This window comes from Apteryx mantelli, chromosome 2, assembly GCF_036417845.1.
Source record: "Apteryx mantelli isolate bAptMan1 chromosome 2, bAptMan1.hap1, whole genome shotgun sequence".
In the NCBI taxonomy this organism is placed as follows: Eukaryota; Metazoa; Chordata; class Aves; order Apterygiformes; family Apterygidae; genus Apteryx; species Apteryx mantelli.
In genome coordinates, this window is record NC_089979.1 from 134,894,512 (window position 1) to 134,966,600 (window position 72,089).

Genomic DNA, 72,089 nt, shown 5'->3' on the forward strand with positions numbered 1-72,089 from the left:
AGCTAACTAGGTAAGGAAAACTCTTTCAGGAAAAGCTAGCCCAGTGAATTCCACATTGCATTATGTTCAGGTCGTTCAAATCCAAACTCTGTTCCTGGTGAGTGAAAAGGGGATAAATACAAAACATAAGAATACTCTACAATGGTTGCTTGAATAAATTCTTTTTGAGCCAAGAGGGAACATCAGCTAAAATAATAAATAAAGCTTCTTATTTTTTGGCTTGCCAAATATGTCCTGTAAGATAAATATCAGTTTTTCAGTGGAGGGATACAAAATGTGTTACAAACACCAGCTTTCTGAACCTGTTATGCCTGTTCTCAAAGGGGAGTTTAAGAACTTGATACTCAAAGGTGCTCATCGTGTTTGCTTATAATGGTCTTCAGCTGAACTGCAAGGGCCCAGCAACTCTAAAGACTCAAACCTCAGACAAAAGTGTTGAAACTACAGGTTTCTATTTCTTGCCTGGAAATTGTTCTAACTGACTTTCATTCTAGGTAGCAAAAAACTCTGTCATACGACAATGAATCTCCCTTCTGAGAATGTCACTTTTTGTTGATTTGCAAAATGACCTGACACATGAGCCATTATCTTTTCTTTCTTTTGATTGGTTCCTTTTTAAAAAAAGGCACGAGCAATAAATTGGCTAAAGACATATTCGTTTATTCTCTGTAACATCATGATTAGAACCTGGTCATGAACCAAGAATACACTGCGAAGATGCTGCGTCTGTCTTCTGTGATTTAGGTTTAATATGCAGGACAGCAGACAAAAACGATAAACAGGAAAGTGCAACTCATCTCTCAAGGAGATGGATTTTGGACAACACTTCAAGTAGTGGTTTTGCTGTGATAGCAGCCTACACAGCAAGAGAAACTTGAAAATGTATAGGAATTTTTAAAGGAAGATCCAGCTATGCATGAGAAAGTAGGAGAGCAATTATTTTAAATGTAAAAAAAGTAAGTGATATAGCTTGGCCTCTGTCAGGCTACTTAGCAATATGTAATAGACTCTTTGATACTGAAGAAAAGGTAATTTGGATGAAATATTCCCACTCACTGACTCACTCACACACATAAAAATATACATAGAGAAGTATTTACAAATAATAAAAGTTGTCATCAAAATGATGGTACTTGAAGGGAAATGTGCCTTTGTTGTATGTTGCATACACATTGCAGAAGCTGTGAGAGGTCCAGATTTAGAGCTGGAGAATCCCTGTGGGTGTTTAAGGATTGGCTAGTTCACCAAGAAATAACTCTGACTTCTTAATATTGGAAAGGGCCAGAGGAATGTGACTGCTGGCTGCATCTGACAAGGCTGGGAGATTCACTGCTTAGCTTTGCTCTACCAGCTTTTCTTGAACTTGTTCCTGTGCACCGAAAAATAAAAAAAGTTCTTTTCAGAATAAATCAGCTGTTTGCTGAGGTAGTCCTCTGATTCAGTGTCTGCAATTTTCCAAGAAGGCACAGGGGGAGAAATCTCCAATAGCCCAATTTAGATATGGAGAAATGCACAAGGAGCTGAGACAGATGGGAAATGTTTATTTTTAGCTAGCTTTTTTTGCACAGGAGCCTGGGGGCAGCTGCAGAATGATTCAAGGTCAGAAGACAAACCACAAGCTGTTCACCTTCTTAAACACTTCTGAAGACACCAATGATCTAGGTTAAGAGCCCTGTGTTTAAGTTTTAGAAGTCTTTAAAACCCCTGCTTTGTCCGTTAAGTAAAGCAAAGGAATGTCTGAAAATTCTGTGCAAAACCTGTCAACTGACATGTCCCCTGTCTCCTTAACAGTCAAACCACATATTTTGTACCTTCAGTAATGCTTTCAGAAGGAATGAGTTATGGCTATGTTCACAGGCTAAGGAGTGAGAAATGGATCTGTGGGAAGGGCTGCTCCTGCAAGCAGTTCTGAGAGCACTGGAACCCCAATGAGGGACAGGTCCTGGGCTGTCTAGATTTCAGAAGCATAAAACAGAGGCTTAGGATGTAATTTTGGTTAGGAGTCAAAAAGGAGGACTTGTCAAGCTGCAAAGCTGGATGAAACACACCACATACACTGTTTTCAGTAAGCATAATGTGACATAATTTGGCAGCATTATGTTTTTGTGGTTAATCATTTAGTTTTATCAACTTGCATTCACATTGTCTTTATTAAACAGTAACTGTTCTTCATGAATCATGCAGTACAAGGCCAAAAAAACAATTAGAGGCCACATTATGCTCTGGGCTAAGTAGATGACAGAATGGTTTGCAAAAAAGGAAGAAATTTCTGCCACCCGCCATGGTTTCCTTAGGGTGAAAGGCCAGGAGTTGATAGTGTTGACTGCTCTCTAGCCCTAATAAATATGACTTGCAGCCTATGTCTAGATAATGTGAATACTGAACAATCAGAATTTGGATCAACATCAAAACTAGTGAGCAAAACACTGAGCAGTCAGAAGCCCCAGCGCCACACTAATGATACCATTGCTCCAAACACAGCTTCAGATCGTTTAGGTTTCTGTAAAACTGGATTTTTTATTTAATTCATACAGTACACTTAAACAGTTTTGTTTTAAATCCAGGGTAGCAGGAGTGTATTTCCAAGATTCTTGTCATTATTGTAGACCTGGAAGGAAAGGAAACCACCCACTTTTCAGATTAACACTTTACTAGTTAAGATCAGCCTGTTAACAAAGTCTTTATTCCTAATTCTAATAATCACTTTTTGGTTGTCATCATGCATATTCAGATCTTCACACAAACCACTGTGCTGAGCAGATAGTTCATGCACAATGGTTCCCAATGCCAAACCTTTCTCCTCCCATCCTCTCTGTATATCAGATCAAATTCTGCACCCAACACAAGGGGAATCATGCAGGGAGAAAAATTCTATAATAGCGTTCACCTACACGACTGCTGTCAAAAAAGTGGCTGAAATCTGGATTTTTCCTCTTCTGGCTTTAAAGGTTGTAATTTAGGTTTCTTTCCTCTTCTGAGAGCTTGAGCAGCAAGACTTTTTCTTGTTAATGGTATCTGCAATAAAATATTGCCTGCATTACATCAGAGACAAATTAGGGCATTGTTGTGCCCTCACTTGACAACTTCGTGGAAGTGAATGAAAATTGGTTCAATACAAGACATCACTGGATAGTGCCAAAATACCTCATTGCCTAGACATATTAAAGTATATAGGCATGTTTTAATAACCAGATTTTAGGCCATAGGAATCACAGAATCACAGAATCACAGAATCGCTGAGGTTGGAAGGGACCTCTGGAGATCGTCTAGTCCAACCCCCCTGCTCAAGCAGGGTCACCTAGAGCACGTTGCACAGGATTGCATCCAGGTGCGTTTTGAATATCTCCAGAGAAGGAGACTCCACCACCTCTCGGGGCAACCTGTTCCAGTGCTCTGTCACCCTCACAGTGAAAAAGTTTTTCCTCATGTTCAGATGGAAGTGTCTGTGTTTCAGTTTGTGCCCATTGCCTCGCGTCCTGTCGCTCGGCACCACTGAAAAGAGTCTGGCCTCATCCTCTCGACTCCCTCCCTTCAGATACTTGTACACGTTGATAAGATCTCCTCTCAGCCTTCTCTTCTCCAAGCTAAACAGGCCCAGCTCCCTCAGCCTTTCCTCATAAGAGAGATGTTCCAGTCCCCTAATCATCTTTGTAGCCCTTCGCTGGACTTGCTCCAGTAGTGCCACATCCCTCTTGTACTGGGGAGCCCAGAACCGGACGCAGTACTCCAGATGTGGCCTCACCAGGGCTGAGTAGAGGGGGAGAATCACCTCCCTCGACCTGCTGGCAACACTCTTCCTGATGCACCCCAGGATACCATTGGCCTTCTTGGCCACAAGGGCACACTGCTGGCTCATGCTTAACTCGGTGTCCACCAGCACTCCCAGGTCCTTCTCGGCAGAGCTGCTTTCCAGCAGGTCAACCCCCAACCTGTACTGGTGCATGGGGTTATTCCTCCCTAGGTGCAGGACCCTGCACTTGCCTTTGTGAATAAAGGAAGACTTCATACAGCTCACTTACCATCATTCCACAACATATAGGGTATGCAACATAGCTTGGTGCCAGGATCACTGTTTATAGGGACTTACGGTTAATGTTAACACTGACTTCTTCAAGATTACATATCAACTGGCCGAAAAGAAGCTCTATGTCTGTAGCTCAAGTTACATGCTTAAACTATATGTCTGAAATTCAAATCTGGGTTTATGTTTACCTTGAGGTGGTGAAAACATTAACGTTCCCTCTACAAAGAGCTTTCATGAAAAAATGTGCATTTCTTAGTTAGTGGCACTGGATGTATGTGCTTGTTCTGTGTGACGGTGAGTATTTATGGATCTCTTGTCTCTGTGAAAGGACATTTCTCAGCTGTAATCTCTTCAGCCATATACTGAGATTATGTTCCTTGTTTTGACAGAAAAAGCAATAAAGATGCATAGGCTGTTGCCACAGTATGTGTTTATTTTTCCTTTCTAGTTTTGATGTACCTCTTTTCCTAGGTTTTTCTATTTTACTGGCAAGTCCTGGAGACTAAGTGACCTAATGACTGCACACACGTCAGTTGTCACTTGCTTCTAACTCTCATCCCCAGAGCAAAAACTAGATCATGTTAAAAACATGAACTTTCCTCTGCACCACAGAGTTCAATAGCTAGCATTACCAGTGATGTCATTTGGGAGTTCAGAAGTGGGGCATGTTCCTAGTGCCACAGCCGTCTCTTAGTGATGCATCGTGTTCTTAAAGCACAAACTGTGAATGTCCTGACACTTAGCACTTGTGAAGTCCTCTTCATGAGAAATTTCATGGCATTTTTTTGTAAAGCAACTGCTATGACTGATTCTACACAAGAAGAGAATGCAAGCACCTTCCCAATTTACCGATGCATTTCCACCAGTACTCATAAAGCAACATAGGGTTGCAGTAGGTGGCACAGATAAGGCATCTGCTCAGAAATTCACCCATTCCCAGAGCACTAGCTCCTCTACCGCCCAGTCAGAGCAAAGCAGAAGAAAGGATACTGTAACTACATATTAATTCACAGAATATTTCTATAAAAAGGATCTTCTTGTCCCCTACAAGGTGCATTAATGTGTCAATTGGGTAGCACAAAGCAAAGCAGCTGTGCTTCCAAAGTGCTCACTGCTAGCCTATTTCTTCCCACATTTTCAAAGTTTGTCCTGAACATGCATTCATCTGCTTACCTACATCTGATAAACATGGTACTTTTTCATGTTTTGATTCATCTCTCCTGATAGTCTTACTTCACTTTAAAACCACTGTAATCATATACTTTCTCTTGTGGACATATTTACACACTTTAATGAAACAGCTTGATATTATTAAAAAGAGGCCAACATCTCTTTCTTAAGTTATCACAGATATACTAAGCATTAAAAATATGAAAACTCCACATGGATTAAATATTGATTTTATTTTTTAGAGAGCAAGTACAATGATGTTGCATTAAAATAATGCCATGTCATAGTTGTTACAGCTCTGATAGAAAAATAAACATCTCAATATGCTACAGTGTCAAGTCATTAATAAATATCAAAATAGAAGTTAGTAGTCAACCAAAATTAATAAACAGCTATAAACGTATACTATTTTAAATAATAAAATATTCAGTATATTTCCAGACAAACAAAAGTAGTGATTTAAAAGTATCATTTAAAAAGGGAAGAGAATAGTAAGAAGTTATACATTTATTTAAAACCTCTTCCCTTACTAACATTCTCTATGCATAAAATCTAGAGAAACATTATTTATCTGCATATATTTTTTTACAAAAGGTACTATATGTTAAATAGAAAGTTAAAAACAATATATGTAGTATTATTAATAGTTGTCACACCGTTGCTAAATAAGACACGTTAAAGTAGCTTTGTTTTTTGAAGCAGTATTAGGTAAAAATGAAAAAGATGTTAGCACAGTGGATTCATCCAACACTAATGCCTTCCCAAATGAATCTTCTTTTATCCTCTCCCTTCAAAATATAACTGAAACAGCCCCAAAACAAGACAGATATCAGGATGAAACTTTAAGATCCGTGTTGAATACATTTTTTTAACAAGTGCCAGACATTTTAGTTTTTTTTTTAATAAGTAGGTACCTTTTTCAAGAGTGTGTACAGAAAAGAAAACAAAGAGAACATGCAATCCACCACAGCATTTCTAAAGCTTAAGAATGTCTTAATTTATTTTTTTTTCCAGAAAGACCAATCATTCAAAGCGGGCTTGCACTCATTGAAACCCCACTGATTTGGCTCACTATGGAAATTTATTTATGTTAACTAATTTTAACCTTTTTTCCTCTTCATGAATTTCAGTTCTCTATAATATCCATAAGAGGTCTGTCTATTGAGCAGTGTCAAGATCATGATTAAAAAGTAGTGTTCTTCTTACCTAACTGCTCTGTTCCTGCTTACCACATAAATCTCCATTTCCAATGCACTGCAAGAACACTGTAACTACATTTCATTTATAATTAGACCAGAGTAAGTTTCATTCAGCATTGATTTACCATATTCTAAGTAATTAGGAAACAGTTCCCTAAGCTTCCATCCCTTGGTATGTTCCAGTAAAATTCCAAGCAGGTTCATCTATGAGAAGTGCCTTTTCTCAGCTACAGCTCACATTGCTTATGGCCGGTGCAGAGCCTGGGGAAGGGGGGGAGTCAATGAGCAGAAAAGATGCAAAAAGCCTGCGTATCTGAGAAATACGGACTGCACAAAATGCCTTTCCAATGGTTGGCTAAGCACCTGGGATAGACAAGGCATCACCTCTGCCAAACCAGCCTGCTTTCAACAGGCCTCCTGCCCTGACAAATAGAGAATAAGGCCTCGGAGCGTAAGCTCTTTAAGGATGCTACCTAGGATACACTCTAGGATGTATTATGCCTGCTTAAGATGCCATCACTCTCCAGGTTCCTGCAAAGGCAGCAGTAGGTCCTTGTACCTCTCTCAGTCTTGGGCATCACCAGTCCTGGTGGCTGCTTCCAGGACTAAGGGTTGCCTGAAGCTGCTTCACTCCCACAGTTTGCAACACGTGCACTTATGTATGTACACGAAGCAAAAAGCAAATATTATATTTGATCAGACTGGGAAAACTATTTCTTCCAATGCAGTCTGAAGAATACTTCACATAGCAGATTTTCATGACACCATAGAGAGGAAAAAATGAATCTATTTGAAAATAATGGGTAAAATGTAAACTATGCCTATACAAATGTCCTTCCTTTTTAAGGTCCACTTTCAACATTGCTTGTGAATGTAAGGGAATTTCAGCTGGGCACAATGAAAATTCCTTGCATACCATGTGCACGTTTTCTAGATGAACCAGCTATTTTCCCACACTCATCAGTAGTGGCTTTTCATGTGTCCATGGTGCTTAGATATAATCAGTTCATAGTATTTCTTCAGTTCTGCGTCTTTTTAAAAATCTGAACCACAAAGCACATTTTTTTAATTGTATGAACATGTGCCATTTCTGAAATGTTATACAAACAGACAGTTAAATGTAAAAAAAATTGGAATTAGAATTAGAAAATTATACCTGCAATTTTTACCATTAACAAATCTGCTATGAAGAGTCATGTAAATGTTCTGCTTATGGGATGAAAAATCTAACCCCCCCCCCCAAAAAAAAAACAAAACCCACCAAACCAATGATGAAGTATCACACTGTATGGTGGTATATTTTTGGGTATAGGCATGCGGTCAAATTATTCTTTTATTTTTTTTCATTTTTTGTAGGAGCCTAGTATAAAAAGTTTTATTTAAGAAATTTAGAGCATTCTGTTCTGAGGCTAGATTCCCCCACCCTCTGTTTTTATGAGCATCTTTGACGCACAATACATTGAAAACTAATATGAACTAATTTGTCTGTAATATCTCCCATATTAAGCACTATAGGAAGCACAGTCATTCTGCAATTGCTGAGCAAATTCCTTGTGAATTACAGGCTGCTTTCTCATTTAAGGTCATGTGCTGAGGGAACACAGCTCCCTAAATAGTGAGGTTTTTGTTGGGCTATTCATCTCCTGCAGCAGCTCTTCTGAAAAACATGGTCAAAGGCAGAGAGAAACAAGTACCAAGCAAAGCCACAGTTTCTCATGGAGAGATTCCATCCATAGAAACAAAGCTTCTCCCAAGGATTCTGCTCTGTATAAGCTCCCCATGGGCCTTCTAAAAGCCTTGACCTGTCACATTAGCAGCAGCTTATTCTTTCTCACTAGCCCACTCATCACCCCCTCCACAATACAGCAGAGCAATGAGGGAGATGCAAGAATCTCCCCCACCCCCTGCCTTTTTCTTTTCTTTCCTTTCCTTTTCCTTTTTTTTGAAAAAAAAAAAGAAAAAAAGCCCCAACAACTCAGGACAGCAAGCAGCTTACAGCGCAGTTTGTCCTGTAAGCCTGCTCCATTTACCAGCACGTATTAAATGTACAGGCAGGTGTTCTGATAACAAACTACTGGCCGTGCCGCTTCGCAGGCAGCACTGGAACACCAACACAGTGCTACAGAAGAAAAGTAGTAGCAACGTGATGTGTCTGAAAGATAAAGTGTTACGACTCAAATCTTCCTCCCACAACAAACACAGCTCCATCCCCCCCCCACCCCCACAATTTAACTCTAACAGTGAAAAATAATTTTAAAGAAAAACAATAGCTATCACTTCACTAAATGGTCTAAGGGCTATGAGATACATGATTCTGAGGACTCCTTTTTGTTAAAAAATGGTATCCCATTGTTTTAAGAACATAACTACATCTTTTGTTAAACATTCACATATTTTCAGTTGAGCTTTTAATATTTTTGTTGTTGTTGTTATGCTAAACAGATAACCAGGCACCCTGTTTTCTGCTCACTTAAAAATACTAATTGTGACAAGGACAATATTAAGTAATCTCTTACAGATAGTTTATCTTAATCCCACTGGAACCAATGGTCTGGAGTCTGTTAATTTCCATAGGAAGAAAATTGTTCTATGCTGTTCCGTTTTAAAAATAAAATAAAGTTTAAAATAGAGCTGATACATTAAAGAATAATTCTTCATATAGAATTAATCTATAAATAACATGATAGCGAGGCTATCACTGAAATCAGAGTTTGTGTAAGGAATTCCCCTTTTCCTTAAATGAGACACCTTTAACCATGTGGTAAGAAGCTCAGGTTTTACTGTGAAGACTACTTCAGAAACATTTAATGGTGCAGTTTATAAAATTTTTAAAAACAAACTCTAAAATCTAAAGCTTTTAGGACAATTCAGTGGAAAGCCCACTGTCTCTGTATTATTTTTCTTAATCCCTCATTTGATCCTTGGCCCAAGTAATTCACTGTGAACCCTTGTATAACACTCATCATCTGTTCTACATCCTGTCACCTTTTTGCATGTATACTCCTCAGATTTCAGTGGAAATTTACAGTACGGAAAAAGTACAGAATAGGAAATAGTAATATTCTTATACATTTGTAGAAACTGCATATAAAGATGTTTCTGTGACTCTTACCTGTAACAAGTACAGAACAATATTTAGCATCAGTAATTAGTACTGCTAAAATAATATACTGCATACTGTCTTCTGAGATGATTTTTTTGCCAGCTAGATGTTAGTGCATATTTCAGAAAGGTTGATAATAATTCCTATGGTTTTGGCAGCATAAAATAAGTAAATCACACTGTTAGTTGACCCTTCCAAACAGCATATGGCAATAACATGTCTTGCAGCACTACAGCCTGCTTCAGGGTAAGAAAAGGTTTCTGGCTGACCTTGTAGCTTAAATTCTGCTCTCAGATAAGCTTATATTGGTCCCACCGTGTTTAGAAGAGTTTTTGCTCATTTCTGAAGGCAGAATTTGATCCTACATTTATGAAGTCAACTAACATGTTCTCTTGAGAAAAGAGACTCCTATGTTCTGCACCTTCTTTTGAATTGCAGATACTTTTTCATACCACACTGGACACATTTCTCAATGCACAGTCACAAAAATTGAAGTGGTTAAGTAAGTATTCAAGAAAACTAATCCTGTCAACTAATTTTACATAGAAAAAAGAGCACATGTGGAAAATCAGACTTATGTCTGACATTCAAAAAGAACAAAGCCCTTATTTCGTAAAACACTGACATGTAGCTAGCAAGCCAAACACAGCTCTGGTGTAATTTATTTGGTTGTAATAGAATTGATGCTGCTAACTCTAGAGGTGAAGTTAGCCAGCAGTGATTACTCTGTAGATTATGCTGCCGGTAAGAGGAACTCTCTCATCTTCTGTATGCACTCAGTTTTCACATATCTTAAAATTTCTATAGAAGTTTTTATTTTGAAACAAGTAAAAAGCTAAAAATTATTCTATCAGATAGAAACTATAAGTGACACTATCATGTATAGATTAAAAATTGTATTATATACATATTTATCTGTATGTGTGCATGCGTATGTAGGTATATGTATATATCTACACATACACACAACTATACACACATCAGTGTAACTAAGCACTCATTTAATCCAGTCATTTTTATTTAGTAATGAGGAAAAGCTAAGAGGCTAAAACAAACAAATCAATGGAATTTAGTCAACTGAGAGAACTATAAAAGTACCATTTACTCTATTTAAGAGTATTTGAAGTTTCATCTACTGTCACAATATACAGCAATATTAATAGTTCAGTCACAGTTTTTGTCCATTCCCACAGAGCATATCAGTACTAGCTACATGTAGAGTGAGATCAGTGCTTTGTCAGACCTGTTCATATCTACATTCTATGCCATAACTAAATAAATTAGAATACATTAAAGTGCTACATCAACACTAATGTTCCGGAACAGTAGTAATGCACATTTCTCTTTCAAAAAAAATACAGCAGCTATAGTTTCAAACATAGTCACATTATGTGACTATGCTTACATGTCACTTTGTTATGGTATTCAACAAAATGCATGACACAAAACGAAACAGCAACAGTCAAGACTCTTACAGAGTACAAAAGGTAACTTTTAAAAGTAGAAAATGATGGAAATAGACATTTGCAGAAAACACACTGTCTTCAGAATTCACACTTGAAAGTTTCGTTTAATCGTAACTTGCTGATGTCGATATTTATTTCTTCTGGTTTGTCACGTCTGTATGTTACTGTTCTTGTACAAACAGTAGGCAAAAACATCTTATCCTTGAAGGAGAAGATACAATTTTTATCAACAATTAGCTAACTTTTATGTGCAAGAAAAAATTACTGAATATGATGGCTCTGAAATCAATTACCTTCTTTGTTGTAGATACTCTGTAATCAGCTGAAGACTTAATTTTATTGCTATTCCACTGCAGAATTATCTGCCTGATAATAAGTACAGTAAGCAACCCAATCAGAAATGTAACTATAAAGATTATGGAAAAGATTCTAAAGTAGCTTCGTCCAGAGAAACATTCTGCAACAAAAGGAAAACACAAGTGTAAAGCCTAAAATATGGAATAGGCACAGCCCTAAAACACTTTTGTATTTCTCACTGCACATTAATTTAGCAAATTAACTAAAATTTAAACTGCATTTAATTTAAATTAACTAAAATCTAAATTATGTTTCATGTCAACTTAAATGTAACAAGGTCCTGATAAAAGTTAAGGGAATATAACTCATGTTGCCATACACAGGCTTTCAAGGTAGTACATTTCAAGAAATGCAATTCCAATTAAGATGAGCTGTAGAAAGAATATCAAACACTATTAATCCTTTAATCTATAGAACTAAGATTAAGGCTTCATTATGGCAGCCACCATAAATTATCTCTAAAACTATGAGTTTACAGCTGAAAAAGAGAAAACAAATTGTTATAGAAGTAAGGGGCCAAGATAGTTCAATTTTCACAAAGTTATAGAGCAAATCACAAGCATAGTATGGAAGAGAACATGTTTTCTTGATTCCTTGTCTAGTGCTCTCTTCACTGACCACCTCTCTCACACAATAGGCTTTCCTCTAATTAATACTAAGGTCATGAGATTTGTATTCTCAATAAGTATTATCATTTATGAGCTTCTGTAAAAAAAAAAACATCATACAAAAACGTTAACTGACAAAAAGTAACCATATACCTACATTTTTGTTGCGGTCTGGACCTGATTAAGATTTACAAATGATTTTATTCTTTCACAGCTCTCATAAATGCACAGTTGTGTGTACTTGAAAAGCATATTTAAACATTACTGAAAGTGAGGTAAGCATTCTACTTTATTATTCTTTGTTTCTGGTAATGTCAAATAATGTAAACATATCCAAAGTAATAAAACATACAGATGCCTTAATAGATTTTTATAAATATTTCTTTAAGCATTACTCCGGCAGGATTCATTATTATTAGATGTGACTTCTCAAGGAGCTGGGAAATCTGATGAAGCAATGCTTGCCAATCATATTTCCTGTTTTTATTTACTCTTCACTTTCCCTGAAGCTAAGAATGGTTTTATTCTTTTTCCTGCTTTCTTTGTTATTGTAATAATACTGACATACTTTTGAAAAACAGTGGTGAATTCTAATATTAATCCTGACAGATTTTCCTCTCTTACTAAAATTAGCTTGAAAATATCACATACCTGAAGTTTGGTCAATATAATGCAACATGTAAGTGCACGAGGTTTTACACTGGTCAAGTAGAACTTGAGATGCATTGTTAGGACGATGGCACTGAACACAATTCCTGTAAAAGAAAAATATATTTAAAAACCCTTGTCTTTATCTGCACTTCCCTTGAAAAGATTATATCAATAGGCTGAAGTATCATTTGCACATAGTGTTTTCCTTTTGTTAGTAAAACATTGCGACATTTACTTTTTTTTCCTGAAATGTGATGTCTCTCTCAGCATTTCTCCCTGTGATGCTTCTCAAAACCAATTGGTGAAAAGTAGTAAAATAACACAGATATCTTTGGCTTCAAGCCACCTTCATCTAGCCCCTGCTCTGCATTTTATGATGTGTGTTTTTCAGCGGGTGTAGCTAAGAACGCACCCTTTCTTTAACTGTCAGCCTCCAGTTCAGTCCTAGGGCTCTCTCTCATCTATAAGGCTCAGTCTTACCAGTTTCACCTTATAGCTCTGCAGAAGATGGACATTACAAATGATATTGAGAAAGCCTTGACTGAATTTTTAATGAAACTATGCCATCTTCTGAATTTACTTAGGGCACATATTTCACAGTGACTTTGAACAAGTCTGAGCCAGCAAGCCTAATTGCATTTTATCTAGTGAAGTCTTAGCAGTCACCTTTTTAGACCTGGTCGAGCTTTTCTTCCCAAGTATATTTACCAGATGAACTTTAATTCAACTGAGTATTAACAAATAATTCAATTTTGATCATGCTTCCCTTTCCAACTAAAAGATGATCTGTCACCTCCTTGATCACAGTGGGGTTCAGAAGATTATGTGCTGTCACAGGAGGGCCTAGAAGAAATGTGCCCAGGAAGAGTGTTTCATGTGCTCTTTAAATCAGCACCCATCAGTGGGCCACCGACAGAGCAGCCTGAACTTCTCTGGCTGCTGACTTCTGTCTCCACATTGCCCCTTCCTGGGCAGGGATAAAGAAAAATTATGTATTTTAAAACTAGCACAGCAAAGACCAAATGGTTTGAAACTGAGTAACAGACAATGTTGTTCTCTGAGTGAGACCAGGTCTGCTCTGCTGACCCATGAGAGTGGCAATGAGCAGGCACCACTCTTGTTCCAAAGCTCCTTGCTTTATTTAGGGAGCACAAGGAGTGGAATCATGGATGACCTGTATGCAAAAACAAACACGGAAAATACTTTTGGACTTTGTAGCATACAAGAGTAGGATCTAGTGTCCACCTTTAAAACTCCAAAGTTATGAGCTTTATTTCTGACCCAGAGGATTTTGCACAAAGAACCATCTTTTAATACATATGATAAGACTATAATATTAAAAAGCCATCTTCCTAAGACACACCTCCTTTTAACTGTAGAAAGCTTAAAGTTGAACACAGATTGGTGAATACATGTGGACATGCAACTCTCTTAATTGCTAGTGCAAACCCCTCAAATATAAAGAAAAAACTCTCAAGTAGGAATTCTGTTTCAATTTCACACAGGCTAAACATCTAAGAAATACAGCATGCATTTAGCCCAGCAGGAATATTTCTTCTCTTTGAACAGTATATAGTCAAAAAGTCAAGTCTAGTGCAAGAAACATACCAGTTTTCTTCACAGGCACTGTTACAAGTAGAGCAATATTCACACAAACGGCCAAAGCTTCTTGGATCAGTGCATTCACACTTTCCACATACACAAATTCCTCTTCCACTGCAAACCTGGCCCTTTGAATTCAGGCAGTGTTTTGCTGATTGTGATGAACACTGACAACGGTCACCTTCCCAGCCAGCAAAGCATTTACATTTACCAGCTTCGCATTCACCATTACCTGCAACATGAGATAATCTTAAATCATATGCTTTTATGGAAATACAGAAAGTCAATTTTTAAATGCATACATTTGTATCATTATTGCTAGAGTCTTAAGGTAACTTAGCTAACAGAGCTAACTTAGACTTTGGCTTGCTAATAAGTTTTTAAGTGTTACCATTTGAAATTTCCAGAATGACACATATTTATGCTTGCTGTTTGTTGCTAATTTGAGCAAAAGCTGTTATCTTATCTCATCATAAAATGTTTTACTAGAATTTTCCCAGTTGCCCTTGCCTTAAAGCAGCAGGGATTAAAAATTACACAACTATCAGGAAAACAGTCTTCAAGCAAACTAAACAAAGTTCTCCTCTTCAGCAAGAAAGCATTCAATTCAAATAAACTACAGGATTTGAGGAGGAAGGAGTTTCAGGTTCATGTGTGCATGCCGGTTTGGATTTTTTTTTTTCTTCTCAGGAACATGCATTATAACAATACCTTTCTACCATTCTAAAGGAAAAAAGACTGAACTGCTTAAGTGGATGTGTTGTATTTATGAAATGTAGCTTGTTTAATATGAATTTAAAGTGCACAGCCTCAAGGGTTCAAAGGCTATGAAAAATCCCTGGAGGCCTCTATATTTTTCCAGGCAAAGCAGTGGGAGCTTTAGGGCAAAGTCCGTATGTTTTCCATGTTGTACTACATTTAAGCAGGTGTACGAGTGACAAACTGATAATGTTTATACACATTTTTCACAGGGTGGGAAAGCACCTTCAGGAAATACAGAAACAGCACATAAAGCACATGTGGATCTAGCAAACCTCATGAGACCTCCACTATGCCTTGGCAGTATCCAAATTTCACACACAGTGTGATGGTCTTTTTTGTGCTCCAGGGATTCACAGGCCAGCTGCAGATAGACAGTTGCATCTAACACATAGGATCCCCTAAACAGGAGTGAAGCCAAAGTGTAGGCCACCTCCTTTTTTGGCTGGAGAGGAAGAGGAAGAGGCTCATAGGACATCGCACAGATAGTCTCTGCGCTGACAACCATCCCACTGAGAGGCACATTGCTTAGCTGTGACGCTGTGGCGCACGTTCCCCTTGTGTTTCCACTAGGCAGGACTACATCATGCATGAGAATTTCCAGTACATCTTATGCACAGACTCCCCCTTCCTCTTCTTCTGACCCAAGCACCACATATCAAGCTTTGGCAGTTTATAAATTTGAAAGGTCTGCTTATGTTAAGAAATATTAAATTTGCAAACCTAGTTGGGGGCGGGGGAGAAGAGTGAGAACACAAACTCTTTGTGCTGTAATGAAGTATTTAAAGGATTACGTAACATTATTTCTCTTCCTTCTAGGCAAAGTTTGTAGTCACAAGCAGAGCAAAACCAAAACAACTCTACTAAGGTCAATAGCATTACTCTAAATTTATCCTACTGTAGCTAAAAAATCTGTTCCCCAATTTACTCCCTGGTAAATACAGTGATGCAGGATAGCAGTACAGATTTTAAAATACTTTAAAAAATTACTTCCAAAAGAAAATATATATATATTATGGTAGAAATATAGTAATGATGCTGATTCAGTCCCAATTTTCCTTAGTAATATTAATTGAAAAGTACATGTTTTGTGCTTGTTTCACACACAGTTTTCATTTGCATGCTTTTGTTTATGAATAGGAAGTGGGCCACAAAAGGAATATGGATTTCTAATAACTCTCCTTGTTTATGTGCCACTTATACTGTCTATTACTTGGAGCAGGTATTCTGGACAGTGTTAACATATATTTTAGTATTTAAAATCAAGTGTTAATCTATCTCTGATAAGGCTGATTTAGGATGTTAAAAAATCAGAACCTCATTTGGAAGTTAGGGTTCCTCATAATCTCCTAGTATCTTATGTTCCCAATTAGACTGAAATGCATCAACTTATTTTCTGGAATAATATAACTGTCTTACCCAAGATATCAGTATTGTTACCTTTGAAGAAGTTTGAGACTTAAGTGTTGAAATGGCTAAAGTTAGAAACAATCTCAGTAAAACTCCTAAAATGTAGTGCCAAAGTTTAGAAGAAAGCCCAGAAGCGTGATTTTGTAAAAGAAATCTTGCGCTTGGCAGCCTTATATCGCTGTTTTCAGCTGTATAATGTATATAATACAAGTTTGAGAAACAAAACAAAACAAAACAAAAACAAAACACAGACTTAAATTCTGCAGCTTACCAGAACACAGGTTTCCATGGTGATATGGGCAGGAAAAATCATCCATTTCACAGTACTTGCCATACACCTTGCCCAGCTTGTTTTTGTAACAGAAACATTTTCCATCTATGCAGTCTCCTCGACCACTGCAGATGGGCTGTTCCTGCTGTCGTCTGCACCTCTCAGAAGAAAATGTATCTCTGTTGGAATTACAGTTAGTGTCACTGCAATGGGATTGTTCACCATCAGGAGAAGTTTCATCAGCACAAACCCTTTCGTGCCTTGCACTGTCTCCACACTGACAGGCACAGTTTTTATGTACATTAATGATGGTGGTTTCATTGAAACCAATAGGCTTAAGTATCACATATTTTCTTCCTCCAGTTGTATGACATCCTGTCATTGTAACTGAGACATTGAAAAGCACCTAAGAAGAAATACAGATTTTACATCATTATTATCTCCTATAAATTGCTTAACATTTTTAACACATAAGTAAATCAGAATTTTACATTATGTATGTATGTGTACTAGGTAGTAAGGACAAAATACACGGCGGCATATTAGTAATTGCAAGCATCACAAATACAGTTAAAACCCTAAGAGTAAAAGAATGATAGCAGTCCACATTTCATGTTAAGGAGGCATGGCTGCAGAAGACAAGTTAAGCACAACTTAAATACTCACAGAATTATCATTATCATTATCCTGGTTTTATTTAACATGTCTATTATGTCTATAGTATAGAAACACTCTGATCAGAATTGGGACTAGATCGTACAAGACAATACACACACTGAAGCAGAGATACCCTTAATAAAGGGAATCTGTAATGAATGTTCCTGTTGCAGAAACAAACTGTGCCAATGCAAAAGACACCAGATTTTTAGGACAGTTCTTTGGACTTCTACTAAAACAGAGAAATGGCTCGGGCCTTAGCAGCAGCTTATTTTTGCCACTGAGCTTTTGTCACTTAGAGAGTAAGAAGAAGAGGTCATGGGGTGAAAGGTCCAAATGGGAATCAAGAGTACTGGAATTAGCTGTCCTTGCTGCTCTCGCTGCAGCTTGGGCATAGCAAGTGCTGCTCTGGGTGAATCCAGTGCCTATTCCCTAGTCACATCCCCCTTCCACAGCTACTGCCACCAACCCCCTTAGCTTTCTGCTGTTCTGGCATGGGATGCCAGATGATTTTGGTGCTCTAGGCAACTCCCATCAAGCTAGCATCGATCACTACCAAAACTCTTTGACATCTTTGACGTCTGTAATACATTCACTGCAGAGCAGTCTTTGTATTTGGCACTTCGGGTTTTTTTGTTTGTTTTGAGGGATTCTTTTGGACTGGTAGGCTTTTGAAAGGATCTTCTCACTACAGCTTTTTAGCCTGTTGACTGAAAACTAATTTTCTTAGACTCCTCACAGAGCAAACATAACCAAGGAAAAAAAAAGAAAAAAAAGAAAAAAAAGGTGATAAGGGAGCCAAAGGGAAGTGAGTATTTTCACTCTACTCTTTATCAACTAAGAACAAAGATTTCCAAATCAAACAGCAGATATGGAAATGTAGGAACTGATTACAGAAGAGGTTGAAACTATCCGCAAAGACTAAGACCATTCATTTCTCACAGTCTTCTCCCCCTCCCGCTGCACCCCCACACTAGATTAGCCAACCTCTTGTTTGACAGTGGCATCTTTGTGATGAGCCGGGCTGTGGCAGCATACATGAACAACACTAGAAGACTGTTGCGCAGAAAGGCGTGCACTTCGTTAACTGTAGTATCAAGTGTACATAAAGGTTTTGTCACTTCCTTTTCTTCTTTTTGCAAAGACACGTCCCTATACACACACCTCTCAGCTGCCCTAGAATCTCTGTGCATCAGACTTCCTCCATTAGGTTACAGGGCAAAAGTGTGGCTATGCACTAATTCATATGGCAGGTGCACATCATGTGGGGAGGAAAGCCTGCAGCTAGAGAATGTCCTTTTTATTCAACACAGAACCCTGCTAGAAAACACAATCTTCATGTGCAACACAGTACTGGAGGAATGGCCAGAAAATGGGAGGGAAGGGCAAATAATATCTTGCACACAAACCATGAAATTTTGCTGGTCTGAACACAGTAGCAGAAAGATTAAACATATTACAACTATACAGTTATGACAATGTGAATACTGACACTCACTAATAGCCAAACTTAGTTTTGCAACCCCTAAAGAGGCCGTAGGACTCTTTCAGAATATAATATACTTTTGTGTTTTGGTAAGAGAAGGAAGGAAGAAGGATTAGACAAAGAAAAGAATGAGAGAATTAAGGAAAAGCATTTTGCCTGTAAACAAATACTGAAAGGAGGATTTACGGTTAAAAATAAATTTCTCTCTTGAGAATGGCTCATTTTCAACTGCTGTTAGCTTTAGGACCACATGTAATCTTTTACAGTCAGCTGGCTTGGCTTTTTATTAAAAAGAAACAGATATAAATATTTTTCTTTTCATTAAACAGAACAAATTCCAGTCCTATTTCTTATGACTTGCACAGGACACAACACTGTAGAAAAGATGAATTAAGAAAAAAAACCATAGCAAATCTCCTTAAACTATATGAGCCAAACAGCAGCAAATCATGCAGACAAATTTAGAAAAGTATAAAATACATTTAAATTAACATATTCAAAATTCACACATTTAATCTACTGATTTGTGAGGTTGTTTCTACAGATAGGCACAAATAACATCACATCAGCTGAGCCACGTGTACACAGAAAGAAGGAAAAAGCTCCTTGACCCTGCACTCCAGAAACATAGACCTCTTCCTGGCAGGCAAAACCAGTTACTCTGCTAGTCCAAGCAATCAAATAAATATATCGAGGCACAGAGAAGTTGTTCTGGGAAGAAAACCACGTTCTTTATATTAACCAGACATTATCTTCCCCTGCATTTTCTTGGTGTGATGCTCCAGTTTTAAAACCAGCTTCACTCAGTAGGTGACATTGGCCCAGATAGGGATAAAGCATTTTATGAATTTTATTTAGAAAATACACTAATTGTCTACATAGAAGACTACTTCATAAGACAGTCAAAGATGGAGTCTCATACAATGCAAGGAGCAAGAGTTTCAAAGATTCTTTTCCACTGGGTGATTATCTTTCAACCTCTTAAAATACAAATCTCATCACAATGAACATGACCATTGTGTCTGGTGATGGACTACGGAGGATAGTTTTAATGGACATTAGCTTTTGGGCAAAGCTTTGAGTCTTAGTTCTGTGAGATTAGTGAGAATTAAAATAAGATTCATGAAAAATAGAACCAGAGAATAATAGTCTGTAACCATAAATCACAAAAATCCATTTTCAGATGAAATAAATCCTTATAAGATTTCACACCACTGAAAACCAACCAAAGAGAAAAAAAAAAGTATTTGAGTTCCTTAAAGAATGAGAAATCTCAACATACTTCTTCATTATATCCCACATTTTTACATCCTTCCATGCCTGTTTTTTTACTTCCATCAGGACAGATTGCAGTGATATTGAAATTAAGATCTTGGATCTGGTTATCCACTTGAATTTTCACTTCAGAGATTAGTTTCTGCAACAGAAAAACAACTTTTAGTCGCATTGCTTCTCAACATATAATGTGCATTAGCGACTAACACCAAGTACTGCTACTATGCCTGATTAAAAATGAAGAAAGCTTGTCTGTCTGAATAAAGGAATGAATTCAGCTATTGTTTCCCATATAAAGACCCAGTAATATTCCAAATATACACAAGTGAACTGGTAATTCTGAAATTATGTTTTCCACATATAAACATTTTCAGCTGTTTTAAGTGATTTGGGGACCGTATTTTTGTTAATTTGAAAACCTATTCTAAAAACCATGTGTACCAAAAACTGGTTATTGTTTGGGAGGCAATACTGTCCTTTAGCCATACATTTAAAATGAAACAGTAAATACTGTAGTATTACAACAATATAATGTACAATTCTATGTACAATGTACAATTATATGTATAATAGTACAGCTATTCTTAACCAGCAGAAAAGATTCCTGATTGACTTGATACTTTAAACTTCTGATATTTTGCATCTACCTTGCAAAAGTTTCCTCTGAACAAACCTCAAGGAGATCTAAAGGCTACAGGGATTATTCTTAGTGATTTATTCAGGTAAAAACTAAGACTGTATAAATCAACAAGTGGTTGATTCCCACTAGGGCTTTTTACAACATAAAATAATGAAAACTCTGTGAATAATATTTGCTGTGTCCTCTAAAATCCAGCTTACTAATTATGAGCGAAATGTTATTCCTTGACCTCTTACAAATTTATTCAAGCTGGTTGTACAAGCTGATGAGCTGAAAATCATGCAAAGAGATTACTAAAATTCCTTACATTTTAGAATAAAAAAAAAAATCAGTTTAGTGGGATATTTTTACTTTTACAAATGGAAATTTAATTACATGAGTCTGAACACATGTTTATCTTAATGACTTTTTGAAAAGTAGTGACTCATCTTTGGCTTTTTAGCCAGGGATTTTCAGCCAGGGTTTTCCGCAACTAAGCCAATAGGTTTCCCTGCTTAGAACAAAAGTGCAAGAGGCCCACTATCTTCTAACATCAACATTAAATTTATTTTCTTATATAAGTACTTTTGCTTTCAAAAGAGCAAAACATTCAAGCCCAGTTAATCTTGTATTTGCAAATTACAGGGCACTAAAACCATGAAAAAAAAAATCAAAGTATCAAATTCAACAAAATTTGGGATGAGAAGGAAGATGATGTCTAAAAAATGAAAATAAGGCAAGAGCAAAGAGTGGGTGGCCAAAGCAGGAAAGTCCCAAAGAATCTTCTATATAATTAAGTAATTATTTTGTAAATTTTCATTTCCTTTCCTTGAATGTTTGCCCTGAATTGTCCTCTAGAAACTGGGATACAATTTAGGATGGACAGTGTAAAAGTGGTGGTTTAACAAGAAATAATGCATTTATCCTATAACATGCAAAAGGACCATGATCTTCAAAAAACTGAGCCAGTAGCATTTCATAATTTCCTGAAAACTTCTATACTCAGAATGAGATTTTTTGATTTTATAAGAGAAAATACAACACCAGAGAACTTCACTGCAATTTCATTCTACCTAACCTTCCTGTGCTTTTGACTGTCTTTGGCAACTGCACAATGTTTCCAACATGACAGTGAGAAAAATCTGCACGAACACACACTACTGAGTACTAAGAGACATGGGGCTGGGCTCTTCATTATATCAGATGTGCTGAAAGCAATCAACAGCCTAATTTAGATGGATAGCCTAGTACAACGGATATCAGCTAATATCATTCTCCCAAGTCCTAGTAATTAAAAATGATGTGATACACATTGATATCTTGCATATAACTTTGTAATGAATTTCTCAACTTTTATGTAACTTGCATACCTTGACAGCATTCAACCTCCTAATCAAAGGAATAGATGACTTTATATTCTCTTCCATCCTATTACTTTCACTTGTGAAGAATTCCATGTAAAAATTCACAAAGCTATTTCCATTGCTCTCTCTCAGATCCCAATCAAAACTCTCATTCACTGCAGTGCCTCAAAAACTTGAGTCATAAATGCTGCTTTTCACGGTATTCACTGTTGTCTAACTACCTCCTTGCAAATTCCCACCTGCTGTCTGTTTTCTAAGAATTGCACTGTAAAACTCTCTAGGCACTGGAGCGCCTTTTTTTCTCCAAATTTATTTGGTGTCTAGACAGTGGTGTATGGTCCTTAACTACAGATCTGAGATGCCAAAATACAAATAAGTAAGTCAGACATTTCTGTGAAGTAACATGACAAAAGTGCAGAGAATCAAACAGCATATTTTGGAGCATCCTTACTAAAGAAAGGAGTGCTAACTCTTGGCTTTGAGAACCCAACAGTCTGGAAATTTGACAGCCATCATGAGATAGTGTCACCTATCAACCTGGACATTCAGAAAAGTCCATGAGGATAGGCTCCTTACTTTTCTGAATAGGAGTCAAGACCCTTCCAGGTATCCATGAAAATTCCAGTTTCAGGCTCTACATTACTAAAGGTGAAAAATCCTTATACAAATACATTATATAACATTGTCATTCTGACCATACCTGATAGGCTTCTACCACCAAATCATTGAGATTTGCTGCTTGTGATTCTATCTGTCTTGCAACAGTACCAGGCAACAGTGGTAATAGATCCTATGAAAAATACAATCATTTATGCAAAGTTTTTATTTTTAATATAAATATTCTTTTAAAATCAGGGGAAAAAAAATCAGGTTTCTAACCTACTTTATACCAATGAAACTGGCTTCCTTGAACTGCGAAAATAACATTGATGTTATTGTCAATCAGCTTTTCAGAAAGCTGCCCAAGTGATGGATGCTCCTGCAAAATACAACAGACCAGAGAAGACAGCAGTTTAGTAGGAAAAAAACCTTACATTTGATATATTATGCTATACAGGATTACAAAACCACCCCAATCCTTTCTTTTTAAATTTACAGAGGAATGCTAGGCCTACATCCAAGAGAAGGTGGGTCCAACCCAACAGACAGATCATGACAAAAAATCATCAGGCCATCAGCTAGACTGTGACTGGCGTATCTGTTGACAGCTACGTAGTGGTGCTGCACACTTGGAGGACTCACTGAACTCTCTTAATGTGGTACCATTTTGTTGGTGTTGAGTCTGGTGCTTATGAAACATCAATTGGATATGACATTGCCTGTGATCTGTCTAGAATTATGACAGGACTCCTGAGAAAAGTAGGAGGGCTCTTGTGCTAACATCAGAGAGAAAGAATGACATAGGGGCACTGAGGTGAGGTATATTTTGGGGAATGGCAAGGCTACTGAATGGCAGAGTAATTAGAGTTTGTTTCCCAGATATATGTTTTGGTCCCAGGGATGAGACACATCAATTCAGTGTAAGCAGTGGCCCAGGTTCTAGCAATCTCAGTATTCTAATCTTATTTGTGACTGACACTTTTCTCCTATCCTTTTATGTCTAAGACCTGCCTTAGCAGTGATGCCTCCAAGTCCTCACAGCACGGGTCTGCTACATTTTTTGAACAACACTTGTGCTTGGTGCTTGAAAAAGGTAGCATGAGTTTCATGTCTCTCCCCAGTATTTTCTCTTATTTGGTGAAGTGTCTGTGATGGTATGTCCTATGCCAGTAACAGTGGTGTGACCTGCTGGTCATTTGTTGCTGGAATGAGAGATCTGACACTTGGATTCGGAACAAGAGGTATGTTACTATCGCCTCATCCAAGAGTATGGGGAAGCACAAAGGTGTCTGTGTGGTCCCAGTGGGCTTTGTACATGTGGGCCATGTGAGATATTCCCAATTCCAGTATTCTAAAATAAACTGTACCTGCAAGTTATCATTGCTTTACTACATATCTGTGAATGCTTCTCAAGAAAGAAATTCAACACTCAATCGTGACTGAATGCAGAGAAGGGGTTGGGACTTTGGCCAATATTTCCCCTTATAGAGATGTCATCTGGACACCTATCCACTTGTGTCAGGTCCTTCAACTCTTTCCACCCCATATACTTCTGCTGTCCTTCTGTCTTTGATTTTTTTCATCACCCATCCCCTATTCTCTCTCTCTTTCTCTCTTTTACACGCACACAAACGCACACACACACTCGCCCCATTTTCCTGAACAATTCATTAGTCCTCAGAGAGCCACTTGTTATTCAAGGCACTCTGCAAGTCAACTGCTATCCCAACAGTGATTCAAGTGCCAGGGCAGCAGAGACAAAGTTATGCAAGGAGGTAAAATCCATTTTCCAGCATATTCCACCATTAAAAATAGCCTAGTATAGAAAGAATGAAAGAATCTGTTACTGCAGTCTGATCTTAGCCAGGGTCCACACATGTTTTTACCCATTGGTAGGAGACTGTATTGCTTAATATAAGTGATTAAAGTTAGGTAACACAGCAATAAATGGGCCTTCTTAAGGTTGCAATTGGGAATGTGCTGTCCACCAAGGTCAATTGAGAATACAGTCCTATTACACAGCACAATTATGGGTGAAGTGTATGGTCCTGTTGCCATTCTCAGTAGCCTACAACACAGTACTGAGGTTTCCTTCTCCATGACCGCAGACCATAGAGCTGGGGCCTCATTGTGCACTATAACCCTCCATACAACATGCATCTGTTTTGCACTTCACAGATGAAGCAAGTGCCTCCCAGGGCATGGACTAGTGAAGCCAGATGTTCTGCAACTACCTCCAGCGTTGTAAATGTGTGAAAGACAGGGACAGCACTGAGGAATCATTAGATGGTAGTCAAATAAATAAGTCTCCTGCTTAACGTATGACAGTAGACATGTCTGAATTCCAGAAAAGTGACTCTTCAACATCTCTTCAATTAATGGCAAAAGTCTTGAGATGAGTGTATCAGAACTGGGTTTCCAAACCCTGATAAAAAAAAAAACGTATTCTGATGGAGCTTACTGAAGTCAAGAGATGATATGCAAAGAACAGCAAGGGTCATAGGGACTGGATCTGCAAACTACCTAGTTTTTTTTAAAGTACAGCTGAAGAAACTTTCATCTACTTGTCGAATTGAACTCACTGCAGTATCCAGTTTGGCTAACAGTACATTACAACCTCATTTCAGATGAGAAAGAAAATTTAACTGTTTATTAGAAAGGAGTTGAAAAATATCATCAACAGAACCGTCCACACTTTCATTTTAAGCATGTACAGAGATGCCCTAAGGGATTGCTGGTCACTGAAGGGCCTCATTTTGCTTGTTGTAAAAATCTTGCTGTGCTTTATGTATTTTTATCTTATCTTTTCCCACTACTAGTCAGAAGAATGTATTCTCATTATTGATCTTCTTTCTTGTTCCAGATACTATTTTAACCAACTTGTTCTTAAGCTGAGAAGATAACTAATACAGATGTTAAGTATTTCAGAAAGGTAAGTGAACCAAGCACATATATAACTAAAACGGACTAGATTTCTTTCCTGTCTTATGTTTTTTTGCTGACCTTTGGATGACCACTTAACAAAAGTTAGAAAGAAGATAGCCAGAAAAGTGACTAACTAGAAACTTTTCTGTTTTAAAGGTTAAGTTTATGCAAAGATAAAGCAAAGTCCTCTTAACTGGCAGAACAAAGAGGATGAAAAAAATATGCCAAAATGCCATCTGATCTATAGTAGCAGAAACTAAGAATGAAAGTAGGAATATAATGTGATTACAGACAGCTCTTTAATTCAGTATATCACATCAAAATTACACTGATAAAGAAAAAAAAGCAAAAATGTATTTTTCTTCTTTATGTCTCGCCTGTATTTTTAAAAAGGATGACAGCCTTTCATAACATTTCATTTAAATAGATTTTGTTTGCTTGTTTTCCTGTTTTTTCTTGTTCATTTGAAACTCAAGCTTCTTTCTGTTTCCTTATGGATCTCTGGCTAATGAGAAAATGACTAAAATAATTGCAGGATATATGACACTGAGGAGAAAAAAAAAGTCATTAGGAAACCAGTACACCTACCCTTGTAGACTCTGTTGTATTATCATGTCACATCTACTCTAGAAGATATCTGATAGTGAGAAAGAGTGCCATTCTGCTCCTTCTCTATTACCAAACTTTACATGTGGGCACACAAGAATTACCCTGTGGCAGAAGAGAAATAGGGGCTAGCAGCCAACAAGGATGCTGGCCAAAATGTGCCACCATAGATCTTTGCATCTTTCAAGGTCATTTCATTCCGATAGCTAAAAAGACTACCTAATTTCACAGAAAGCATCATAGCAATAATCATGGAGGTTCCTTATTCTATATGGGACAGTAAAATCATGATCCCTCAGCCCTGAATCCAGAAAATCATTTAAAACCTCCTTCAGTCAACCATCAATCTGTCATAGTTGCTTAGATAGAGATTAATTAATTTTGTTTTTTCCAGTTGAGATAGAAGTTTATTTCTCAAGCTGAACAGAAAATAAAAATAATTTGTTTTGAAACAGTCAGTATCTTTATTATCAAAGGAATCCTGAACACCAGAGAAAGATTTGTATCTACAGCAAGTGTTTAATAACCAAGCCAAGTTCCTCTCAGTTATAGTATTGCAACTCCTCTGAAGTGTGTGTGTGTGTGGGGGGGGGGGGGGGGAAGAAAAAGATTGCATCGGTAGCTCTTTAAAAGAAGGAAGAAAAAAGATAGGGAGATGTATAAGTATGCTCCACTTTGGGAAAGGAAAGTTTCTGGATTACTTGCTTTAAGTAGAATAAAGGAAGGGGTGTTTTCATCACAGGAACACTGTAACACTACTGAAACTGAACAGACTAGCTAGAGGGAAATAAATAATCCTGACATCTAAGACAGAATATCCAAAAGGTGTCAGAGGGAGTATATTAATGTAGAACATCAGATAATCGGAAATCCAAACAAGCTTCCTGTCAGCTTATGCTGAACTCCCTCCTCCTTTCCGAAAGGTTCTTAACACCCACCTATTCCAGGAAACCTTCCATATTTCATGATCACACACTGTACAGCAGCTGCTTACTGCTGCCTCACCATCCTTGTAAATACCAGTTGTTTGGACTAAATTCAGGCCTAACCTAACCTGCACATAACCCTCACTGACTGCACTAGCACATTCCTGGCTTGTATCAGAACTGAACACAGGCTGTGGCCTTTAACAAAGTGAAGTTAGCACTGGTAAGAAAACTGTAACGTCCTCTCATTGATATCATAATTTATATATCCGTTTTCTGATTATTTGGTGATTGCATAGCAATTAAGTAATGATTCACATTTCTTGAGACTTAAAAAAAATAGTCAATGCAATTAAATATTACAAATCTTAGAAAAAATTCCTTTCTTAAATCACTCACATCTATTTTACCCTTCTTGAAGAAATCCTTCTGAAAGCTAAAAATATCTGCTATATCATTTTGCAAGAACAGATTTGATGAAATTTTTTGTACAGATATATATTATCAGTCATTGGTTTTACATTACCATATATTGGTTTTATACTGTGAGATTCAAATGAGTTTGATATTACATTAACACAGCAAAGCTCTGTGGCACAAGAATATTTTCTAGTCCATCAAGGTTGAATTAGCTCATTGCTATTCTACATCTTTTTACTCCTGCAAAGTCTTTTCCATTAATGAAACTATGCATCTTCTGACCATAAAGCATAACCACTACTTTTGTCTTACTTGCAGAACCATGCAATTCTTACATATTACTAGCTTTATATCATGGAAAATATCACAACAGAGAGTTCCTACTCATATTTTATAAGAAACGTATGTGATTTTTATGATATGGTAATATTGAAAAACACCCAAAACCAATAATATATTCTTCTCTGCTGCATACTGCTGACTCGGACTTCAAAATACTTTATCGCAGATAAAAAGAATGTCAGTATTTCCAGGCAATTGATTCTTCATTTCACATCTTGCCTACCAGGGCTAATATTATTCTAATAACTGAAGTAGAAGTAATGCATTAACACCAATCTACATTTTTTCTACATTCTAACACTGCTTCCCTGAAGGCAGGACATGACGTATACCTTACCATACTCGTAGCTTTGACGTACACATTATCTTTCAGATGGCAGTTTCCATCATGGGGAATTACTATCCCTGCTAATTTACTATCAAGGGCCAGATGGGAAGTTTGATCTGTCATCACAAGAAGTAGTCGCTTTGCTTCTTTGCGCCATCCAATATGACTCTAAAAACAAAACAAAAATAAGCATAAGAAAGCAGTAACTACCTATTTTCTAAAATAAAAAAAAATATGAAAGATTAATGTAAAAGTCTTCTTTAAGATATTGTACTACTGAGTTTAAACAGGGATATTTAAAGCATTCTCTTTTTTTTTTTTTTTTTGCTAGATATGTATATCATGCCCTAAGTCTGCAAACTACTTCTGCGAGTCAGAGGTCCATTTACTACTTTCTTTCCTTTTTGAAGAAAGATCCCTTAAAATATATACAAGTTATGCGTTATACAGTGGGCTTGGGCAACAGCTGCCACTTTGTGAGTGTCTCTATTATATACAAATGCAACTGCATAGTACTTGTATAATTCTCTAGGATCTATAAAGCACTGCAATCTTTACTGAGATCACTCCTTGGTGTCCTCTTTTATTTTTCCTTGCTATTTGTTTTCTTGATATTCTTGTCATCCTATGATTTCCTTTTTCTACATGGGTTCCCAGAAAGGACACTCACATATGAACAACCAATGAATAAACTATAGCCCAAGTGTCTTCATCCACCTACAAATTCAGAAATCTCTTATTATGCACCAAAAGACTATGCATATCCACCATCTAAGAGATTAATGACACAGCGTCAAAAAGTAAGGGCGAATTTAATGTGCTTTAGGAATTTAGTAACGTGGAGGAACTAGCAGGGCAAACTTATATCTAAATTGAGTTGGGTGCCAACTTGTATTTCCACAACATTTATTTCCCTGCAAGGAATAAATGGCTGTTTTAAAATCAAACTTTAGGGAGGCTCACATGAACCCTTTCATATGCTTTTTCATTCTTCTTCTCAGTTACTCCATTTTCTTCTTCAGTGATTCTATTCCCTCCTCCTTTTTCCTTCTTCCTTGCTTCTTCCTACGACTCTGTTGCATCTCTGCCACTTCCCTTAACATTGTCAGGTATCATTCATCTCATGTGAAATGTGTCTGCAATCCAGCCCATGTATTCAGCCAGGCTGAATAAATTATTTTGCTACCCTTCCTTTCTTTGCTTTGCAGAAAGGATTTTATCTCCTTTTTAGACTCATTACTTGCTAGCTCTGAATGGGGAATAACAGTAGGGATACTTAGTGCAGAGGGGTGTGGTGTCTTCCAGCTTACATATTAGTCACCAGCCCGATTCAGCCAATCCTAGACAGTATTACCCTAAAGAGGGAGTATTTTAAGTTTTATTTATAAATAGATTATCTTAAATATTACCAAATAAAGGATATAAATATTCCCAATAAAGATTATCTTAAATAATCCCAAATTCTGCACCAAATTCTCCTCTAGAAATGTAGAACTTGCTTGCGCCTAAGCCTCCACCATTTCACTTTGTCAGCTCAACACTCCTACCTACATACACCATAGCAACCAAAATTTTAAGCAGCTTCATGTCCTAACCTGCTATTGCTTGCAACAGGGATGTATTGGTTACAGCAAGTTGGAGCAAGTTATAAAGTTCTATTGTAGGTAAAATGAGTGCACATTAATATAAATTATCATTCATGATGGTAGTTATGAATTGCACATTGTTCTTATCCATTTTGGTTCACAATTCAATTAGCAGGAAAGCCTCCCCACTCATCAATGTTTCCATTTTATTGTTTTTGGAAGCATATGTTATTCTCTAACTTGAATGTCATAAGTGTGGAATGTGTCCAATGAGAAACACTAAATTTTAAGGAATATTTCCAGTGCTTCAGAGTAATTTTTATAACAGCTGTGATCAGTGTCTGTGAAGAATGGCTTTTATTCACCTGTTTTACAGCTCATCAAATTTTGAAAATAAAATTGGGGCCAAACCATTCATTTTTAGCAGAGTTTGGATTCCTTTTTGGTCTTGACTCATTCTACCACTCCAAAAGAGAATGTGAAGATGGACAAGATAAAAGAATTATCCTGACATCATCCCAAGAGGCTAGAACCACACCAAAATCCTGTAATTCAGACAGTAGTTGAATCACTTAATGCAAGAAGGTCAAAAAGAGTATTTTATAAAGCACTATTTAACCCACAAATCAGTCAATGTACAAAATTTCTATTGTACTACTAGGCATACAAGGAAAAGGACATTCAAAAGAGCCCTTCTGAGCAGACAAATTCTTACTATTTAATATGCTTACAGCTTGGGAACTACTGATGCAGACATTTTTCATCCCTTTCTGCATGGGAGGGATGGTGATGCAACTTTATCAATATATGAAAGTTAAATTTTAGTTGATTTTTTGTAGGTATGAACTCTTTAAAAGCAGAGATAACACTGAAGTGCATTCATTTTCAGCATCTATACAAGAAGATAAATAACTGACCCTTAAGTTTTCAAATACATTGTTAAGTAGAAGATATCAGAAACATCAAATGATATGTCTTTACTTAGGAACACAAGGAGGGCTTTAATGATTTTTTGAATTTTGTAATTGATGGAAAGTAATATATGTGTCTGTTTAAGCATGAAACAGTTACTTTCATGATCCTAGTGCTCTGCTCATCAGGTTGAACCAAAAAGGATAAAAATAAACTTTGACTCTGGGAATAAAAGCATCATTTTTAGACAAACATGCTTCAGAAAAGCCACACTATAAAGGACATCATTAACTAGTATTGAAAAAGACTTCCTGGTGCTATCCTTTTTGAGTTTCTACTGGAAACAGAAATATGGAGCTAAAGGGGGAAATAATGGAAAAGGAAAAAGAAATCTTACTAGTATCAGACACTGAACTGACATTCTGAATTCAAGAACATCGAACACAGATGTACTGACATATATATCCATGCCTGAGTTACCATTTGGTCTTTTGTTCATAAACTCCTTACCTGGCACACAGCTGCTTGGAGCATTGCATCAAAACCCCCTTCGGGTGTATCAATATTCCCAGAAATTTTTTGTTTATTCACTGCATTTCTGAATTCTGCTATGTTGTCAGTCAGGGATAGTACATGAATATAACCGTGAGGAGGCATACAATCTAAATTATAATCACTGTATGAAACAAAAAACAAAACAAAACAAAATAAAAACATATCCATTAAATTCCATATTTTCCATTTGAAAGAGATGTGAATATTTCCTATCAACCCATTAAACCAAGTTACTAATGAAGATGTATATACACACAGTAAGATAAATATTTAAAGAAAAAAAAATAACTCCACATGAGATTAATTTCAGTGGGAACCAGTTCTATTTTTTTTTTTTCTTTTTGAACAACAGATTTTTCTGGTATTTTGTATAAATTTATACAATATAAATGTCATAGTATTTCTATGCAGAACAAGAAGGAATACAACATGAGAGACAGTATGATCTCATAGAATATATTATGCCTTTTGGATTGTCTATAGAATGATGCAGATTCACTTTTTGTTATATTGAGAAAGGGCTACTACACAATAACATTAAGATCCTGTAATAGCTTGATGCATAGGCTACAGAATTCAAAACTAAAACAATCAAATTCAAGTTCCTACATCCACTATTAGGATGTAAAAAGTATATAAAACTCATGCTGAGATTAATGACAGTTACCTCATTACATGGACGGGCAACTAGATTTTCAGTATCTGGAGTTGTTAATACTTTTTGAAAAGATGTGAATGGGAAGAAAGCATTAAGTTTGACATAAGCAAGCTAGTTCAGTAGCACTTATATAGGTTGTTGCTTTATGACCCATTTACAGCAGTGGATTTTACGGCACAAGCTGAAGTGCTCAGCTGATTTAGAGATGCTAAAAAGGCTTCATTTCACTTAACTTCTGTTGCACAGAGTGTAGTACTCCAGAGTATTCTATTCTCCATAGTAACTCTCTCTGGAGTAATCTATTCTCCTCTGACTCAATTTACAAGCATTGAAGGGAAATTGGCAGTATAAGAAGTAATACACCTGTAGACATCAACTTTAGGGCAAAATGAATCATGCCCAGAAGTGCAAATTTACCTCTACTGACTATATAGATAGTCTAGATGATTGCTTTGGAAATAGACATTTGTATTTATCTGATGAATTCCACTAATGCCCAATTCAAAACTCATTGAAATTAAAAAAGATGCTTATGGACTTGACAGAATTTTGGATCAAGTCTTTTCTGGAAAGGTAATAACTAGCAAGAAGATGTGAACAGTTCAATATCCATTTTTTAAAAATATTACAGCTTACATATATTTGAATTTTTTGTGAATAATCTTGTCCTCTAACAGGTTTGGAAAGTGACCCCTCACTTCGCAAAACATTGAATGCAATGTATAAAAGACATAACATGAAAAAAAAGAAATGCAATCCAGAACACCTTACTCATTTAAAATGGGAGTTTGTTCATGTAACAACTGCAGAATTAGATCAAAGGATTGCTTTTGTTCATTAAATAAGCTAAAAGAAAGAAAATGCATCACATTTACAAAAGTAGAAATTCTAACAAAAGTCTTAATGAATACAAGACCATACATCAGAAGAGAAGTCCTAGGTCATAAAGTACAAAAATTTGTAACAAATTTACACAATGTATATCCAAAATAACTTAGATATATTATAGAAAATAACAGTTGACTATACAACTAATTTCAAAACATACTCAAATATACCAAAGATGCATTTACATCTAGAGTTTGGAAGGTTATATCCATATTGTTTGGTTTGCTTATATAAATCAATATTGCACATTTTTTCTGATACAGCAACAAACTTTGATCTTCTAAAATCACTCTTTAGATATTTCAAAAGTAATCACTGTATAATAATTTTTAGCATTTTCTTAAGGACCTTGCCGGAGAACCAAAGTCTAATCAAACAGACACAGATTTTGAAAAGCTTTGAAAATAAAAATGCATGATAATTTCTCAGTACTAAAGTAAACAGAAACACTACATACCTGCATTGGTTATGGATTCTACCTGGGTGAATGCTAATATAGGGCGACACAGTTTTATCCACATATGATCCAAATCCAAGTCGAAAATCAAGAGAAATATTCTCCATCTTTTTAGATAAAGCAAATCCAACTGAATTTAATTTTTCTATATTGTTGTGCATAGAGGCTGAGACATCAACTAGATAATAGAGGTCCACAGGGTATTTCTCTAGAGGACGGACTTTTAATATAAAGTTTGCTTCGCTTCCTGATGCAAAGGAAACAAATAAGCTTATTTACAATTTTTGAATGTACACTTAAAAATACCTTACATTTATTTTTGCAGGAACCTGAGCATATAGCTGTTTGTGCCAGCAAACAGAAAGCAAACAAACAATCAAGAAAACCTCCCAAGAGTAAATGCAACCTTGAAGCATAGTTCAAAAACAAGCTGTAAAGGGGCTCTCTGTAAAACATACTCCTTTTTTTCTCCTGAAGGAGCATTGTGTGATTTATTGTAAAAATTTTGTCTTTTCCCCATTTTCTTTTAAATTCCTGGTTATGCAGTCCCTTTGGCCTTATACCCAACAGCACCAATGACTCAAAAAGTACATAGATTCACATACAATTTGTGGTCAGTCACTTCAAGACCGACAATTGTAAGTATATTAGTTTACCCTGCAAACAAAGTATTTGTCACATGTGTCTAAAACTACAAATGTGTACCACAAACAGACTGGAACCTGAAAAACTCAGTTCAATTATGCTTCAAGTTTGTATCAGTCTGCTTCTAAAGATTCAATTAGAATATTCAGTAGGATGAAAGAAAAAAAAAGTAGGTTCTAATATTAAAAAAATCCATCTTTTGGCCCAGACAAAACAGAACTATCCTTTTATCTCAGGATGACAAATATCTGTCTGTCCTGCAGAACCACATCACATTCTTTTACGTAATAAAAAAGTGAATGCTTTGGAAATTTCTAAAAAATAGTCACTATGTTTTTGCTTGCCTAATATTCTGCAATGCCACTAAAAAAGAGTGATGTGACTGGACTATGGGCTCTGTAGCTTCGGTAATGCATGCCTTCAAAATATTCATTATTTCATGACACCCAAAGTGCTAACTATCTTACAGCAGAACCAGATCTTTGCATGAATATCGAATCTAATTTGGTATTACACAAGGAAGACATAGCAAAGGACAGTTGGAAGGGAAACATTATAGAAGGATCATGCAACTTTTCAATAAAAGCTATCTAATCACTTTCTGAAATAGATTCACTAAAAAAATTACTACAATGTGACTTTTCTGTTCATGGCATTTACTAGTGTATATGACATTGTTAGTTAAGACCATTGGATAGCAAAATTCAAGTGAATTTAACAGAACTGTGTCTTTTTTTATCAAAGATCTGACACAGTAAAGTTAAACACGCAATGTACTTTTAAAATAGGTTCACTACACAGTTTTTATTCTAATGTTCTTTGAACATTATCCACCTGAAAATTTCAGGATTTGTCTATATCAGGTCTTCCATGAACGAAACAGAAATTCAGTGTGTGGTAGCCTATGTGCTTCCTCTTTGGCTGTGTGAACTGAATTACTGAACCAGATCTCGAGTTTCCATACAGCCAGATACTAATGCAGCTTTTATTTTCTCCTGTGTAAATCTTGACAGTTAGGATTTATGTAAACAGTGACAAAAAATCCAAATCAAAACAAAAATATCTTCATTCTGCATGAGTATCTGTATCAAATTTATGTTTTGAGGCACAGCTATAGCTGTATATCTGTATATTTCCCCGCGAATAAAATATGGCCAGAATGTAGCCTATATATCAAATACTGTTCTTCTGTAGCCCTAGAAATTTCAGTCTTATGCATCCCTGAAGCAAGAGCTTCAGCAAAGCATATGGAAACCTAAACTCATTTTCACTACCAGTTAAAAGGTTAATGAAACCAAATTTTAGAGGGCTAAGTGTTTTATACAAGTCCAACACATCTCAAAGCCTTTGGAAATAAATGTGATCACAGACATTTCTAGAGCTAGCTCAGCTCCTGAGATCTCCTGAGACAAACTAGAGTATCAGACATTTTGAAAGGAAAGTGGGGAAAGGAGAGGAAGTAGTTTTACTTATTTCAGTTGTATTATTATAAAGAAGATGGAAAACTAGAGTTCCTTTGTGCTTTACACTCCTTCAGTTCTTTTCTTTTCAGGAAATGATCTTTTATACAGGAAGTGATCTTTTATACAGTGAAGATCAGCAAGTCATTAAGGTAACTCAGACCCTTCTTATTCACTTAATGTTTTTCTACCAAAGATTGATGCCTCTTAAATGACATACTTCTTTCTCTGACTATAGTTTGCAAAAGAAAGAAAGAAATCAAATTTTACAATATGACACATACCCTGTATTTCCTTCTGTTACCTTCCCCTTCTTGTGTTGGCTACATCCATTTGAAAGACACAGGACATACACTGATTTGACTTTTGTGTTAAGTAGAGGGGACACAGAGGTACACTAGAAAATTCAGATCCATAAAGGGACTTGTAGATTCCTTTAGAGTGAGGCAGGTAATTACTTTTTGGGCTTCTAAAATCAAAATTCAGATCCTCAGAACAGCTGCCTGCAACCAGAAGTGACCACTTCTGTAGCAGACTGGGATCAGGAGCACTTCAGTTTGATAAACTGGGCCAGCTCAGCTCAGTTGATTTTCATAAATGAAGTGCTCTGCTGCCTGTCTAGACTCTCAGGTCTGACCAAGATGGGCCTGATGGGACAGCCCTTGCCCCATGCAGGAGTGGGAGTGTGCAGCCAACTCCATTTAAACAACACTTCAAAGCATTTACCAAGATCCTGGCAGAACTAAGACTGATTCTCTTCTCTGCATCAATGTTTACCCACTTTTCAAGGAAGTGCCCTCCTACAAAGGTACTTCAGTGTATTTTATCCTTCCTGTCAAATTAGCTCCATGTAGCATGGAACAATTAAATATTCATTGGTAAAGAGAGTGCAAAAAAAGTCAAGAATGACTTTATAGATTATTCTCATAGCATTTCATTGGGAGAAGGGACATATGTCCCCAAAGTCACTCCACTGGATGTATTATCATTTCTTTCACTCTTCCTTTTGAAAGAACAGTGGTTTTAATATCAGGCCTTTTTAAAGAAGGAGGATAGACATTTATATATAGGAGACGATTCAAGAACATTAAGTCTTAGGAACTGCACAGCCCCAAAGCACAGGATCAGGCACTTGAGATTTCTTAATGGCTATGAGACAGCTCCCCAGTTTGAGGATACCACTTGTAGGTGCATACCTATCTCTACTGCATTCCTCCTAGAGGAACCAGGTTTTCACTTAGCCTTTGTAAATGAAATTTTAGGCATTGAATACCTAAGTCTCCTTTATGAATCCAGCCCTTTCTTTCATATTGGCTTTGGTACCATCACAGTTGTCTAGTCAATGCACTTAAAAGCAACCAAAGAATCAAGAAGCTTATCAAATGATGACTTCAAGAATTCTAGCCCAATTTACTTACAGTAAAGATTTGTAAGGAAAGCAATCTATATGTACTTAAGGGAAAATGATTTTTATGAGTGGCTAAGTAAAAAGAATCAAGAAACCACAATAAAAAGGAAAACAGAAGACTATCTAAAATCCTTTTTCCACTTATTGCTTGCATTATTCTGACCTTCAGCTGTGTTTGGCAGAAACACTTCTTGCTGAAAGCTGTACTTGAGTATGGGAGCAACACCATCATAGTCCTACAATATAATGTTATAGCATCATTCTTCAAAATAATTATTCCAGCCATTTGTCACAAACTGTACTTAAATGTTACTCTATTTAGTTTACATTGAATATAATATCAATGTGTTAGAGACAACCCAACCTGGACGCAGTTGGACTGAAACTTTTCCCGGTGTCACTTGTGTGTTTGTTTCATGGTCACTTGGTACTGTTACATGAACTGTGGGATTTTCTACAAAATCTGATTGGCAGCCTCTTTTCATTAAGTTAGAAACAGTGTCACAGCGTCCCATCTGTGTTGCGTCAGCCATAAAATCCTGTTTTATAAGAGACAAAAAGTACAAAACAATCTGAGCTGAAAAAAAAACAACTGTAGTATCTTCAAAGGAATGCGAGAAACAAAATAATAGTCTTTCAAACAATAAAATATGCTACCATAATTGCATAAATTGTAGGACTAGTTCATGGAAGCCATATGTTTTTAATAAGGACAATGACAAAATATTTAAATTAGAAGTTAAACCTAATTGCTACAATGATTTTTTTCTACAAAGGACAAAACTTTTGTGTGAGAAGGAGGATCTTCCACAGCCAGAATAAACTGACTTTGGAGAAAAGGAAACCATGTACTGTAGTTATGTCACTACAAAAAGTTTTATGCTATGTTCACTGAATTAGTTCCACCAAGAAAATGTCGTTCACACTACTTCAAAACATGTTGGTTTTCAGAGGAATCAACCAGTAATTTTACTTAAGCAAGTATTTAAAAGTAGAAGCAGAAGTGAGCTTTAGATTTATCTAACCTGAATTTGTCTACCACAGATATTTAGGTTTTACCCCATACCCTAAATCCAATCCAAAGACTAGCTGGAATATATCATTTCAGTCCCTAGAAAGAGGAAGCTATATACTACAGGACTGGAGAGTTTAAGATGCCACCAACGTAAGAAGCCCCTGTAACAAAAGAAAATTGATTAGCTGAAGGATGATCTCAGAATAAGCAGCATGTCCTTTGTTGCAGTGAAAGGGCAAAGTTGCCAAGATTGTGCCAACATGATCCAATGCGAAATTCCTTCCTGACCACAAATCTGGTGATTAGCATGATCCTGATCGTGCAGCAAAAAAAAAAAAAAAAAAAAAAAAAAAAAGACTTGACAAGATCCTTTGTACTCTTTTAAAGCCTTGGTCCATCCCAGCCACAGCTGGAGATCAAACAATGGACAATCTCTGATACTTCAGAGGCAGATGGGGAAAATAAACAAACAAAAAGTGCATGGAGCCAAACGTGCATTAGGGAATAAATAATCATCCAGACCCTAAAAGGACCAGAGAAAGCCCCTGAAAAATGAGATTGGATAGTCATGTATGCCTTAAAAGCACAGCTGAAAGTGCTGCAAGCACGCTGAATATGATTCTGGCACTCCTGTAGTCCCCAGCACCTACGGAGGTATGGGATAAACACAGGATTCCATTGCACAGATGCCGACAGCTACCACCATCACCCCCCTTGCTCATTCAGACTGCAGATACCTTTCAGAAGAAATGCTTTTGCTTAGCCAGCCTTTGGGCTTTTGAAAGCTATCTAATCTCACACATAAAATTCCAGAAAATGATAAGGATCTGGTAAATTCAAATCCCTAATAAAATATTCCAATAGTTACTCCTTCTAACAGGCAGGAAACTGTGTCCTGTTTAAAGGCTGAATTTGTTTCATCATTTGGTTTTATTTTTCTTTTGCCAGGAAGGCTGACAGATATTCTTATTCTCTCTGCTCTCCTTGCCAACATTTCCTCTATCTTTTCTTCATACAAAAGATTTAAACCATATAAGTGGTAAGCTGAATAACTCTACTTAAGTTCTGGGCATTGAGTCTTATTTTCCATTTTCCAATTCACTTTTCTGGTCTACCTCTGACATAGTATTTCCACAACCTTCTTCAATGTAGACAACAGAGAGTTCTTTTTGAGTTGACTGCTATTTATATACCCTTTTTGATATACAGATTTCAAAAATACAGATTTTTTTAAATGTGCAAAGAAGTTAGCTACCCTTACTGGCATCACTGGCAACTAATACATATGTAGCATTTTATAGTTTATTGTGTGGTGGCATAAAGTCAACACATATCAGGTGTTCCTCAGGGCTGCTTTTCTTATTAAAAACATTGATTAGATGAACCAGCCACACTATGCTGAAAACCTACTTCTTTAACTTTTACTTTGGAAAAGTTCTATCTGAATTAATATGGGTTTTGCCATTCCACAAACATTGATGCTGAGTATGTGAACTGACTTTTAAAGGACAGTTTGACAAATCATTGACTTCCATGAACAACTCGCAGGATTGACATGACAAGTGAGACAAGAGAGACAGAGGAGAAGTCAAAACAGGTCAGCACAGTAATCTCAGTCCCCGGTTAGAAGGAAACCTATTATATCTCTAGCGCTGGAAAGCTAAGAAGTGCTGTTCCATGACAAATACAGATGTAGCTGGATAAAACTGTGTCCTTTGTCACGGGGGCATCAGATCACAGTGGACCACTCTACATTGTAATCCATTGTGCCATATACACATTTCCTAAGATTTCTCTTGTAAAACAGGCTCTCCATGCCTCCAATCATCTCTGAATTACCTGTCCTTAAACTTGTTTCAGACTAAGTTAATCATTCCAAGACTCAGCATCTCAGATAAAATTGCACTAGTGCCTTATAACTCCTTATCTCTTCTGGGCACACCCTAGGAATTTATCTGCCTTCTTTGCTAACCTGAAAGCTACTAGAGATAATTTGCAGGTGACCTTCAAAAGCATATGAGCTCTTAATTGCCAAGAAAAAATCTTAAAAACCTCGCTCCTCTAAAGTGCTTAAAATGGTCCAGCTTTACTCGAAACCATGTAATCAACTGGTTTTCTCCCCAAACAAAATCAGAAACCCCCATATTCTTACAGTTCCCAAAGCATTAACAATTTCAGAATAAATCATCCTACGATGATAAATCTTTTGTGACAAGTCTCAGAACTGAGAGTTTCAAGTGTCAAAATAGAAGAGTATCATTTTTTTTTTCCATTTGTGACAGAGGTCTTAATATACAGTGAAGTCAAAGTTAAATCCACTGTTAGTAAAGCCTTTTGCTGAAATGCAATAGGCATATATGTATAGTCTAACTGATATAAAATGAGGGCTTAATGTAAATTATTGATAAGTAATTTCACTTTGAAGTCAAAAACTGTTGAACTCTCAAAGTTACTATAAGTCTGCCAAACCTGTCTACAAAGCAGATGGAACACATTAAAAAGTTCTCACTTTATTTAAAATTACTGCAATTTTCCAAATAAAATATTGTATTTTCTCTTTTGGAAACTAAATATATTTCACATGATTTCTCAGGTGCTGTCTCCAAAGGTTGTCTAAAAAGATTTTCTTGATATTTCTCATTATAGTTTTCATAATTTAAAATCCTTTTATCTTTATAAAGATCAGAGGCATCTAAAATATAAAGTCAAAAATAAATAAGCAATATGTCATACCTCTTGAGCACACCATCCACACTCTGGACCCAAAGCAAGGCACTTTGTGCATGTTACTGCATTTGAAGTGGCACATCTGTTTTCCGCTGCAACGAAATATAAAATCAAACATTCATGATTCATGATGGTATGTGGGAATTGTAAATACCTAATTTTAAACTAAGATTTCAGAAATGACTTCACCAGATTAACAGTGATGACAACATAGAAAAACAGAAGCAAAACAGAACAAAGGCAGGCTGCTGGCAGAATATTTACAGAAGTTTTTGTAACTACAGCCTAGAACTATATGTACAGATAGAATAAAATCCATTCTCAAGTCCAAATTTCTAAAATCCTGATTCAGCATAATTTTGAAGTAAAAATTTATCTTTTGGCAAGGATTTTGCTGATTAACTGCCTAACAGAAAACATTTACCAGGTAGTTTATCTCTTTGTAGATTCTTTCTTTTAAGTAAATCATTTGTCCCTAACAAGTTATTTATTATTCACTCTGTATGGAACTCAAAATATCTTCTCACTTTCTATAAATATTCCCTCTCTGCATTTTCTGGACAGAATTGTACGCCAGAAGCAGCAGATTTTTTTTTTCAGAAGCAAATACAAATTTATCCAGGATTAAGTGTGTCATAGATTGAAGACACTTATAATTCTGTACTAAACAGCTGCAGAAATTGCCCCACTAACCAGCCTATGAGCAAACTACTTTACACCCTTTTCACTTCTTTGTTTTATAGGTCACTGCTTAAGTTACCACTATTTTTAAATCTTTGCTATAAAACTTTGGCAGTCAGAGCTGAGAAGAGCTATCCTTTTCAAGGGTTTCAGTCAGCTCGATTTGAATTTAGTGTATTAGCATTAGTGCAGTCTTTCAGCACATTCAGTGCAAGTAACTTTTACATCAGTGTGTTTCTCTACAAGGCAGAATCTGCCTCCAAGAGTTATGAGGAAGGTACATAATTTGACTCTTCAGCACACAGCACAGTAGTAGTAGTGTTTAACAACACTGCTTAGTGGCATATTTAGCATGGCATATTCAAGTCTTATGATTATAAAATATGCTGGAAAAAAAATAAAATGAATTACTGTATGCTGGAAAGTCTACATCTCTTAATTGATCTACCATTATAACGTGCATATCCTCATATCACAACAGTTTGAAGAGAGGTTTGCTTTTCATCCAAAGTTCTGACTAGAGATACTGTGTCAGATTATTTCTTTCCAGTCAAACCATTTCTCTTTTTAAACTAACGATAGCAGTTTCTCATACTGAAAAGCAGTATTAGGAAAACATTTACTAAAATATCTTTTTATCTCTGTTTTACTGATTTCAGTTATGGATTCAAAGAGGAAATCCAGCATCACATGAACAGCTAGCCCTCAATAAATCACTCTGAATAACAGGTGATCCACAGAACTAATCACAGCTTGCAAGTTATTAGCATCAACAACATATATATCATTATTGGTATAAATGAGACAGCAAAGTTTAATACAGCACAATTTCAGTGTTATACTAATAACATTTTAGGTTGGTGGAAATTTCCTTAATTTCAAAGGTCAAACCTGTATTTCTATTTTACAGAAATGATGTTTACAATTTTTGCCACACAGTCAATGTGAAAAGAGAAAAGTATATGAAAGGGAGAAAAACTGTTACAGATGTGAAAGAAACAATAAGCTGAAAAGCAGCCCAGAAAGGTGCTGGAAGAGAGGAAAGACTGATTAAAGGGTGGGAGACATGGACAGGGATAAATAAAGGAGGAGTTGCTAAGGAGAGTAAAAGGAACAGGACAAAATCCAAAAGGTTTTTGTTTGTTTATTATAAAAACAAACTCAGCAAGTTTGACTTGGATGTGAAATGAGAGCAAGCTCATTCACCACTATTCTTTGACACAATAAAACTTCTTTGCATTTATAAGAAGATGGTAGCAGCATTTTATGTACTGGAGTCTGAAGGACCAGACTTGGAGCCCATAGAAAAACTCCATGCAAACCCCAAGAGATGAGAATGAGAATAAGGATGCCAGGTTGGTAAAGTCACGCACAGGGTTGTAGAGTTTGCTGTAGACCTATTTCTAGACATTATTTGTAAAGCACAAAGACAGAGGATGAAAGCAAGTTGTTGAAGGAAGGAAAAATAAAAGGAATGTAAGTGTTCTAGGCTCAGAAACATCACTTCATATCTTCAGCTGGATACCAAAGACAGCAGACATTGAAAGACATTATGAGAAAAAAAAAAAGAGAGAGAGTAAAGCAGTGGATTCAGTGAAGGCGTCAAAGGACACGGAACGATATGAATTGCTGATTTCCAGCACAGTGGATGAAGACCACCACAGGGCAAAACAGGGAGGAGAGAAGGCATGAACTTTGAAGTTACCCATCAAGTAACATCCACCTTCAAGGGACAGAGCGATTCCGAGAATAAAGAGTTGACAGGAAGAAATGAGAGACCTCTGTCTCTAGCTAAACAAATAAGGAATGAGTCAAATTAATTCCTGGTCATTACTTCAATCAATAAACCAAAGTAAACCAACAATGGAGTTTGGCCTAATTAATTTCTCATAGTAATTTCTGAGATTCCTTGCTTAAAATGCAGAATCCCAGCTACTTAACACAGGCAACGTACTATCCCAAATTGTCCCTTTTCCTAAATTAAATGCCTTTAAATATGTAACAAAACTGTATTATCTGTTATACTGTACTATCTATTACAAAACTGTATTATGAATATGTAACAAAACTGTATTAGTGTGTTGCACTACACACATGCTAAAAGGAATAACAAATGTCTATGATAGGGATAATTGCATATTTCCAGATGCGTCAGAAAACTGAATTTGCAAAACAACTGTCCTGGATATTTTTCTGTATTGTTAGTTTAGGTACTGAATCTATTTGAAGTCTATTTGAATTTCTTAATACAGTCAGTATTGGAAAATGTAGGTTCTTTCTGTGTCTTTCTAAACCGCTCAGGCAGAAGAAAAGAAGATCTTAAAATCCGGTTTGGATTTTCAATGTGATCATGGCAGATGAAATGCTTTAACAAATAAGATATATTGTATTGCTGGATGCAAATCTCTGCTGATAACTCTCCAGTCTCAAGAGCTCCGTTTTCATAACATGAAGTCACTGATTGGCAGTTGACAAACTTGGTACCACTGGCTCAAAAAATTGATTTTTTTGGAATAAAGAGAAACTTCAGAAAGGTTTATTAATATACTAGACACATTCTGGCTACCTTACTACCATAGTTCCCAAGTACATAGTCCCTTAGAGCAATAACACTTCTGGACGTGCTTTCATTCACCAAATATTTATTATTTAGTTATAAGCCTACTCTAAAACCTGTACTGATTTAGCATAAACTTCTCAGTTTCTTTTAAAAATCATATGCTAAAGCAAGAAACATTTTTTTATGAGTTGGCTCAAGAAAGAACCGAGATTTTTCCTGCCACTTCACCAAAACCAGAGTCCAGACAAGACTAAGTTACTATTCAGACAAAGTTAAGGGCAAGTTTCTACTGGCTTAATTATAACTGATGTATGCCAAAAAGTATTTTCAAAAAGAAGGGCCAAATTTTGTGCTGGGAACTGCACAGGCATATGCATATAATAAAAAGTAAGTCCAGTAGGTTACACTACACTTTTCTAGCTTTCCCCACAAAAAGAGAGCTGTGCTCCAACTACTCCAGCTATTTACAATGAACACAGGTGTTGCAAGCCTAAATTCTCAGCAACAAGAAGGATCAAGGCTGGACAAAAATCATATATGTTATAATCATATCCTGCCTCCCTGCTATGAAAACAGCTTTATCATGATCAGAGTATTTACCTCAGAGGTGGAATAATAATAATGCACATTGCGAACTGAGAGTGGATGTTAAACAGGTTTTCAAACAGACAGCACTTTGCTAAAGCACGGCCAAGAATTTGGATTTACATTAATTTCACTGTTGGTACATGTTTGTGCTGTTTTTGGAGGGTACACTCTTTGCTTTTTTAAACAGAAAGTCAAAATATAACCAGCAGCTCATACTGCCTGATGATGGTCCTCACATTGTTGAACAGAATTTAAAGCAAGAAGGTATAAAATTATCTAGCCCCTACAAAACATTTTTGCCTTAAATTCTACATCTAATTGTCTTCTATGGAAACAGTCTGTCTCGTAGATAATGTGGCTTTCAAGAACTCCAGTGTAGCATCACTTCTGAGGAAAGTTGCAGCTTGTATGCAGTATACTGCAGTTACCTTCATCTTCCTCTCTTTCTTGCGAAGCTAAACTATGTGATTCCTGCAGAGGGAACAGCCAGGAACTGTCCCAGGTAACACACAGCTTCTCAATTCTTTTTGGCTGAGAGTGCAGATACAATGAAAAGCATTGTAAAAATATTACAGAGGGGGAATTTTTTCCATGATTATTGTGTCTAACACTACTTGCTCAGATTACAGGGAAAAAACGAGAGCCTGCACTTTAACTGCCAATTCTAAAACCTAATCCTGGAATTAGGGTTTCCCCCCCACCTTTTCCAAACAAGCAATAAGCATATTCTCTCTACTCTTTGTGCACCTTGCCATGCTCTAAAAACATGCTTTGTCATAACCAGTTTTTCCAAGACATAGGTACACCTCCAACTGAATTTTAGAGGCCATTCTCCTTATCCAGAAAATGAAATTTCAACTCAAAAATTGTACATCTGTTACGCTTGATAAATTCCTAAATTGCTTGAACAGAAATACCAAACAACTGTCTTCCTTCCCCCCTTTCCCATTATATACTTGATTTGTTAATCCATTTCACTGTTGTATTTATGGTTGTCCACTTCAGTTTCACTATTCAGGCAAGAGTTAAGCTATATACTGACTTGAAAATACTGTTTTCAGCAACAGAAGCAGCAGCAAACCCAAACTGAGTACGTAAGAGACACATATATTTGCTAAAAAGAAGATGAACAAAAGGAAGTGCAAAACATGACTGGCACTGTTAAATTCTCAGTCCATGAAAAATATATCTGTAAACATGGCAAGTGAATAAAAACACCTTCCCATTTAAAAAAAAAGACTTTTTTTTCCTATTAATCATTGAAAAAAAAGTTAGTGTTCCTTAAAAGAAAGGTGGGGCTTACTGAAAGGGATAAAACCATAATGTGGTTATAAACAAAATAAAACATATAAATAAAGCATAAATAAGAAGTAAACATGCACATCTAGATAAATACCGTGAAAAGCATCACTAGTGAACAAGTCCTGACGACCAATATGGGTTTCCATTCCTAACTCTGCCACTGTCTCCCTGATAGTCTGGGGGCATCTCAGTTAAGCTGCATTTGAAGAGGAAATGAAAATGGACACAAAACTTAAAATTCATTTTGAGACCTAAAGAGTAAAAAAAACAATTATCATATGAACAAATTGCCCTATGAACATGAGGGGTATTACTGATAGTGACAGAAATGATTTTAGAAAGCCATCAAAATGTCCACTGCCTCAGTGTACCAGAGTTCAGGACTTTGCAAACTGTGCAGTGAAATAATTAAGACCTTCCTTTTTTCACACTTCACAAGGTACAAGCAACAACACTCAAGAGAACTGATCCTGGATATCAGCTAACCAAGACAGAGAGTTTTATGGTATCATTTTCATTATCAAATATTGGTGGGTGGAAGAGGAAAGGGAGAGACCTTTGTCAACACAGCATTAGGAAAACTGTGACAGAAAAGGATAGCTCATGGCTGATGGTGCAGGAGAGCAAATATATCAGAAGCCTGTTATTTAGTGGCATACAGAGGTGGAGTTCCCGAGAAGTATACAGAGTGCGCACACTCTCGTGATTAAGAAATGATATGGACACTAGGGTTCACAAAGTTACTCCTGAAGCCTCTGTGGGGCTACATGTGTCTTTCTTTGCTTCCTTTCTCTGAAAAGTTTGGTCAATTATATATTGGACATTATTCAAGAGAAAAACTTGCAGAACAGAAGCCTCACCATTTTTTCCATGGGAAAGTATGGTTTCACATAAACTCAAGTTTTTCTTGGAAATATATCCATTTTGATGATTTTTTTTCTGTCAGAAAGGTGCATATAGTAGCTTTTTGGGAAAAGATACTACCCCAAAATAGCTACTAGTATAGCAGTTAGGACACACAAATACAGTGTTCAAATCACAGCTTCAGATATGACCTTGAATGTGGGTAGCAACTACATCAGACTGACTTTGTTCCCAAGCCACAATACAGAATGAAAACAAGCAAAGTAACCTTGAAAATGTTCATAACATACAGTTTTTGTTTCTTGGCCAACTCTACTTGCAGCCTCTCCTTTCCATGAAACCTCCTGCTTTTACAGGGGATGGTTCAATTTTATTGATGCAATCCGTGCCTGCAACAATGAGTCAAAGACTATTCAGTTTCTGAAACCAACCTATTCTGTTCCTTGTGAATAAAAACACACATGATAATTTACTATGATTATATCATTAGAAGGGTCTCATTTCCCACAGCCATCCGCTGTTATGTCACAGGTTTGATGACACTGTTTGCACAGCTTTGCACCCGTAGAAATGCAGAGCATACGAAACCACAAACTTTACATCTCTTTTCATAAATCCCTTGATTTAAAAGGAACTCCAGGATGTGTGGAGATGTGTTAATTCTCCTGTTTCCTAAGAGGGAATATGAACATGAGAATTACTATATCCTAGTCATTTCCAGCTGCTAGAATCTCCCTGGGAGTTGGCCAGCTTGAATGCAGTCTGCTATACTGAATACTGCTATAGCAAAGCCTAGAATGGCTGCTGCCATATTTCACTGCTAATTTAATTTCTTTATGCATTAGTACACTGTACAAGCAAGTAACACACCAATAACCTAGAATCATCAGTATATTCCTGGGTATAATATGCAATATTTACCTAAGTTTAAGATGATGATGAATACAAAGGTAGATCCAAATAACTATTTTTTGCCTATTTAAAGAAGTTTGACCTTGAATAAAAGGCAAACCCAAGGTGTATCTCACATCTGCTTGTTTAGCTCCACCTCCTCAAACCAGGACCTCAACACTGCATCTCCTCCCTAGTCAAGCTTTCCATTGCATGTCTAGTCTTTACCGACTTCTTGCTTTCTACCTTGTAAGAGCACTACCTCAGCTTGCTGCTGCATTTTCATTCAGAAACCCAGAACCAGTGCAGAGGAGGGGCAACAACTCAAAGCTATTTCTTCACAAGATGCGTTACTACAGGTTTGCTGATCCTCGCCCACTGCCTCAGTGAGGGCCCATAGCGGTGTAAACAACTGACTTGACTTTATTTATTTATATCTGTATATCCTCTGACTAGAATAAAATTATTCCGTGTTTCAGGCAGTACTGCTCAAAGTTGAAAATCTAGAGGAACCAGCACCTCACAAACCCAAAACGGTAATTAAATTGTGCTCTTACAGCATTTTTTTCTGAAACAAAACAAAGACCCCAAACCAAAAACTTTGTGTATATATGTATTAGGAAGACATTACAGGATTAAAACAAAATAGCAAGCACATAATATGTTGTTTACAGTCACAATTAGAAAACCTGAAGAATATTAAACCAAAGATAAGACTGGTATCAGAGAGGGTAACCACCACTCTTTATTGACTTGTAGCGTCTAGTGCAGAAGTCTTGGAAAAAGATGTACTCAGCAGGGCTATTTTAAAAATGTTATTGCATCCTGGAATACAAAGTGTTTGGTATTTGTTATTTTGGTAATTTGCTTTTCAATAGAATTTTAAGTCTTAGAACATGGTTATTGGCCATGAGACAAATGGAATGTGGTAAACGTTTTCTGGGATTTTCTTTTAAGATATTTTTGTTTGTTTTGTGCTTTTTGAATGCAGAAACATTTATAAGTTGTCATATCTTAATTAATTATACGATAACACAGCACAAGAGCCTATTAAAATCCAGTTTGATGGTTAACAGCTGAAGCATGAGTCCTTCAAAGCTGGGTTAAACTACAGTGCTTTTCTGAATATACAGACCAAAAATTATTGAATACACAGATCTTCCAAAATAATCCTGAGAACTTAGTTTCTAAAATAGAAGACATATGCATGGCTCACAAACATTCAGAAAAATACCAATCAAACCTGTTTAGGAACAGACACTGCCCATCCTCCATTTTAGGTTTTTATAAGCCATTTAGGTTTTTATAATTTTGGGCCCAAGATTACATAAAACATGACTGCAGTCTATAAAATATGCAGACTCACATACTAACTATAAAAGCTTATACACACACACTGTTTGAATGCATGCTTCTGCTTGGGCTTCTACAAACAAATATTCACAGATATGTATGTTTTGCAGGTGCAGTTTAAATGCTTTATAATGGAAAGCCTTCAAATATGCAAGTTCAAGATTTTAAACAGGTAGTAATATATTTAATGTTCTGAAGTCATTCCACAACATTTCAGAAACAAAATGCAATTCAACAGTTTTGCTTAGATTGGAAGAGAACACTTGCTTATGTCATTAGTTTTATTTAGGATATTTTGCATCATTTCTGCCAGAGTGCGAGTTGTCTCAAGTCTTCTTACTTCCTGGGAGTCCTGTCTATACAAGAAGATACGATCTTGTTATACTTAACCTTCAGCTTTACAGCAAGAAACTGCCATCTAAAAGAAGCAAGTTGTCCTTAGTACAGTACTAACTCCTGTCAGCTTGACGAGATGAAATGGAAACAAACCTAACTGAAGTACAGAAGAACAAGTGGAATTCACATAGCCTAATTCACTGGAATACTGAGAAAGAAGAGAATTTATTTTGGGAAAGGGCAGTTTCTGGTTTAATCAGACTTGGAGTACTTTTGTGATGCCACCATACAATAACATGCAGCTGTATTTATTATACAGCTATGACAACAACAATACTCTAAAAATACTTAAGTTTTTAAGATATAAACCCAATAACAGAGGGCTGCTAACAATTTGATTCCCAAAGAAGTCCATTGTCAGAGGAGGGACCTTACAAACAATAAAAACCCAGCCTCCAAGAATATTATTCCACCTGCCTGAAGCTAGAGCATTTCCCTTCTCCAGCATTTACAGTTGAAATCTCTGTCTTCATATCTTTTGATAATTATAAATACTTCAGGCTCATTGCTGTCACTATGGGTAATAGTAGGCAGAAATTACTGCAGGCATATGATAATGAAGTTATGGGAAACATAGAAAGAAATGAAGAAAAAGTCAGTTATGAGCTTTGCAAACTTTTGAGCTTAGGCAAATACAGTCCCAGCTAGAAGTTGCTGTTTTGGCAGCTTTCTAATGCTGTAAATTCCTATCATCCTGAAACACATTTTGCTCAAGGGGTTATTCTTGTTCTGCCACCAGAACAAGAGGGAATCCTGAATGGCTGGCAAGATGCTTACTTTTCTTCTTGAAGAAAGGTTCCATTACAGTGGACAGTGAACTAATTCATTAGAGCCCTACTTCCTTCCCCAAAGCTAAACTAAATAGCCCAAGTCAATTTATGCTAACTGCCAAGAAAAATGATTTTCATTTGTTAATAAAGTTTAAGAGCTTAGAAAAGAATAATAGACCATATCCTATTTTGTCCATCATAAATTGTGCCTGTTTAAGCAGATCAAAAAGACGGATTACATCTTTCAACTGGGTAGACAGAAGTCAGCAATTAGTAATGGAAAGACACAGGAGCTTTGAATATAGATTTCATTGGAAAGGAAGACATAAGTAAAAGGGGAAGCTCTGAGGCCTTAAGAGTCTGATAAGAGTTTCTTCGCAAAAAGAAGTTGATGTTCTCCAGCATTTTGTTTTCAGAATATTCAACTTGAGAAGCTAGGTTTATACCAAAATATCTGAACTACCAGTTACAGTAAAAGCACAAGACAGTTCATATATATCATTCTTGAAAATATAGCATATGACTGTAGTGTCATTAACATATTTAAGGAACACTGAACAAACTTTAAAGCTGAAGTCACAAAGTCATTGCTTTTCCTTCTTATTTTGACAGGACTCATTAAATCCCCATCACTGCCCAAGATACACCTATCTCAATACTTAGAAAAAAATACGCTTTTTCTATAGGCAGTTTTTTATATGGGTATTGGTCATAAACAAAATAACTAATTTATTTAGTGTAGATTCCTTTTGTCCAATGAGGTTAACATTTTTAAGCCCAGCCTATCCTAAAGAAGTGGTATGTCTAGTTTCTCCTATGGACTCACTCTCAAATATGCTATATTTGAGAGTCAAATACCTGACTTTCTGACAATAGTCTTGATAAATATTAGCAGCCAATGTCAACTTATGCAATTTGTAAGTATAGTATTACATGTTTCTTGTCAACATCCATTGTAGATTAGTAACTAATAAGCTGTCCCAAATCCAAAATCCAATTAATATGGACATCTCATCATTCTGTTTTTTTCCATTTTAAAATTGTCTTGGTTTGGTAACTCTCTGTTATACTATGCTAGTATCTGGAATTGATGTGGTTTTATCTTCAGGAGGAGTCACTCATACGAAAAGTTTCTTCATATTCTTATTTTGCAATGGACTTCTTTCTAGGGACTTGCAAAATACTTCCAGCATCTATGCACTTTGTGAAGTATATGGGCAATTATAAGGCTCACTGATTTCATGTTTTAATGTCCTTTTGTTGAACATACAACCACAGGAGGGTTTATTTGATGAACATTTTCTTCACTGCCTTAAGCATTCTGTAAAGCTCACATTCTAATACCTTACTGATGCTCTGCAGAGGTAAATTAAACTTATATTGTACTTTAAAGGAAAATTAAACTTAATCATTCAGGGCTCTTGACTAATGGAGTATAGCTCCTGTTTGCTTGGTTGTTGTTGCAGGTCCTTACGTATCACCAACCTTCCCAATGCACCAAAAGCATGCTCATTGCTCCTCTAGCTGGTAAACTGCCCACATCCTCTCTCTATGGTTCCCACAACCATCCCATTTCAAACATCTTTAGTAAGGAAACATTGTAAATACATGTAGCCACCAGTTTCATTCAACTTGCAAATACAACAAAATAAATAAAAGCTTACCACATAAAAACCTAGAAGAGTCACAAGAAAATGCAACAGATTATGAGAAGTGTGTAATCTGAAACCCAAATCTATACATGCCAGTGGCACAATATGCTTCTTAAGCAAAGCAGAAAGAACGGGACGAGCAGATAAGCAAACCTCCACTCCCCTGTTCCTCAGAACCGCGCCCTACCGCCATGTTCCCTCCCAAACATTCAGGTTGGCTTTCCTGAAGAAGGTCCAATAACTTTAGGGAGAGGATCACTCACGCAGCCTCAGGAAATTAAAAAAAAAAAGGATTTCTCTTTTTCTTGGATTGTTGTAAGACTTACAAAAACTGAGCTGTCTCAATATTAAGTATCCTACGTAATACAGCTCCACTGAGCCTGAAGTGAAAATGGACCAGGAAAAAGAGAAAGCAACAGGCAAACACACTGTAAAAGCTACTAAAATGCACTCTTTCTTTCTTTCCTTTCTTTCTTTCTTCCTTCCCTCCCTTCAGGAACATTTCCTGACCACCTCTCTTCAAAAACATTTCTTGCATGGGTTGTTTGAATGACTTTTTCTACTCCTTAGAGAAGTGACACAATAACAATTTATGAAACTTTAACTAGAGTGAATACAGATGAGAATCTGATATGACAAGACTGGTGAAACACCAAAGAACCAGAAGAAAGAACATTTATGAATTATGTTTGGCATTAGAAGTAATGCTATTGGGATGAATCAATTAACACTTTTCCCTGCTATGATCACAGGCCCTCTACTTTCCAAAACCCCCTAACCTGTCTTTCCACACGACACTAAAAAAGATGAGAATATCAACTTTTAAAAGGTCTACAGTTTTGTCAACCTTCACTACATAACAGAATTTTTGTGTGGCTATTCCATAGTATTTTAGTCTTAGATGTTTCATATGGTTACACAGCAGATAAAAGCTAAAGACTTTTATCTGTTTAGTTTCTGAATAAGCCAAGTAAACTGACTCTTTCTCCACTGAAGTCAATAGTTACAAAACGGATCAACATATACATGGTCTCACTGCAAAATTCAGCTTTTATTCAGCCCATTGGTTTACCTAGTTAGTTGTTCTGTTTTTAGTATTCCATAATAAATTTGGGATCTGTCTAAATAACTGGGAGGCAAATTTAATTTTGAAATAGTTCCATTCTTATGTCAGGTATTTGTTTTAGTTGGCTTAGTGAGATGCAAATTTCCTATGGTAAGACTTACTGAACAAGGGAGCCTCTGTAGAAAGCGGCAATACTAACCTTTTATCTGAGCTTACAGAATATTTAATTTGGGATTTGCAACTTTACAGTGTTGTGAGGTTTCCTTTTGTACTCTTCTCAACTTCAAACCCAGGGGCCAAATTCTACCTCTGTTTACACCCAAGCAATAACTTGTATCTCAAACTGCAGTTTGCAATGCAGATAACTCAGGTAGAATCAAACAGTATGTTTTTCAATAAGAAGAGCAATAAATGCTTCAGCAAGAATGTATGAATGCCCCATGTAACTTCATATTCATTCACATTTCTTTTTTACTTACAGAACTGGAGATTTGCTGCAGCAGATACACAGGTACTGCCAGCTCTGCAAATAAATTAATGGAACTTGCTGATGGCACAGGAACAGCATGATGCTCTTTGCCATGCCCAGCATTGAGGTGTGGCAAGGCAGAAACAAAGAGGAGTGGCTGCTGCAACAAAGCTGTGCTGCCAAATAGCTGTACAGGGATCTGCTGCCCAGAGCCTCTGTAAGAGCAGCCTACAGAAGTTCAAACAATTCAGGCAGTGCTGCACTGGCTCATAGAGCTAATGCAAACCCCTCCATCCCCAAAGAAAAAAACACCCCTCCCCAAAAACCATCATTCATGTGTTCATTCAAGGAAACAAAACAAAACAATCTTTTTGCTTCAAGTATGCCTCTAGCCTGTAAAGTGATTATGTATGAAGGAAAGAATTCAGTGCAACTTTCAGCTCTCATGAATTAGCAGAGGTTTCAAATAAAGAGGAAAAAACAAAGTCTCTTTGAGTTACAAACTGCCTGCTGACACAGGAGCTGCTGACACAATAAACATGGAACCCATGGCATATCATTCATGCTGATCTTCACTATCACTATCAAGTATAGCGAAGAGAGAAAGCACTTTTCTGGAGCAAAAGCCCCATGCATGATCTTCACCTATGCCATTCTGTTCTCATAGGACAGAAGACTATTCGTACTATGAACAAGAGTCATATATTACCCGGGAGCTACAGTTATGAGCAAGCACACATTGCACTGAGGCACAGAGCAGCCCTCTCCATCAAGTTTCAATTAGCCTTCAAACTCAATTACACTGCATAGAAAATAATCTGGAATACTAAATACAAGATGTCATGTTTCATAAGAAATTCAATAATACTATATTTTATTTTTCCCATTAACATTTACTTTGGTTTTGAACTCAAAATATGAGGCCAAAAAAGCAAAATAAATTATCCTGTGAAAGTTAACAAACTATTCCATTGTTACTTAACAGCATTGGGCAAATCTGGCTGAATTAGACACGAACTTGTCACATATGCAATAAGCAATTTAAGACTAGTACATTGTTCCCATTATAAATCTTAGAGGTTACAACTTAACATTTTAAATTAACTCCAGGCTTAAACCTGGAATATGTATTTACTCCACAAAGGAAAAAAAAGAAAAAGAAAAGGAAAGGTGATTAACACCTTGATCCACTTTTCTGATCACCACCAGTTAGTAAGACCGTTTATGAAACACTTGAGTAGTAATACGAGAGATCTGGCTGACACACTGTTGTATGATGTGAGATACACTTGCATGAACTCCTTTCAGCTTGCGTTTGAGCTTTTACCTGCTACTATCACAGCCTTTGCCACCACCACTACAATATCTGCCAGGGAACTGTCAACACACACGTTATCGCATTTCGAGAACGCAAAGGGAAAGAGCACTCAATCTTCCCCTAACTCTCCCCGTTTTAAACCCCAGCACTAAGCGCCGTGCAAGCGATGTAAAAATGAGTGTTTTCATCCCTAACAACCGCCCATCTGCAGTTGGGGACCTCCGGGGGCCTGTGCCGCAGCTGGGAGGTCTGCAAAGGGCGACGGGGGAAGGCAGGAGCCCGCAGAGCTCCGTCCCCTCGCGGGAAGCCCTTCTGGCTGAACCACCTTCAGGGCTAAACCACCGCCTTGCACCAGCCGTACGAAGGCGGCCACAAGCCACGTTACGCGGGGCTCTCCGGCGCACACGCGGACCCCGCGCGAGCCCTCCGCCCGCGGCAGGTACCGCGCCGGCGCACCTGGCCCGGCACCGCAGCGGCCGCAGCCGGCGCCTTCGCCGCTGTGAGTGGCGCCCCCCGCCCGCGCCGCGCCGCTCCGCGGGAGCCCGCGCATCTCCGCGCTCCCCGCGCGGAGGCAGAGCCCAGCCCCCGCGGCCGCGGCGCGCAGCAACTTACGGCGCTGGCAGATTCCCGGCGCGGCCGCCAGCAGCCGGGCGGCCCCGAGGAGGGGGCCGGGGCCGCGCTGGCACTTCTGCACGGAGACGATCCCCGCGGCGAGACACGCCAGCAGCGGCACCCACATCGTGCGGCGCGGGCGGCACCTCTCCGGCTCCCGCTCCCTCGCCCTCTCCTCGGGGCCGCGTCTCGGCGGCGCGGCGCGCTCAGTCCCGGCCCCCGCGGGGGCGGCGGCGGCGGCGGCGGGGCCGGGGGAGGGGCGGCGGCGGCGGCGGCGGCGGGCCCGGCACAGGTAGGGCGCGGGGCGGCGGCGGCGGGGCGGGCGCGGGGCGCCACATCTCAGGGGCAGCGCCCGCCGCCCCCCCGCGCCCCGCGAGGGGCGGCCCGCCGGCGGCGGCGGCAGCGGGGCCCCGGCCGAGCGCGGCGAGCGGCTCCCTCCATCCGCCTCCAGCCCGGCGCACAACGGGCTCTTGTCCGCCCGCCCTGCCCGGCCGCGGGGAGGCGCTTGGCACCGCGCGGGGAGAAGCGGCGGGAGCGCTGCCGCCCTCCCCGCGCCTCCCTACCGAAAACAACCGCCGCCCGGCCGCTGTCCCCGCCCTCCCCGCGCTGCCACCCCGCGGCCGCCGCCGCCGCCGCCGCGCCGCGCCGCGCCGCCAGGTGGGCGCTGCCGGGGCCGGGGCGGCGCCCGCTGCCTGTCGCGCCCCGAGCCGCGGCCGGCCCCGCTTCTCGCCGCCTCGGGCCGGGGGAGGCTCCCGAGCGCAGCCGCCGGCGCTCCGGGCCCCGCCGCCCGCCGCGGTCGGTACGCCCCGGGCCGCGGGTCGCCGCGTTGCTAGGAGACGGCAGCGGCGCAGGTTCCACGCCGGGCCCGGCCGAGAGGGGGGGCGGGCGGGGGCGGAGCTGGGCCCGGCGGTGAAGTCACTGCGCCCGCCCGAGCCTCTTTGTTCGGCAGCCGCCGGCCCGCGCCCATTGTTCGCACCGGCCGGGCCGACGGCCTCCGCGGGGGCGGCGGGCACGGCGCGAACCCCCCCACCCGCCGCCGCTGCCGCCGCCGCCTCGCCCCGTATGGTGGCGGGGGAGGCGGGGGCCTCTCCGCGGCCCTCCCTCCGTGTGAGGCCTGCGCGGGGCGTTTGGGGGCCGCCCGCCCCCTGCGCCCCTCGCGCTCGCCCCTGCCTCAGATGTGCCCGCCTGCCCCGGGCCGCCCCCCCGGCCCCCCGGCCACCGCGGTGCCCTGCCTGCGCACCGGCCGGCAGAGCTTCCCCGGCAGCGCCCCCTCACACCTCCCTCGCGCCCCCCGCCCCCCCGCGACGTCGCCGGCTCTCCGCTTTTACCACCGATTACTTCATCTTTCTTAAACAAACAAACAAAAAAGAAATAACTTGCCGCTCTCCCCGCCTTTTATCGCTCCTATCACCCTCCCCGAGCAATTTCTGCTCGGAGTTTCCACACCTTCGGGCGAAGTGGGAGTAACTCAAAGGTTAGTCGTGCCCTGGGCTGAGTGGAAAGTACCTCGCCTCGAAGCGCTGGCGAGGAAACTCCCTGCCGGTCTCTAGGTGCGTCCTTCCACCCCGCCGTAGCTCGCAGCCCTGCGCGCGGAGGCCCAGTGCTGCTGACTCCTGCTCTTCGATTACCATTATTTGTGGTGTTTTCCCCTTCAGGGTGCAGGTCTCAGAGCGGTGGGTACCGTTTGCTGGAGAAGGCGCAGCGTGACCTCTTCGAGGCAGGTGACACGCACCTGAGGAAGGTGATGTGCCAAACTGCCATCCCACCACGTCAGTCTGGTGGGGTCACTGGCCCCCGGGCAGGGCCACAGGCGCAGGTGCGCCAGGCCGGGCACCCCCGGGCCCCTGCCTGAGCATGGTGCCCCTGACAGTGGTCCAGGGCCATTGCTTCAGCTTTGGTGTGGCTGAATGGATGCCAAAGCGGTATCTCCTCGTGGCACCCCAGTCTGTCTGTGCAGCCTGCATCATTAATAAAACATTCAAATGCAGCCCGTGTAAACACCATGCTGTTTTACAGTCTTGATGAATGTAAGGCTGTCAGAGCATTTTCAGATCATGTGCTAAAGCCTCACAGCACTAAGAAAAGGGTGGTTTATCTTCATGTTACAGGGCTGAAACTGAAGGTACTCTGGGTTTGTTCAAGGTCATTGAGGAAGAGATAGCAATGGAACAGTCCTGTACTCCCACTCTTGGAGTTTTTGAATACCACATAATTTTTCTGCTTTGTCTTGGAAAAATCCCCCCATTTTGGACATTTATCTTGAGTGTCATTCCTCAAGCTGCCAATGTCCAAATACATATGGGAATACCATATGTGACCAAGCCATATATAATGATGGTAACATAAAATAGTAGCATCTACATGACTTCAAATACTATGGCATTCTTGACTGAAGAACTCTTGTGATTTCAGAGATCACAATTTAAGCTATGTAAGTGGTAAGCTACCATGCCTGTAGGGATACCACGGGAAATCCTGTGTCATGACATTGCAAATTCATGGTGATTCAAAAATATCTGGAAAAATGAGACCAGTATGAGACATAAATAAATTCAAGGAAATATCTTCCAAAAAAAAAAAAAAAAAAAATCCCAGCAGAAGCAAAAGCTGCAGAAAATGAGATGTCTCTACTTTGGAATTTTTGCCTACCTCTTTATTAGATCAGAATTTAAATTATCATAAGCATCATAGAGAACATGGCTGTGTCCTCCACAGCATGAATTATCTTGTGCATTTCTAAACAGAGGCTATTCACTACAAAAATAGGAAAGGCATATACTGTTCCTTACAACAATGGCGTCCAAGAATTTGGCATGCTGAATGGACTACAAATACCTATAGTCCAAAATGGAAGGGAAAAAAGAATAATTTTCATATAAAATATGAGACAAATGTAACCCAAATTGACATACTGTAGTCATTAATTTAAATGCCAAGAACATTAAAAAATGGATGTCAGTACTGGGTGAGAACTATTCATCCTACATACTGAATGTCACCAGCACCAGGAGTGACAAAGAAGCCAAGACTGAAGGTGCCAATAGTTGCAGCCTATACCAGTTGAGGCCATTCCAACTGTTCAAAGTATCTTGCTCGTTGATATAAAATGCAGCTCCTACCTACTTCTTTAGCTTCTTTCTTCCCATGGTGGAAACCAAAGACCTAAAAATATTTATTTATTCTTCAGCGATGGCATCTTTAAATAAATTGCTGTTTAGATAGCATTCATAAAGCAATAATATCAACTGTATTTCAAAGAAATTGATTAATTATTCTAATTTTACAAATAGAGAAACTGAATCATCTGAGGTCACACAAGAGACTTGTAACAAGGAATTTAAGACCACTGCAACCAGATTTAAGTGTCAGTCAGAGTCCCATCCATGAGGCCATGAATGCATGAGGTCGCACGGCTGGGGAATCTCCATTCTTGGGGTTATTCTAAACTCAGACTCTAAACTCAGGGACTGGACAAATCCCTGAGCAACCTGATCTAATTGGATCTGTTTTGAGCAAAGGGCTCTAGAGGTTTATTTCAACAGAAGTTATTCTATGAATCTGTGTAGTTAAAAGTGAATAATGCTTTGTTCTTATTCTGCATGTTCTTATTCTAATTTCTTAAGGTGTTATTTATCATTGTGTTTTTGTTACAGTCAATATCTACATTTGCTTTACTACAAACAAAATATAGTTAATACTGTATCAAAGCATTGGAGAATAGCCTCTTTTCTGGAAACAGTTCTGAAAATGTTGCATCTACAATAATTATTCACTAGAGGTGGTCAAAAAACCCGAAACATTTCTTACAAAAACCATGTTCCTTTCTTGGTTGAGTAATTCCAGACATCTTTGATGTGCCATTTCATGGGGGAGAATCCAAACCAAAATTGCAAAGGGAAGAGTGATGGTGTTTTACAACTTCTAATATCAAAACTGTTTTTTATATGAAAATTGTATTATGTGTTCATTAGTATGTCTTGTGATTTCTTACATTATCATGGCATGTTATGCACTATTAAAATCACCATAGACAGCATTTTGGTATACTTAAATTAATTTCACTTTCCTCCAACTTTTTTACATTTCTATGACACCTCGCTTTGAACTACTACTTTTCATTTAATAATGTAAAATCTCTTTGTGGTAATTGTTTTGAATTTGGGGGGGGGTTCACTTGATCGCACTGACATTAATATACAAATTCTTGTTTCTTTGCTATATAACTAAACAAAAGAATCACCTGATGGTTTGGCACACTGTTGCGAAAGGAGTGATGCACTTCACTCGTAAGAGGGAAGCAGCACTACGTTTATTGCAGTAAGACAGCAACTTAATAAAAGTTCAATCGTGAATAAGGATGATTTAACAAGGTTCGACTGGCAAGGTTCACTCAGTTATTTACTGCATGAAGGACAAGGTCAGATGCGTGCGCAACGGAGACCCTCCCGTTGAGTCACAAGGTTCAGACTGGACCCCCTTGCTTTCTAAACTCCTTTGGAGAGGAGCCTAGGTGCAGCTGGATCCAGTCCTAGTCCCAGACTTGGTCAACGGTTTATGTCTAAGGGATTATGTGTGCAATTAATCAGAGATATAACTCAGCAAAGTTTCACGAAGTTCTCAGAAGTTCAGCATGCTATTAAACACTTACCGAGGATCTGTCGCGGGTAAGGAATCTCTCAACCTCAAGGAGTAACATTGAGAGGCATCCCTGCTCAAGGGGAGGTTCTGCAGTGCAGCCCACTGCCATGCAGGAGAGCTCAATGGGCTCTGGGCTGCCCCCTATTTATGGGGGGGAGATGATTAACTCATAGTCATATTTGCCTACTAGACGGGCCTTAGTTGGTGCATGCTCAATTAGCCCCTGCATACAGGCTGTTTACAGGGAGGTCAGGTTGAGGGGGAGAGAGCACATCAGTGGGGGGGAAAGGAGCACACCGTCACACACACACAATTACATTTACTATAGTTTGGGTTCTTTTTTACACAATATTTGAATCTAAACTGCATCTGTTTTATATGAAGAAGTCAGTGAATTTTGCAAGTCTTTTATAAACCATCAATTTAAAAAGATGGAGCAATTCAAATTCAATAGCTGTTCCCAAGAAATAGATTACCAAGAAAATCATAGGCCTTTCCTCTAGCAATGCAGACTGTGAACAATCCACCTATGCTGTTTTTCATATTCAGTAAAATTCTACATACAATTCTAACTGTCCTATACAATTCACAGTTAAAATTTTCAACAAAATGTACATTTTGTCACTTTGACAATGCTGTGATACATTTCCTTGTAAGATGTTAGAACTATGCACATTGTTTCTCATTTGTAGGCTCAGTTCTCACTATCCAAATTGTTCAGTAATGTCAACTTTACAAGACAAAATAGGATACTTACCCATGAAAAACAGAAATACTATTTTTCATGATGTTTTTCATGAAAATGTAGCTTAGTCACTGGTCCACACTACTGAACTTCCTGAAGCATAATGAGAAAATTGCTCATTATAAGAAAAAGTGATAATCTAAAAAGACCGATGCTTTATGCAGAGCATTTCAAGAAGGCTTCCATTGACTTCACAAGTGCATTTCACATGGCCTTGCAAATCTTGCTTGGGTTTTCAATTTTAGTGATAGGCCTGCATGAGAAAACCTCGCAAGATTTGAACCATTATCTTTTTTAACTTACCTTCTTGACCCTACATTTTGGCCAACATTATGCAAAGGCAGGTTGAATTTTCCATCCTTTTGTTTTTGATCATTCCAGACTAGTGGCCATTGCGTATGTTGTATCTAACATGTTCTTATTCACCATTTATTTATATGGGTTTAACTATAAGACGAAACCTTTTCCTGTCTATAAGTGCTATAAGCAATATTCCCCCCCTTTCTCTTTTCTCTATGAAATTACTTGCAAAACCCCCCAAAGTACGTATCTCCTCCTTTCTCATATAACCAATTCAATTCTAAGTATGTATATTAAAAAGTTGATATGCAGTACCCTAGAAATCCCAGATCCTGATCTTGTGTATTTCAGTTCTTGCCAGAAACTTACTGAAGCAGGTATATATTGCAACACAATAAACCTGACCTATTTCATACCACTCTGGGAAATAAATTTCAGTGCTACAGTTAATCATTTTTATGATCTCACCTTATACAGTTTGAGACAGAGAGAGAAGTGGCTTCTCAGGTGAGGACCTATCTGTCTATTTAGAGTTTACTAGGTCAAAATCAGTACTTCAGGCTCTATACAGACACTTGTTTTCTAGAACATCTGTGGTACAGAGAGCCAATTTGTAAATTAGTATTGACAAAGGCCTTAGCAAAGATGCCCTTGTCCCCTGTTTGAGAATGAGTAGGGGTGATGTTTCTAGAAACAAGCAAACAGAAGAAATTATCAATATAGTCTAGCTAAGATGCTTAGAAGCATAAAAAATGTAATGTAACAGGTGGTCAAAGCTTAGGATTGTTTATTAAAATGCTCTAATAATCTCTTTCTGGAGGTATTTACTGAAAAAAACCCTGCAGTGTACTCAGTTGAACAGATGTATTCTGAAACAAGAACATTTTAATTGTTGTCACATGGAAAGTTTTAAAGAACAATTACAATAAGATTTTTCAGTACTTCCACTATGCATTTTTATGTGACGGAACTTGTATTTCAGATAGAAGTATTTTCTTCCTTTTGACAAATAAACATATGGTGTGCTTTGAGAGCCTTCTGATTTCAAACAGAATAGCTCCCATCTGGCCTATCTTTAAAGTATAAAATTTACCTGGGGCTCTTCTAAATATTTTCCAGAACTACATCATAGAATTACAGGCACTGCAACTTTCTGGAAGGAAAAGAATAGAAGGGTAGTAAGTCAGGTAAGTTATTTCATTAACCTTATTTTGGTGGGACTTTTGCCTGAAGGACAGAAGACCAGGCCCCATGTTACTAATGTTTCTGCCATTTTCCTATGTTTTCTTTCAGTGACTAACTGAAAAGTAAAAGCATATTGTTTAACTCAGTTTTATATTCACATATGACTGCAGCCCATCCAAAACCAGTTATTATGATTTTGATTTTGACTGTGTGTTTTTTCAGTTCCACAGGGATGGGTGATGGCCAGATTTCCTCTTAATTGATATAGATATAGATCCACAGAAGCTAAGGCTGCTGAATTCCTCTGAAAATATAGGTTTCAAAGGACAATTTATGAAGTAAGCAAATAGTATTTTCATTTCTACAAAGGAATGACAGACACTGTGAAGTTCAGCAATGGTATATGTCACACATTTTTATCAAAAATGTTTGTATTATTACAAACGGAAAGGATCCGCATTACACTGACACTCTGTTTTCCTTTCTTTTACCTCCACCCATTTCCTTCTGTTCTTGTCTCTCTGCTGCCTTTCTCTTTGGTAGTTGAGAAGGGTATGCAATCTCCACTTACTGCTGAGGTCAGGTACCTGAAAGCCAATTAAGTGATTGTGTTACACCTCATGGTTTTTCTTTTTTTTTTCTTCCTCAGAAACTATTTTTCTCTCTTTTTTCCATTGAGGACTATTTGTCTCTCTCTGCCTCCCTCCTCGTCTGTCTTACACTTATTTTTTACTCTTACTTCTGCTCCTTATTTCTTTTTCAGTCACTTCAGATGATCCCTCAGTTATTTTACAGGCTTGTTGCTTTCCCCACCTTCACCCTTGCTGCTTCTCTCACTTCCCCAATGGAGGGCCAAGGTCACAATCTCTCCTGCTGCAGGTATCTCCCTCATCCCCTTTCCATTACGATTTGATCCCTCGTCTGTCCCCAGGATGTAAGATATTGGGTGACCAAAGGAGAAGATGAGATATTCCATAATAATATAGCAGGCTCGACAACATTTTGGAAAGTTTTCAAGGAAAATTCCCAGATAAGCTCCTGTCACCTTTAGCTCACTCCTATTTCCCAGAGTTTTCCTATGTAAAGTTCCCATTTACAAGCAAGTAGTAGAAAGAAAAGGCAGGTTATAGTGGAGAAATAGAAGGAAACACTTTATTTGGATTTCTAAAAGATTGAAGTTCCTTGTGAGAAACTACTGAGGAAATTAAGTGTTAGAGGTTGAAAGGGAAAGTTAAGCTGTGGTTTAGAAACAGCATTGTATTGTTTAACAGAAAATGAACTTTCAGTATTAGCACAGTATAGGTTTTATAGATCAGACTCGAAAGTATCCTACAGTTACAATGCAGAATTTTGTAACTGGGTGATTGATGGTCACAAATCATTTCTCCTGTCCATAGCTAAGCTGCTAAATCTGGTGCACTGAACAGTGGCCAACAAATGGAAAAACCCTGAAGGCAAACTTTGTACGTACATGGTGGTGGGGAGTGGTGGTGGGGAGGAACAGAGACAGGGTGTGTGTGTTTTCCCAAAATTATCAAAGGTTTTCATCCTCTTTGATAGGATTTCATCTGCTCTTTTCCTCAGTTTTGAAATCTGGTGTGCACGTTATAGCTACAACACTCTCTGTGGGATATTTATCAGGATATCTCCTCTCCCTTCTCGCCAGATCCCTGCTCAAGACTTACTGCTACTGTGACAACTAAAATAAATCAAGAAACATTTAATAGCCAAATTGAGAAAGAACAGAGGCAGACAGTTGGAGGCATTTAGAAAAAAATCATTGCTTACCGATTTTGTAATTGTTTCAAATATGTGTTTGTATATACGTCTCCTTGCCTCTCACATCCTGCCTATCCTTGGATTGTTATCACTCTGGCATAGAAACATGTATGTTTGGGCAGCACCTCACACAAGACATCCCTACTTCTGAAAAAATATTTATTCATGATAGTGAATCTTCCCTTGTCTAGTTCCAGGATCCAGTAGAGCTGTAGTTATTAGTTTTATTGTTTTTCCTTCATGCTATGATAAAGCTAAGATTCTTTTTTAAATGATGTATAATTAACTTGTGGAATTCATTGGCTCAAGATAAGAACTGCATAGGATTTAAAAATAGATTAGATGTTTATATGAATTTTATGTGCGTTTATACTAGCCAGGATAAAAGTTCATAAAGGAGGTAAGCTTTCACGCTCCAGAACAAAACCAACCATTGTCTGGGGCTGCAAAAAAATTTCCCTGGCAGCCATATAGTAATGTAGCCCTTTAAAGATGATTCCTACCTCTGCTGAAGAATCTGGTACAGACCATTGTTGAAGTCAGGATAAGGCACGAGAAGGACTAAGGGGTTCATTTGTTGTTAAGGGACAGGTATCACTTTGTCTGGAACAGACACTTCCAGCTGTAGTTGAGGCAGTCTAGGCGTGACTGATTTGTTCCACAATATTTAAAGGTCAATATAAACTGAGGACCAAAATTAAAGTCAGACTGTTGGTGTACACTTGATAAACTTTAGGATTAGGATTAGGATTCAGCTTCCTTAGGATTCAGCCATTTTATCTCAAATGGAAAATATTTTACATAATTAAGTGAAAGCCAAACTAGTAATACATTCCCTTAGAATTTAGTTAATGTAATACTTTACCGGCAAGTAATCCTTGTGTGGCGTGATGCACTAATGAACACTGGAAGATGAGGGGAAATAAAGGTTGCAAAATAATTTAGTAAAACTTAACTGTGGCTGAAGAAAAATGCTTCTGGTTAGATGACTTCTTTGGCACAATTTTCCATCACTTGGGGTCTTTAATTCAAGAGTCTATGGTTGTATAAGACAGAGACTATAGATCAAACAGAAACATTATCATTAATGGAGAAAATGCTATGTGAAGTTCTATAGCCAATATAATACAGGAGGTCAGAAAAGATGATCATTATAATTCATTCTTGATTTAAAATCTATCAATCTTTTAAATGTCTACTGTTCTATAGGTAATTAATTCTGTTATAAATATCATCTAAATGCTGGTGAGACGCAGTTGCTGCAGGAACTCTGGAGTCTGGATGTATGATAAATAGAGTTTTAGGGGAAAAATGTGTTTGGGTAATGGAAGAAAGCTACCATAATACAGCAGAAGTGTAAGACTCGGAAGAAAATGGAACACAAAACATTAGTTTATAAGAGACTTGCCTTGGCTGACTCTGAAATAAATAAAGAGTAAATTACATCAAATTCAACTAAACTTTCACCCAACTAAAAAGAAAACTACAGGTGTAAAACTGAGGTTAGAGAAAGAACAGCCAGCACCATAAGCAGTACAAATACTAGTGACATGCACTTTACTTATGCTCAAACTATCATAATAATAAATGCCATAGAAGGTTATGATCTCAAGAGATGTGATCAAGGTAAAAAATCATCTATTACTATGTGAGTTATAAAAATATAGACACATGAACCAGTCAAAAGGACAGAAGAGAATAACTAAGTCTTTTTGCTCTTAGCCATTAACTTTCTTCCAAGGAACACTTCAGCTGCATGATCACAGCTTGAAAATGCACAGCTATGAATTTACTGATGACTTGTGGGTTTTCATTTTTACAATGGGGGCCAAAATGATGCTGTCACTAAGCTTGTTCCCATGTGTGTGTGGAAACCACTCGTTCTCTGTAGACTCTTGGTTTATGTTTTAGTGCATCGTTGTCAGTTGGTCAGTCCACTTCCCTGTAAGAACATGAGAGGTGTCATTCCTGTAAAAGGAGAAGGTAAACTGAAAATAAAACAGATCAGATACTGTGGGGAGTCAAAGTGGAATTGGATGTGTGAATCTGGATCAAACTTCAAAACCAAAATAGCAGAAAGAGAGTTCTTTGTTCTCCCTAAATTCTTTTAACCTGTGACACGATATATTTTTTTCTCCTGAAATATCTCTTACTCATTATTCTGTTTGTACTCCAAGGGGTAGGACACAGAGGACACACATATCACACAAAAGATAATGCGCATTAAAATTACTATAACACTAAACAATTGAGTTCAACTTTATTTCAAGCTGACTCTGGGGCAGTTTTACATTTATACTGTGTCCAGATCTCTTCAGAGCCCTCTTTCTCCTTATTCAGATCCTCCCGCTATATTCTACAACCCACCAAAAAGTATTGATGAACTTCTCCTTGTATAAGGACCAAAACATAAGTTTCACTGTATTATGTCGTGAAATCTAGATAAACAGATACATTAGGAAAAAGTTTCCCAATATATGATTTCATTATGTACAGCTGACAGTTTATTGAAATTGAATTTTTAATTATAATAGAGTCAAAATATCTGTGAAAGGTGTCAGTATTAGAATGGTTTAACATGACTTGGTGGAAGTTATAGAGGCAGTTAGCTAGAGAGAGAGTTGAGGCAGAAATCTGCCTGTTGGTGTGAAAAGGAGCCTGTGTGGTCACAGCCGTCAAAGCTCCTGCTCTTTTCAAGTAGCTTGAATTTCTAGAGAGTGCCTTGAGTGAACAGCCTCTGCTCTGCGGAGAGCATAAAACCTACACGACATGCCTGCTGCCTCCATTGCATTACCACAATGGGGACTGGGCACAGTTTGTCTCTGGAGTCATCCATTGCTCATTAGGTTAAGCTTTTTTCTGTCTGTCTCTCTGTCTCTCTCTCTTTTTTTTTTTTTTTCATTGTTTCTTATATTTGTTGTGTTTTAGTTCTCTTCCTGAAACCAAGTGGTGTGTGTAGTAATTTTTTCTACTTTTTATATTGGCATTTCAAATCGAGAGTGTATGCAGGGAGGAGAAATCATTTTTTCTGGAGTGCTGTTGAACTAATATGCATATACATTTTTTGCTTTGGTTTGTTTTTTCTTCCGGAACAATATTTTTTTCTCTTTAATCTCTTTCAGCAATAGTGACTGTAGAGGCTGCTGTTAACAATATTAGGCAAGCATTTTTCCATTCCAAAAATAGGAATTTAGTCTGATGGTAGCCTTCTAAAGAAGTATATGAAGCCTTTAGGTGGCAGCCAAGGGCTACAGTTTGAATTCCTAGATTTATTAGTTGTCTTGTTTATGGTCTCTTCTTCAGATGGCAAAGAGGATATCTAATAGAAGAATTAATTTCCACTCCATCCAAAAGTAAAATGAAAGAAATTTCACACATGAAACAATTTTTCAAAATAAATATATCTGGATATACAGGAGTGTTCCTGTGAACTCTCTCTGTGGCCTCTTGCCCTTGTGCCACCCTCTCTCTCTTTAAAAGTACTCTTAGCAACACAGGATAAAGTCTAAGTTCTTACACCCATTGATACATTGAGTATACAAATGACATTCAATATGGTATTTTTGTGTTATATCAACTAGAGTGTGAATAATATTCAGGTCTGTACCTGGGAAGAGGTTGGAAACACTTGGCAGTCCCCGACCATCCACCTCCACTGCACAAGGGTCAGTCATGGCAGTGTGATAGGGGCTGTGGGTCCCCTTGCCTCCCTGGCACAGTAACTGCTCTGGAAGGAGGAGCTGCACGGTCTCCTGGGCAATTTGGGACATGCCATGGGAAACTGTGTCTCCAGAGGAGTTCATTCAAATTACACCTTCAGGAGTGGCATGGCTTACTACCCCAGTCTTCCCCCATGCTGTTCTAATACAGAATTTTGTGAAAATATTTTTTCATAAATGGGCTTGTAAAAAACCCAAGATTAGTTTGTTACAGCTATGCAATGAAATTCTGCTAAAATATATTCCTACAATATGTTATAGAGACATCTAGTGATGTCAAAATGTTTGATAATCAAGATAAAACTGTTCTGAAAGAAACTGTGGGACTCCAGAGACATTTTCACAGGGGAAAAATACATTGTTGTTTTTACAAACAACTGCATGGAGGTATCAATACTGAACTTTCTTTTCTTGACTTACTATCATTTTCATATAAGGAAGCATGGCCACATTTGCATTATATATGTTGGGGGTTAAAACACAATATGAATATTTACAGATAACTTCATCTGTTTATTGTACCATTCCCAAAGTTCTTCTTTGCATAATTAACAATCATATGCAGCTACAAATCAGTTTGTTTACCTCTACAGGTTAATGCAGTATACAGCTTCTCACTGTACCACAGATCCACTGAAGTATTCAACATCGTGGTGCCAGAAACCTAGATATGTGCAGAACAAACATCCAAATTCAGTAGTGATACAAACAATTGTGTATGCTGATTACAAACCAGATGTGAAAAATCAAGAAGTTTAACTTAAATGACTAGTCATTCAATCACAGAATCACACAGAATCACAGAATGGTTGAGGTTGGAAGGGACCTCTGGAGATCATCTAGTCCAACCCCCCTGCTCAAGCAGGGTCACCTAGAGCACATTGCACAGGATCGCATCCAGGCAGGTTTTGAATATCTCCAGAGAAGGAGACTCCACAACCTGTCTGGGCAACCTGTGCCAGTGGGCTGTCACCCTCACAGTGAAAAAGTTTTTTCTCATGTTCAGATGGAATTGTCTGTGTTTCAGTTTGTGGCCGTTGCCTCGCGTCCTGTCACTGGGCACCACTGAAAAGAGTCTGGTCCCATCCTCTCGACTCCCTCCCTTCAGATACTTGTACACATTGATAAGATCCCCCCTCAGTCTTCTCCAAGCTAAACAGGCCCAGCTCTCTCAGTCTTTCCTCATAAGAGAGATGTTCCAGTCCCCTAATCATCTTTGTAGCCCTTCGCTGGACTTGCTCCAGTAGTGCCACATCCCTCTTGTACTGGGGAGCCCAGAACTGGACGCAGTACTCCAGATGTGGCCTCACCAGGGCTGAGTAGAGGGGGAGAATCACCTCCCTCGACCTGCTGGCAACACTCTTCCTGATGCAGGAACCCAGGATACTATTGGCCTTCTTGGCCACAAGGGCACATTGCTGCCTCACGGTCAACTTGTTGTCCACCAGCACTCCCAGGTCCTTCTCTGCAGAGCTGCTTTCCAGCAGGTCAGCCCCCAACCTGTACTGGTGCATGGGGTTATTCCTCCCTAGGTGCAGGACTCTGCACTTGCCTTTGTTGAACTTCATGAGGTTCCTCTCCGCCCAGCTCTCCCGCCTGTCCAGGTCTCTCTGAATGGCAGCACAGCCCTCTGGTGTATCGGCCGCTCCTCCCAGTTTGGTATCATCAGCAAACTTGCTGAGGGTGCACTCTGTCCCTTCATCCAGGTCATGGATGAATAAGTTGAACAGGGCTGGACCCAATACTGACCCCTGGGGAACACCGCTAGCTACAGGCCTCCAACTAGACTCTGCACCGCTGATCACAGCCCTCTGAGCTCTGCCATTCAGCCAGTTCTCAATCCACCTCACTGTCCGCTCATCTAAACCACACTTCCTGAGCTTGTCTATGAGGATGTTATGGGAGACAGTGTCAAAAGCCTTGCTGAAGTCAAGGTAGACAACATCCACTGCTCTCCCCTCATCTACCCAGCCAGTCATTCCATCACAGAAGGCTATCAGATTGGTTAAGCATGATTTCCCCTTGGTGAAGCCATGCTGACTACTCCTGATCACCTTCTTTTCCTCCACATGCTTGGAGATGGCCTCCAGGATGAGCTGCTCCATCACCTTTCCAGGGATGCAGGTGAGGCTGACTGGCCTGTAGTTCCCTGGGTCCTCCTTCTTGCCCTTTTTGAAGACTGGGGTGACATTGGCTTTCTTCCAGTCTTCAGGCACCTCTCCTGTTCTCCATGACCTTTCAAAGATGATGCAGAGTGGCTTAGCAATAACGTCCGCCAGCTCCCTCAGCACTCGTGGGTGCATCCCATCGGGGCCCATGGATTTGTGGGTGTCAAGTTTGCCTAAATGATCTCTAACCCACTCCTCCTCCACCAAGGGAAAGTCTTCCTTTCTCCAGACTTCCTCTCTTGTCTCCAGGGTCTGGGGTTCCTGAGGGCTGGCCTGAGCAGTAAAGACTGAAGCAAAGAAGGCATTCAGTAACTCTGCCTTCTCTGCATCCTTTGTCACCAGGGCACCCACCCCATTCAGCAAAGGGCCCACATTTTCCCTAGTCTTCCTCTTGCTACTGATGTATTTGAAGAAGCCCTTCTTGTTGTCCTTGACATCTCTCGCCAGATTTAATTCCAAACGGGCCTTAGCCTTCCTTGTCACATCCCTGCATACTCTGACAACGTTGCTATATTCCTCCCAAGTGGCCTGTCCCCCTTTCCACTTTCTGTATACTTCCTTCTTCTGGATGAGTTTTGCCAGGAGCTCCTTGCTCATCCATGCAGGTCTCCTACCTCCTTTGCTTGACTTCCTACTCATAGGGATGCACTGCTCTTGAGCCTGGAGGAGGTGATGTTTGAATATTAACCAGCTCTCTTGAACGCCCCTTCCTTCTAGGGCCCTAACCCATGGGATTCCTCCAAGTAGGTCCCTGAAGAGGCCAAAGTTTGCTCTCCTGAAGTCCAGGGTTGCAATCCTACTTAGTGCCCTGCTGCCTCCTCGCAGGATCCTGAACTCCACCATCTCATGGTCACTGCAGCCAAGGCTGCCCCCGACCTTCACATCTTCCACCAGTCCTTCTTTGTTTGTTAGTACGAGGTCCAGCAGCACACCTCTCCTTGTTGGCTCCTCCACCACCTGTGTCAAGAAGTTGTCACCAATGCTCTGCAGGAACCTCCGGGACTGTTTGTGCCTAGCTGTGTTGTCTTTCCAGCAGATATCGGGGTGGTTGAAGTCCCCCATGAGAACCAGGGCCTGGGATCGTGAGGCTACTTCCAGCTGTCTGCAGAAGGCCTCATCGACTTCCTCTTCCTGATCAGGTGGCCTGTAGTAAACACCCACAACAATGTCACCCAAGCTAGCATGCCCTTTAATCCTTACCCATAAGCTCTCGACTCGCTCTTCATCCACCCCTAGGCACAGCTCAATACATTCCAGTTGCTCTCTCACATAAAGAGCAACTCCACCACCTCGCTTTCCTGGCCTGTCTTTCCTAAAAAGCACGTAGCCATCCATGACAGCACTCCAGTCATGCGAGCTATCCCACCATGTCTCTGTAATGGCAATGAGATCATGGCCCTGTGACTGCACACAGATCTCTAGTTCTTCCTGTTTGTTCCCCAAGCTGCGTGCATTGGTGTACAGGCATTTCAGAGAGGTGATCGAGCATGCAGCTTTCCCAGGAGGGGTAAAAGAGGGTCCTCCATAGCCACATCCCATGCGCACTTCCCTGGCTGCATTCACCTGCTGGAGGCATCCCGACTTGAGCAGTCTTTTGCCAGCTACCCTGGCACTATAACTCTCCCCTTCCCCCATCTTTCCTAGTTTAAAGCCCTCCTTACCAGGTTGGCCAACCTGTTGGCAAAGACCCGCGTGCCCCGCCTCGTGAGGTGGATCCCATCTCTTGCCATCAGTTGTCGATCTTCAAACAGGGTCCCATGGTCGTAGAAACCAAAACCCTGTTGCCAACACCAGCGGCGCAGCCAGTCGTTAACTTGGAAAGTCCGTCTCCTCCTCCTCTCATCCATCCCCCTCACTGGCAGGATTGAGGAGAAGATGACGTGGGCTCCCAGACCCTTGACCACCATCCCCAGAGCTCTGAAATCCTGTTTGATGGTCTCCAGTTTGCCCTCGGTGTCATTGGCGCCCACATGGAAGAGTAGCAGTGGGTAATAGTCCGAAGCGTGGACGAGCCTTGGCAGTCTTTCCATGACATCTCTCACGCGAGCCCCTGGCAGGCCACAAACCTCTCTAGAATTTTTACTGTCTTCATAGAGAGTTAGAGAAAGGTGATAATACAATGAGAACTTTTAATCTGAAATAGAAGCTGTGATTTTAGACAGCATATGAAGGTAAAATAGTGCATTTCAATAAATGTGGCAGTGATCTTGCCATGAATTTTCCCTTTGGTGAATTAATTTTTACTGGAGAGAAACATCATCATAATATTGTCTCCTTGATTATTTGAGACTATATCACTTTCACAGTTATTACAGTTGCAGTGCAATGATTCAGGTAGGTAGTTTATGTGTATTGCTGGCTTCTCAGGGACAGAATCAAATCTCTGCAACTGCATGCTTGCAGGACCTACTATCTGAAAAATTAATGGAGATTTTTGCTTATGCGAAGTGGCAGATGCCTGGCTTTCAGAGTAGAATCACTTGTCCTTTCTCTCTCAGAAGTTCCACATGGGCTTTGTTTTTTATAACTAACTAACATCACTATTTTATAGTGA

The 72,089-nt window shown here is 38.7% G+C and overlaps 1 protein-coding gene across 1 annotated transcript; it reads right to left on the reverse strand.

The window, feature by feature from the left end:
* Nucleotides 1–10,638: 10,638 nt before the first annotated feature.
* Nucleotides 10,639–55,128, reverse strand: ITGB8 (integrin subunit beta 8). Its single transcript, XM_067292490.1, has 14 exons — nt 55,002–55,128; nt 40,486–40,571; nt 37,102–37,276; nt 33,225–33,471; nt 31,177–31,342; nt 28,178–28,336; nt 22,905–23,000; nt 22,722–22,811; nt 20,046–20,180; nt 16,621–17,026; nt 14,187–14,412; nt 12,579–12,682; nt 11,256–11,419; nt 10,639–11,163 (listed from the first exon to the last, which is right to left on the reverse strand). The coding sequence occupies exons 1-14, from the start codon at nt 55,126–55,128 to the stop codon at nt 11,041–11,043; spliced, it is 2,304 nt and encodes a 767-aa protein (XP_067148591.1). The 3' UTR covers nt 10,639–11,040.
* Between the last annotated feature and the right edge of the window lie 16,961 nt (nt 55,129–72,089).

Bases quoted from the DNA above. Each gene is read 5' to 3' on its own strand.
- ITGB8 (XM_067292490.1), bottom strand. From the start codon at position 55,128: ATGTGGGTGCCGCTGCTGGCGTGTCTCGCCGCGGGGATCGTCTCCGTG. The intron at 28,337-31,176 runs GTAAGGAGTTTA...TTTTGTTTTTAG, and splicing joins TCCAAGCAGCTGTGTGCCAG to AGTCATATTGGATGGCGCAA. The intron at 22,812-22,904 runs GTAGGTTAGAAA...TATTTTTCATAG, and splicing joins GCCAGTTTCATTGGTATAAA to GATCTATTACCACTGTTGCC.